Raw genomic sequence first — 72089 nt, 5'->3', positions numbered from 1 at the left:
TTTTAGGACTGTGTGAACTTTTTCCAAACAACATCAATTTTTACTTAGATTTATGAGAGTTTGAACCTACTTTAAAGATATGTAAATATCAAATAACTGCTTTGTGTTCTTGCAGAAGCCTTTGAGTATGGAACATGCCACTGCTAGTCTTTAATTACTTCATGTACTAATAGTTGTTTGTTTAACAAAACTTTCTCCTTTGTACTGCACACATTTGATTTCAGAAAGTTATGTTAGTTTCAATTGTCTTATATGAGGAATTTTTGCATTTTGTGAGGCAAAGTTATATCCTCAGTCTTTTGTTCTATTTCAGACAGAATCAGAAGTTTTCAACTTACTGAGTGGAAATCCCCAGGTAAGAAACAATTGCTCTGATCATGTTTTGAACAGACCAGCATGTTCACAGAAAGAGAGATTTGAGTGACCTGACCTCTGTCATAGAACTTTAGGCAATTATGTACTCTACTGATCTGTCTGGTAAACAGAGATTTAGCCAGATAAACTCTCATAGTTTCAATGCAATCACTCAAATCCAATGATTCTAAAAAATTGCGTGACTAGAGACCAACAAATAACTTCTCTTTATGACCCTATAATTTGAAACACGAATTTTTAAATGTCAGTGTTCAGCTCCTTGTTTTCTAACAAAATTATGAGCCTTGCCTTTCCTAATTTTAAAAACTATGAAATAAACAGTAGAACATATGAGATTTTCACAAATAAAGTGCTTAGTTTAGAACATGTTATTAACTGGTAAGTAATAACATGTTCGCAGCCCAAATAAATTAGCAGTATTTCAAAGATACGCTGCACAAATGAGCTTCTCCACCACCTATGCGTCCAACTTCATCAATTGAACAATTTTGAGTTACTGTGGTGTTTTTCATTGAGAATCTGTGTATACTGATAACTTCAACATGTTGTTTTTACAACTATTATACAATTTATACTTTTTTTTAAAAATAAGATCTATTAGAGATATAAGTCGGAATTATCTTAGAAAAAAATATCAGCTTGTTTAGCTCTAAATTTCTCCATTACCACTCTTATTTTCTAGAAGTTCACTTTAACCACTTTTATAACAGGAAGATTTAACTAGCCACATTCACTACAGTAATTAAGCTACTTCCTTTGCAGTGTCCCAAAATGATGGGAACAGGTATATGTCTCAGCTCTGTGCTAGACACATAGCAGCCAATATAATATAAATGAAAATGCATGAATTCTTCTTAAATATCACACCTCAGCTTTACCACAGGCAAATATACACTTAGCTCATCACTCTACTTGCATCATAGAATCATAGAATCATAGAATCATAGAATCATAGAATCATAGAATCATAGACTAGCCTGGGTTGGAAGGCACCTTACAGATCATCTAGTTCCAACACCCCTGCTGTGGGCAGGGACACCTTTCACTAGGCCAAGTTGCTCAAAGCCCCATCCAACCCGGTCTTGAACACTCCCAGGGATGGGGCATTCTCAGATACTCTGTGCAACCTGTTCCTGTGCCTCACCACTTTGACAGTAAAGAATTTCTTCCTAACATCTAAACTAAATCCATTCTCTTTCGGTTTGAAGTCATTCCCTGTCACTGCATGCTCTTGTAAATAGTCTCTCTCCACGTTTTTTGTAGGCTCCCTTCAGGTACTGGAAGGCCACAATTAGGTCACCCCAAAGCCTTCTCTTGTCTTGGCCTTTCCTTTCTCTCAACCTTTCCTCATATGAGAGGTGTTCCATCTCTCTAATCATTTTGGTGGCCCTCCTCTGGACTTGTTCCAACAGTTCAATGTCCTTCCTGTGCTTGGGACCTCAGAACTGGATGCAGCACTCCAGGTGGGATCTCACCAGTGTAGAGTAGGAGATCAGAATCACCCCCCTTTGCCCTGCTGGCAATACTGCTTTTGATGCACCAGCTATATTAAAATCAGATCTTATAAAAAGAAACTAAATGTATTTCACAATAATCTTCTCAGATAGATCTAGCAATCCTTTTAAAATTAGAATAGAAGTCTTGCTACCATTATAAGCTTAAGGCAGTTAACATTCTTCTTTTGTTCTTCATTAGAAAATACAGGAGTACAGGAGGATTCTGTTGCCTGTTAGTTCAATATTCTGGGGACTGCCTTCTAGGAGGGTTTGGTAGTGTCACAATCCACTTGGTATGGGGTACAATGTTAGTTACAAATTCTAATCAGGCTGAGCAAAGACACCAGTTCGTATATCAGGGAGCTCTTCTTTATTGTATAATTGTCTTAACTCTGGAAACTATTTAGTCTCAAGAGTGTTGGATAACAAGCCCTTAACTTTTGAAACACACTTCAACAAGCCCCTAGTCCTCACAACAAAATCCAGTATGGAGTACAGGGTAGAATATGATAGTCACACTTTGCCAAGACAAAAAAAGTGAGGAGAAAAAAAAAGTTGGAAAAAAGAGAAGGAGAAGGATGATCACCAGTCCTTAGATTCCACACTCATCTTGCTGCATGGATGGTCTTGATCTCATGCCAACAAAGAGAGTGAGACCACGAGAAAGAGAAGAAAAAGAGAGGAGGCTGACTGATCCACTCCCTTTTATAGTTAACTTTGTACATGCCTCTTATATAAGATAATTTTTTTTTTCTCCATTTTTGTTTGTGCCTGCATGTCCAGTTCTTTTGAGCCCTCAGGAGTGGGTTGGGTGGAGATGATGCAGGCACAGTGAGCAGGAGTCTTTAGACAAAACAGGAAGTTGGCTCAGAACAGCACTGCCCACCTTCATGGGACCCTCTGTCCCAACGACAAATTTCCTGTCACAACAGTCACAACGTTTGAGAAAAAATATACTTACATACTTATGAGTGGTCCTCCACAGGTATTTCTCATGGAATTCAGTAATCTGCATGCATTCATGAATTTTCACACACATAGGCCTGTGATCTCTTTTGAGCAAAACCTGAAATAACACTCAAGTATGAGTAATGACATGGTAAGCATACATAATATTTCTTTCCTGGTCTGCAACCATTTTCAGTAAACCATGCCTTTTGCAATCCCCAAGGAGATCTCATATTTAAGTGCATGCCCACCCTCCCTTTGAACATATGTAAACTCCTTAATCTAAATGCTAGCACAGAAAAAAGATGATGTTTTAACCCTGGTATGGCAGGAGAAAGTTAGGAACACTAATAGAAGCTTGATAAATGCCATTAATCTATTTTTATGCAATATTTAGATATAATTAAAAGCAAATAAAGAAACAAAGGAAACCAGGAACTTAAAACCAGTGCTGACCAGAATTTTTCAAATCTTCCCATCTCTTCCATCTCCTGTCATCTCTGGCCAGTTCTCCCAAGGTCAGCAGTTCAAACTCCATTTACTTCCAAATAGCCAATAAAGAAGTGAAATAATGGTTTGGTTTGGTTTGTTTTTAATATCCAATATAGTAAAACATAGTATTTTCTAAGCTTCTTGACAAATTTCGTACTCAATTTGTTTTAAGTAGTGCTGTTTTAGCAACAGTTCTTCAACATCACTACTTCACAATGCTGACTGCAACAACGAGTTCTGAAGATTAATTTCACTTTAGATTATAGTCATGTTACTTCTGGGGTGACATAGTTCAGTAAAAGTTCAGAAACTTTTAGAAGTTTTAAGTGTTTGCTTCGCTTCTCTCAACCAGATAAATGAATAAACCAGACATTCAGAAAAACTGTTACTTCTGACCCTCTGCTTCATTTTCCTCCATAGCTCAGAATTTTTTATATTTGTACTGAATGGTGCCATGAGCTACAGCTCCAGTGAATACAAAACTGCCCATTACACCTAACCCCATTGCACATTCCATTCTTCACAGGTTTTTATTTCTAGAAAGTGCATTACAGAGGAGAGAGCGCCTTTAGGGTACTGTCATTTCAAAACAAAATAAACTAAACTCTTCAAGTGGAAATGCAAAATGTATTTGTATTCTAATAAAGCTTTCGGCCTTATCAGACACAGTGCACTATATAACAAGGTCGTTAGTAACAAGCTACATAAAATGGAGAACAGAAAAACAAATATGAGTCCAAAACATCACAATAACTTCTGTACCTGTTCTTGTTTGCTTGCTGAGCTCTCAAACATTGTGAATCTCTGAAATACATAAAAGCGTAACAGCTTGAGTCAATATTTGCTGACCAAAGTGAATGATTTTATTTAGCATGATGACTGGACCCCTTGAGCAAATATATCTTGTAGGGAACATAACAACTGCAGAACAGCCTGCAAACCAACCAGAAGTGTCCAACCATTCAGAACATATGTTGTGTCCAGGGAAAGCTCAATGGCTGCTGAGGGCTTCTTCTTGCAAATAAAAGATGATTCATTTAGTTTTTGATCAAAATATATTATGGAATACAAATCAGAATGATTTTATAATAAACCTGTGTTTTCCTCCCCTTGCTTTGAGATGGTTTATTCCAGCATGAATTCCGGGAAATGAGCAGTTTCTGATTCCTGTTCATATAGAACACGTACAAGAGTTTAGGTGTCCTTTGGACTACAGGGTCTGTCTATTTAAACAATAGATTTGGGATGTGGGCTGAGAGGTGAATAAAAAAATATTGATTCCATACCAATTACTACAGGAACCAAACTGTGGTGAATGGGTAACTACATCTGAAAATCAATATAAGGAAGTGTCCCTTTTGTCCAGGTAAGTACCAAATAAAGTAATGTCTTAATCCAATCTTTCTTTTGTTTCAATAAATACATTCTATAATTATGAAATGGATCAGGTGGTATTAGTTCTTCTTTTTGTCTCGTACTGCCATTATGTTGGATTATTTAGAAAAACAGATTTTTTTCTATAGCAAGAAAATTTTGCTTCCTTTCCATTTTGTAAGAAGAGTATTTCAGTCAAAGAACCTTTACACCATATGAAAGTGCTGATATACAAAAAAGCTTCTTACTTTGGAGAAAAATATTTTCCTTCTCCATCAAACTATGTCACATATATGCACCTTCTCAAATCTGGGTGTGAGAGCAAGGCTTAGCTGTCACACAAAGAGCTGTGTTGGGATGACTGAATTGATGGTTTATTCTCACTTTCCTGCAGGAGGACTAGGTTTCCTCCTCATTTGTTGTATATGCATGTAGGTAGAAAAAAGCCGAAATGGAATAACTCAGGAGTGGTATAGCAGTAAATGATGTTCACGCGTTAACCTCTCTTGTCTCACTCTTGGTATGTAAAGACAAAGGGCATAGTCAGGCATCACACAATATATTGTTTATATGAAATATTAAGGTTTTGGCTTTAGAAATATTCAGGAGCTAACTAGGGTAGTCTGTATAATAAAACAAAATCATATTTTGGCAGAAAAAAAATTCTGTGTTATTTCAGCAAAATCTTCTTTCCAGCTTTGAACAGAGTTATTTATTCTTTTGTCCCCAAAAAATTTGAAGAAAAAAGGTGCAATAAGAGCAAAAGGTCTCTCATAGAATGTGACTACAGTCCATGGGCTAAACTGTAAAGCAAAAGAAGGCAGGAATGGTTAAACAATGAAGTAACCATCATACATATTTAAGGATCCTCAAATGAATTCCCTATTTTTTGTAATTTTAGTATTTTTTTCCTAAGAAGATTTCAACACTCACAAGTACTTATGTCTACCTTGTGATAGGTCATGGAACTCTAAGCATTTTCAGTGTGAAGTTCTAAGGCCCACACTAAGACCTTAAATCATCTTGTCCGTGAGCTGCTTTACGCTGATGATGCCGCCCTTGTCACCCACACAGAAGTAGCTCTGCAGTGTTTAACATCCTACTTTGCAGAGGCTGCTGAGCTTTTTGGACTGGAAGTCAGCTTGAAGAAAACAGAAGTTTTATATCAGCCTGCACCTCAAGAAGTCTTCCACCATCCCCATATCACCGTTGGCGAAACAGAACTCAAATCAGTCCAGTAGTTTAATTACCTGGGAAGCACCATCTCCTCAGACAGTAAGATTGATGCAGAAATAGACAACAGGTTAGCAAAGGCATACAGAGCTTTTGGTAAACTCCATAAATGAGTGTGGCAAAACAAACACCTGAAGAAAAGTACTAAGATCAGTGTTTACAGAGCTGTTGTACTGCCTACTCTTTTATATGGATCTGAATCAGGGGTCATTTACCACCATCACTTGCGTCTCTTAGAACACTTCCATCAGTGCTACCTCCGTACAATCCTAAACATCCACTGGACTGACTATGTGACCAACACGTCTGTCCTTGAACAGGCAGCAGTCACGAGCATTGAGGCCATGCTGCTGAGAACACAGCTGCGCTGGGCAGGGCACGTCTCCAGGATGCAGGACTACCGCCTCCCTAAGATCGTGCTCTATGGGGAACTTGCCACTGGCTGCCGCAAGAGAGGAGCCCCGAAGAGGAGATACAAGGACTCCCTTAAACAATCCCTCAGCCTTGGCCATATTGATCACCACCATTGGTCTACCCTGGCCTCCAATCGGGAGGCCTGGAGACACACCATCTATAACGCTGCTGCTGCTTTTGAGAACACACACAGGATCACTCTTGAGGAGAAAAGACAACGCAGAAAGAATCGCGTCTCGTCGATATCACCTGGGGAGTCTTTCTGCTGTGCCTTCTGCAACCGGACTTGTCTATCTCGCATTGGCCTTTTTAGCCATCAGCGCACTTGTAGCAAGCGTGGGTAGAGCCCTTCTCAAATCTTTGTTTGCAAAACCTAACCATGATGATCTATTAGTTAAAAGTTCAGGCACTGTAGATTTAGAAATTAAGTCGTTCAGTTAATCAGTGAGGAAACCATAATTTTTTTGATTGTTGATTCCAATAAATTAACTGCCTATTACTATGGTTTATGACATCATGTGTATCTTCATACTTATGTCCCCATGAAAAATATTGTTTTACCTGAAATACAACTTCGTATCTACCAGAACTTCACTAACCAGTGAAAAGAAAGCAGCTGAATGTCCTCTTGCTCTGCTGCACTGGGAAAGGTCTCCACTACTTTCTGCAGCATACCACAAAAAAAGCACCAACTTCAGGTACCCAGAAATCACCAAATCCCCGCAAAAGGAAGCAGATAGCTGCATGCCACAGCACCAGCAGCCAGAAGTGCCAGCGCCTCCAGCATGAGGCAGCCAGCAACTGTGTGGGTGGCACGAGGTGGAGGAAGAACAGGATAAGGAGGAGGAGGAGGCATGCCAGTTGGCAGGGTTGCAGAGTGGCCAGGTGGGGAGGCAGGTAGAGGAGTAGCCTGAGATTCAGACAAGGAGAGCCATTTTAACATGCCACTTCAGCACACATCAGGCTGAAAGATTGAAAGAATAATGGGAGGGAGGAAGCATGAATTTTCAGGCCTGCTGGGGTGATTCAGACAGGCTTGTTTGGCAGCATTGTCTAAAGAGAGAGTTTTATCTATTTGTCTCACGTATACTATTATCACAAGCAAATTCCCTGTTCTTAAAGCTCACACACTTCATTTTGTTTATCCTTGGCTTCTCTCTACCTCCCATCTTCTTTTTTTACTCTCTTCCTGATTTTCATTACAGGAAAATACTCAGCAATTAAAGCTCAATATTTTGGTGGCCACAAACTGAAGGTTCAATTCCCCACGGGACAGTGTTGTCCCAATGTGGATTTAACTGTAAAATTTAGTGAACAAGATCTTGCAGAAGAGCCCCTCAAAAAAAATCACAGTATTATTTGTTCTTCATAAATCTGAAAGACTTGGGGTAGTAGACCTGGGAAGAGGGGGAGGTAAAACTAGACTTGCTTTAGTCTCCAATATTATGTATAATAGTCCAAGTTAGGCCTTTGTGGCCTCTGAGGTGCAGCCTTGGCAATATTCTCACCAAAATGGAGGGAAGTGCCTCGAAAAGGCACATCCCTACACACTCCCACTCTGGGAATCAAAACCATGGAAGCTTAATATTACAACTTAAGTTGTCATGGTTTAGCTAATTCTTCGAAGCCTGGTAGGAATTTTTTCCCTTCCCCCTGCCCCTGTATGCAGAGCTATCAAGTAACTATCAAGTGAACACTTGAGAGATACAAAGAACTAGCTGAGCTGGCTGATGACTGAAAATTAGTCTCCTAGGAAATGGGTCAGATAAGGAGCTGCACTTCACTTTTTCTCCCATCTCCTGGGAAATGGGGGGAAGAGTTTTGGGGGCTGGCTGTGGCTGTAACAACGTCAGAGGGGAAGCTTGGTGCTGCGCTTTGCCCTCAACCGTTGCTAGCTGGAGCCCTACCTGAATTCTTCATCGGATAGGAGTTGTTGCTTTTTTTTTCCCCTGAGGGTTTTTCCCCTTTTTTTCCGTTCCCATTTGTTTTCTTTCCCTGGCCGTGGTCCTTGTGCACATCAGGGGAAGAGAGAGGATGGCACTGCGCAAATTCCAACCAGCTGAAGAGTGTGAGTTTTTTTCATTGGGAGAACTTTCTGTCTGTTGCTGTTTCCCTTCCCCCCTCTTCCTCTCTCCTTTCCCAGTGTGTGGGAAGGTAAGGGGGGGCCCAGCTTTTTTGGTTTCTCCGGCATACCCTGATGACTGGCACATGACATTACAGGTCTCTGCATCTCCAGTGATCCAACAGCGCCACCTAGTGACTGGTATGGACATCACAAACTCTGTGTGTCCAGTGACCCAACGGCACCCCCTGTTGACTGTGGTTGAAATTGCACCAAAGGGCACAAACGGAACTGTTTACTGTTTTCTCTTTTGCCTGTTTATCAGTTTGGTTTTGAAGGGGATTATTTGTGGGTATAGGAGTATTGTTTGGTTGTTTTACTTCTTTTTGTTGTTTCTGCTAATACACACAGATCTATTAATAAAGGGTTGTTATTTTTTTCCTTTTGTATAATTTGTTTTCCCTCAATCGAAACCTCCTTATTTCAGATTTATAATTGCTTAGAGGGAAGAGTTTGGGTCTTTTCTCGTAACTCATCCTCAGCAAAAGACCCGTGTCTCATTTAAACCATGGAAGCCTAATATTACAACTAAAGCTCAGGATCACAACTAAAATTAATCAAAGCATTTAAAAAACTATTCTAAAATATGTCAAGTTTTTACAATTTAACAAATAGTTTGTTAACAATATTTGATTAATTCCCTTGTGTCTTTCAACAATATTGTATTCCCAAGTTGTCCATAAGATAGAAGCACTGCTACTGCTGCGTGAAGTCAAGTTTTGTCCTATTGTCAGGATTTTAGCTCTTATCCTGTTCTTGTTGGAGATAGCCTCAGGCAAGGGCTGTTTGTGCATACATTCACATATTCTGCCTTCCAAACAGGACCTGTGGAAGTGCTGTGTTCTCCCCAGTATCCCTGCAACAGGAACAGGTCATGACACTGCTGGACACTCCCTTGAATCATCACTAATATTTGTTGTCAGTCACTTCCACCACATTGTTTTCTCTGTAGGTATGAATTTCTAATACCTGTATATATGTACACAGAATTAATTTTCTTTAGTTAGTTACTCTGACACTATTAAAATTTCTAGTCTTAAAGACTCAAAAAAACACAAACAAAAAAAACACAAGCTCCACAGTGACTTCCTAACAAGAGGAGAAAAGCAGTAACTCATTTACTTCATTTTGTTAGGGGATCCTCCACAATGACAGCAATATAGTCAGCATAGAAAATTATTTAGCATCAGAAATACCTTCCAAACTATGAGCAACTTTCAGAGAGAGAACAGCATTACCGTTTTACATATTAAGTTCTCTTCAGTCCAAACAAACCCAAAACTTATGTTTAGTTGATCACAAATTACTTTTCAAAGTTCACCTGGTCTAGATAACTGTTTTTCTCTAATCACTAAGACTGAGAAAAACCATGCTATCAGTCTCTGGCTTAGTTTGGTTTTCATCTATTTTAATTACAGCAGTGCTGAAATCTGTATATCCCCTACAAGATACACTCAGCCACTTGCATCATTGCCCTATGAGACCAGTGCTTGCATGTTTCTAACTCTCCAATAGGACCTATTTCCCCTGATCATATTACATCTTTTCATGTGTTTTTTAACTCTTTCTTTTCATTAAAAAAATCTAAGTGTAGCAAGCCCTAGATTTCTTCCCTTTTACTTCTCCATGGTTTTATTTTGAAAAGTAACATTTTAATCTGGCAATAATAGATGTTCTAGTTACCTTTCACCATCATTTTCTTCTTCAAAGAAGTCCATTGCTAGAAAGAAAATTCATCTGAGCACTACCATTCTCTTTGTACTTGTAAGACTGCCTTCCTTAACACTGAAGAATGTTAGTAATAATACAATATATTCCATAATTCACCTCCATTATCCCAGAACTTTCAGCATTTTGACTTCCAGTCATTATCACAGATCACTCTGAGTGCAGATTTTTCTCTCCTTTGAGATCCAAACATTTTATTATATTGCATCTCCTGGATCTCCTTTCAGCAATGTATATTGCACAGGAAGTTAATCTGTCTGGATTGACTTGGGGAGTGACTGGAAAATTCAAAGACTTGGCTGTGACTATTCCAGTAATCTATCCTCAGGGTTTGGTTGGTTTTTTGTTTGTTGTTTCATTTTGGGGTTTTGGGGGGGTTTTTTTTGTGCCTGATCAAAAAGCATACCACTCAGTTAGCTTCTCCCAAACTGGGATGAGTTGCTTAAGCCAATCAAAATCTCTTCTACAAATTCTGAATTCAAGTACAAACCATCTTCTCATAATTTGTTACATAACGTGTTGTGATGCTTGGATTCTGCTAATGATCTCATAGTTCTGGGGAGGGTTTTGTTTGGTTGGTTGATTTTTTACCAGTCAACTTCAATTTTACTTCATGGAGAACGTCACGACATAAGATTATGAGAAGAAGCAACTTTCAGATAATCTTTCCTTTCTCTAGTGTCCCTTCTTACAGGTCCAAAGAGAAATAATGAGTGTATCTAGTGTATCTCTTGTGTATATCTACTGTATAGTAGACCATACTCTTTATTTGGGATTTTCTTGCTACTGACTTCAACCTCTGTCAGGGCTTGCTTTCGACAGAGGTTAGAGGAGGGGAATCTCTTTACTCAGTTCCCAGCCTCTTATGTGTAATACTGCATATGCTTCTCTGTTAGTCTGGCTTCCAAATGCCTAGTATCAACCCAACCATTCAAGAACACAAATCCTAGTACCACACTCTTTATCACAAAATCCAAGTCTTTTACACAACTTGATCCAAAATTGCTTCTATCCAGTAAAACATATATCATGACAATTCGTTCATTTATGTTATTTCTGTAGGACTCTGTCATGCATATATGACATCAGTCCAAGAATGAAATTAGGTACAATGTCAAAAATAAGCTCCCTATATCAATAAAATCCTCACTAAAGAGGTAATATTCTCACAGTTAAACACAATTCAGTTAATCTGGCTCTCAAAGCAACTAAGACTGTCTTAGTTTGTTGTGACTATAGTGTATTGGATTTACAAAAGTTTTAAGTGAATTTAAGAATTAAGTTCACCTGAGTGGATTTTAAGCTTTTGTTCAGAGAACTAAAGATGTTGAGTTTAGTGGTTAAGTACTGTACTGCTGGTTTGATCACTGGAGTAGGATTTTTTTGAGGCTGTGCTTCACTTAAAATATAAAACCCAAACTAGTTCAAAACCAGTTATTTAAGACATAATTCAAAACAATGTGTTTGAGCCAGTAAGGACCTTACCATATTGCCAGTTTTCCAAGTGGGTTCTGCATCTGACAGAAAACAAAGACCTGACTACAAGTCACCTCAAAAAAGCCAGTCAAAAGTAAAATTAAGACTCTGTGATTAGTCTGACCCAAAAGAAAAAAAATATTTCACAGATGTAAGTGTAATATTATAACATTTTCCTTTAATAGAATCATTTTTTGCAAGGGTTTTTATAAATCTTCATGTACCAAATGAAAATAAAGGGTTCATTCTACCCCATCCTTTAATTTTACTCACAAACTTGTGAATTATTCTTACAGCTGGAATTTCAAATGTATTTGTGAAACTTATCACTCAAAGGCTTATGCATGGACTAAATTACTCTAATGAATTGACTATGAATTTGAAGCCTAAGATGAGGCCAAGTATTTTCTGGCTTTGTTTCTGTAACTCAGAAAACTGTCTAATTTTATCCCTACTTATCCATTACTGCTAAATTGTCTTGCCATTATTATAGAAAATTGCGGCAAACATTGGCTTGCCCTTAGGCATATACTGAACAAAGCAGAAATCAGAATTCCTGCAGAAAGACTGGCAAGGTATGAAACCTTTCTCCCTGAATTTTGTTGAACTGAAAGAGCAAGTGAAAGATAACATTCAGTCCCTCTTTTTCAATTTTATTAAAGAGTTAGCGACTTATTCCTATAGTTGGCTTTTCAAATGTATTAATAGATTTTCTCACTTAAAGTCATACAGGAAGTTAAACTAGACTAATGAAGAAGCTATGTATCTGCTGATATATAAAAGGAAACTAAATAATTTCCAGCTTCAGATTTTCTTTGTTTTACTTGGGGAGGCTGTGTGCAGGTTTTTGTTTGCTTTTTGTTGGGTTTTTTGTTTTGGTTTTGGGATTTCTTTTGTATGAGGAAGGAATATAAATACTCATGCAGTTTAATCTTATTCTTACTCAAGCATGGTTTCAATGACAGCAATGTTATGGCTAAAAATCTGCATTTTTGTTATTAAAAGGGAACAAGATATTCTAGATGTGATGGGGGAGGGGGACAATATCAGACTTGTCCCTGGCAAGCTGTTGGATGAGAAGGGAAGGCTAGGGAGATAAGGTGCTGTCAAGGGACTCTGTCTGGTGACTCAGAACTGTGCTAGCCACCACTTACAGTTTAATGCAGATGAGCCAGGGACTCCTGAGGTAACAGAAATCAACAGGGAAACACCAAGGAAATATCTCAAAGGAATTAAGGGGTGTTCCTCTAGGAAGGTGACAGACCTGAGAGCCCAGCTGCATTTACACCTATGCACAAACAGGAGGATTTGGAAGCCACTGTGCTGCTAGAAAGCTGCAACTATTGATGACCACAGCCTGTTCAGAAGAGTCAGTGGAGGAAGGAGAGGGTGAGAGGTTTCTCTCTATATCAAGAGGTGAATTGACTGTGAAGAGTTGTCTCTGAAGAACATCCATGAGAGGGTTGGAAACCCGTGGGTAGGAACCAGAGACAAAGGCAACAAAGGGAACCTTATCACTGGTGTAGGCCCCTAATTAAGAGAAGCCTGTTAATGAAGCCTTCTTGCTCCAGCTACAGGAGGGATTGTGCTTGCAGGCTCTGGTTCTGCTGTGGGACTGTCCCAGTTTAAATGAGACAAGGGTCTTTTGCTGAGGATGAATTAGGAGGAAAAGACCCAAACTTCTCTTTCCAAACAATTATAAATCCAAAATTAAGAGGCTCCAATTGAAGGAAAACAAATTATGGAAAAGGGAAAATAACAGCCCTTTATTAAAAGGTATGTGTGTATTAACAGGAACACGAAAAAAAAAAACTCAAGTAAAATAACTAAGTAATACTCCTATACCCACCAATAATCCCCTTCAAGAACAAAACTGATAAACCGGCAAAAAAAGAAATAGTTCAATTTCTTGCACCCTTTGGTGCTGTTCCAACCACAGTCAGCAGGGGGCGCCGTCGGGTCACTGGAGATGCAAAATTTGTAATGTCCTGTACCATTCACCAGGTGGCGCTGTTGGGTCACTGAAGGTGTAAAAAACTTGTAGTGTCCTATTATAGTCACCAGGTGGCGCTGTTGGATCACTGAAGGAGTTGAACTTGTAATGTCCAGTGCCCGTCACCAGGTGGCGCTGTTGGATCCTTGGCTGCCACCGGGGGGAGGGGGGAGGGGGGGGGAACAACAGCAATAAAACAGAAAGTTCTCCCAATGGAAGAAAACTCACAAACTTCAGCTGATTAGGGTCCGTTGTAAGCAGAGCTTGTAGTCAGCCAGAGGTGAGCCAAGAGCAGCCGCCAGAAACTCCCCTCCGACAGGAAAAGAAACAAAGGAGCCCGGCAGTGTCTGCAGCCCGCAGCAGCCTCTCACCCCGGCAGTGCGAGAGAGAGAGTCTCCTCCCCCCCCAGCCTCCACCCCCTTCCAGTCACACACCAGCCAACTCCCCCCTTCGTTGTCAAGGAGACAAATCTCCATCGTTAAGGGCTCCGGGTGATTCTTTTGTTCAACTAAAATGGCCCATCACAGAGCACACACACGGGCAGGAGGAAAGGAAAGAAAAATTCTTTGCTAAAAATACGAACTATGACATTATCCACCCCTAATTTTTTTTTCCTTTTCTCATGCCACCATACATCTATCAAATGGAACCTTTTTTAACTCCACATATACATACATCATTCTAGACTATGTACATATTCACAAATACATATAGATACAAATATGGGTAGAGTTATGACCTGTTTACCCTAAGATTATATCTCCTTGGGGTATGCACCGGGTTTCTCCATCTTCTTGCATCACCCACCATGTGCAACCAGGTCCTTGGGCAAAGACAACTCCACGAATGGATTTGCCTTTGCTCGAGGCATGGTTCACCCAAACTGTTTTGCCTAACATACCTCTCATGTGAACCACTGGGACCTTGTCCCCGTCTACAGTGTGAAGGGACTCTGATTGGGCAGGGCCGGCTCGATTGACGGAGCCTCTAGTGTTGACTAACCATGTAGCCTTTGCTAGGTGTTGATCCCAGTGTTTGAAAGTCCCTCCACCTAATGCTTTCAGGGTAGTCTTCAACAGTCCATTGCACCGTTCAACTTTCCCGGCAGCTGCTGCATGGTATGGTATGTGATAGACCCACTCAATGCCATGCTCTTTCGCCCAGGTGGTAACTAAACTATTTTTGAAGTGTGTCCCATTATCTGACTCAATCCGCTCTGGAGTGCCGTGCCGCCACAGGACCTGTTTTTCGAGGCCCAGGATGGTATTTCTGGCAGTGGCGTGGGGCACCGGATGCGTCTCCAGCCATCCAGTGGTGGCTTCCACCATGGTGAGCACATAGTGCTTACCTTGACGGGTCTGTGGCAGTGTGATATAATCAACCTGCCAAGCCTCCCCATACCTGTATTTATTCCACCGTCCACCATACCATAGGGGTTTCAGTCTCTTAGCCTGTTTAATGGCAGCGCATGTCTCACAGTCATGGATAACCTGAGAGATAGCATCCATGGTTAGATCCACCCCTCGGTCTCGTGCCCATTTGTAGGTGGCATCTCTGCCTTGATGGCCGGCGGCATCATGAGCCCATCGTGCTAAGAACAGTTCACCTTTGTGCTGCCAGTCTAGGTCCACCTGTGACACCTCAACTTGTGCAGCTCGGTCTGCCCGTTCATTGTTGCGATGTTCTTCATTGGCTCGATTTTTGGGCACGTGGGCATCTACGTGGCGGACCCTCACAATCAGCTTCTCTACCCGGGTAGCGATGTCTTGCCATATATCAGCGGCCCAGATGGGTTTTCCCCTACGTTTCCAATTGGTCTTCTTCCATCTGTCCAACCACCCCCACAGGGCATTGGCCACCATCCATGAGTCCGTGTAGAGGTAAAGTTTTGGCCACTTCTCTCGTTCAGCAATGTCCAATGCCAACTGGACAGCTTTGAGCTCTGCGAATTGGCTTGATTCACCCTCTCCTTCCATAGCTTCTGCAACTTGTCGTGTGGGACTCCATACAGCTGCTTTCCATTTACGTTTCATCCCTACAATACGGCAGGAACCATCAGTAAAGAGTGCGTAGCGTATGTCTTCTTCTGGTAGTTGGTTGTATGCTGGGGCTTCCTCTGCCCGTACTACCTGCTCTCCTTTTTCTTCTTCTGCTAGACTAAAATCCTCACCTTCCGGCCAGTTCGTGATGATTTCTAGGATCCCAGGGCGATTTGGGTTTCCAATGCGGGCGCGCTGCGTGATCAGGGCAGTCCATTTGCTCCAGGTGGCATCAGTGGCATGATGAGTAGAGGGCGTCTTCCCTTTGAACATCCAACTCAACACTGGCAGCCGAGGTGCCAGGAGGAGCTGTTCTTCTGTGCCAATCACCTCTGAGGCAGCTTGTACTCCCTCATAAGCTGCTAGGATCTCTTTTTCTGTTGGAGTGTAATTGGCTTCCGATCCCCTGTAGCATCGGCTCCAGAATCCAAGTGGGCGGCCTCGGGTCTCTCCAGGCACCTTCTGCCAGAGGCTCCAGGAGAGGCCCTTATCCCCAGATGCAGAGTAGAGTACATTCTTCACATCTGGTCCTGTCCTAACTGGCCCAAGGGCTACAGCATGGGCAATCTCCTGTTTAATCTGTTCAAATGCTTGCTGTTGTTCAGGACCCCACTGGAAATCATTCTTCTTGCGGGTTACCAGATAGAGAGGGCTTACGATCTGGCTGTACTCGGGGATATGCATTCTCCAAAAACCTATGGCACCCAGGAAAGCTTGTGTTTCCTTCTTGCTAGTTGGTGGGGCCATTGCTGTGATTTTATCGATGACTTCAGTCGGGATTTGACGACGTCCATCTTGCCACTTTACCCCCAGGAACTGGATCTCTCGGGCAGGTCCCTTGACTTTACTCTTTTTAATGGCAAACCCAGCTTCCAGGAGAATCTGTATGATCTTTTTTCCTTTCTCAGAGACCTCTTCTGCTGTGTCCCCCCATACAATGATGTCATCAATGTACTGCAGGTGTTCTGGGGCTTCACCTTTCTCTAGTGTAGCCTGGATCAATCCGTGGCAGATGGTGGGACTGTGTTTCCACCCCTGGGGCAGTCGGTTCCATGTGTACTGCACACCCCTCCACGTGAAAGCAAACTGCGGCCTGCACTCTGCTGCCAAGGGAATGGAGAAGAATGCATTCGCAATGTCGATAGTGGCGTACCACCTCGCTGCCTTAGACTCCAGCTCGTACTGGAGCTCCAACATGTCTGGAACTGCAGCACTCAATGGCGGGGTGGCTTCATTCAGGCCACGATAGTCCACAGTCAGTCTCCATTCTCCGTCGGACTTACGCACAGGCCAGATGGGGCTGTTGAAGGGGGAGTGGATCCTGCTGATCACTCCTTGGCTCTCCAGCTCACGGATCATCTTATGGATGGGAATCACAGAGTCTCGGTTTGTTCGGTACTGCCGACGGTGCACTATTGTAGTGGCAATTGGCACTCGCTGTTCCTCAACCTTCAACAGTCCCACAGCAGAAGGGTTCTCTGAGAGGCCAGGTAGTGAATTCAACTGCTTAGCAGCTTCTGTCTCCACAGCAGCTATTCCAAAAGCCCATCTATGTCCCTTGGGGTCTTTGAAATACCCATTCCTAAGGTAGTCAATGCCCAGGATACATGGGGCATCTGGACCAGTCACAATGGGGTGTTTCTGCCACTCCTTCCCGGTCAAGCTCACTTCAGCTTCCAGCACGGTCAACTGCTGCGACCCTCCTGTTACCCCAGAAATGGAAATAGCCTCTGGTCCCACATGTCCTGAGGGCATTAACGTACATTGAGCGCCAGTGTCAACCAAAGCCTTATATTCTTGTGGGTCTGATGTGCCAGGCCATCGGATCCACACCGTCCAATAGACACGGTTGTCCCGTGCCTCTACCTGGCTAGAGGCAGGGCCCCTCTAATACTGGTCTCTATCCTGCTCGTCACAGTTTTCCGTCTGCAAATACCGGCGGGAGGTACCTTCTAGTGGGTCAGATCCCTGCCCACGGGATACTGGCACTGCACTCACTTTCACGGACTTTGTTTTTCTCTGGTCCTTCAGCTCTTGTACTCGGGCTGCCAAAACATGGGTAGGTTTCCTGTCCCACTGTCTCATGTCTTCTCCATGGCCAGATAGGAAATACCACAGCTCAGTTCGTGAGGTCTGTCTACCCTCTCTAGCTGGGGGGCGCCCGGTTCTCACTGGTGCCACCTGGGAGCTGTTTCTCTCAATCTTTTCTAGGATTTTCTCCTGTTGATCTTGTAATTTTGTAGCTATGTTAGTCAGGTTATTGATCGAGGTCTCTACAGAGGAAACGCGGGCTTGTAGTGATCCTTGGACCATACTGTCGTACATCCGAAGTTTATTTGCTATAACCGCCACTGGCTCACTCTTTTCCCCAGCCTCCAATGATGTCAAGTAACTGACGTGTGCAGATGGCCCCATACGTATGAAGGTCCACCACATGTATGGTGTAAATCTAACCTTGTCAGGATCGTGATTAGCTTGCATATCCCTTCCAAACAGAATCTCCAACAGTGCCATTTCCCTCAGGCGTCGGATCCCCTCCTCCATGGTATTCCAGCTCTTCACCAAATGGTCTGCCTGCAAAGCCTCTTTGTAAACGAACCTCTCTCTCACAGCGTCCAGCAGCCGTGCCCAGAGAGACAGGGGTTTTGATTCTCTCACAAATGCCCCTTCAATGCCCACATCCTGGGCAATAGACCTCAAGAACCTTGCTTCACCGCCATCAAGGTTTATGGTATCACCCGTGGAGTCCCAGACTCGAATCATCCAGGTCAGTATGGGCTCATTCGAGTGACGAAGGACATCTGACCGTAATTTCCGGAGGTTGTCATATGATAAGGACTCAGTGATGATTTCTGGCTCCGGGTTGGCTACCTGTGAGGGTCCTGCCTCCCCATCATCATCTACTGGGCGAACTGATTTGGTCTTATATTTCCTCTTTTGGATAGGGGCAACCTCCATTGACTTGTTTGGTTCCTTGGAACTGGCCTTATCTGGAGTCACCCTTGTATCAGACCTCTCACTTTCATTTTTTCCTTTACCCTGTGAGGGCTGCACCATACCGAGCACCTTTTGGTCCTGGTAAATCCTGGGCCTAACTACGAATATTAGATATGACACCGTGGCAATAGATATGACACCTTGCACGAGAAGCCCCAGAAGTAAAATGTCTCTTACATCTAAAGAGAGTTTAAATCTCTCAGAGGCTATTGTAGTGGAACCAAAGGGAAAATGTATGAAGGGTTGGGCAAATATACTCCCCTGTGTTTCTCCATAGGAATAGGTGCCATTATCCTTAAAACCCCAAAGGAGACAGTGTAGGTTAGGGCAGTAATATATCCTTGAGAACATATCCCGAAGGAAAATAACAGGTACTGAGTTTACTATGTCATAAAACCAGTGCGAGATCTCAAACATACTTATTGCAATGAGGGTCATAGTGTCTGAGCTGAAAAACATCGACAGGTGGGACATAGATTTCGGCATAATTATATACCACAGAAAAGCAGCGATCTTAGACTTCATGGTGCCTATAGGTTCACAAACACATATCAAGTCACACAAGGGCAGTTATTCCTTTTCCACTTTTCCTCTCTCGGGCCCCACGTTGGGCGCCAAAAGATGTCCCAGTTTAAATGAGACAAGGGTCTTTTGCTGAGGATGAATTAGGAGGAAAAGACCCAAACTTCTCTTTCCAAACAATTATAAATCCAAAATTAAGAGGCTCCAATTGAAGGAAAACAAATTATGGAAAAGGGAAAATAACAGCCCTTTATTAAAAGGTATGTGTGTATTAACAGGAACACGAAAAAAAACCTCAAGTAAAATAACTAAGTAATACTCCTATACCCACCAATAATCCCCTTCAAGAACAAAACTGATAAACCGGCAAAAAAAAAAGAAATAGTTCAATTTCTTGCACCCTTTGGTGCTGTTCCAACCACAGTCAGCAGGGGGCGCCGTCGGGTCACTGGAGATGCAAAATTTGTAATGTCCTGTACCATTCACCAGGTGGCGCTGTTGGGTCACTGAAGGTGTAAAAAACTTGTAGTGTCCTATTATAGTCACCAGGTGGCGCTGTTGGATCACTGAAGGAGTTGAACTTGTAATGTCCAGTGCCCGTCACCAGGTGGCGCTGTTGGATCCTTGGCTGCCACCGGGGGGAGGGGGGAGGGGGGAACAACAGCAATAAAACAGAAAGTTCTCCCAATGGAAGAAAACTCACAAACTTCAGCTGATTAGGGTCCGTTGTAAGCAGAGCTTGTAGTCAGCCAGAGGTGAGCCAAGAGCAGCCGCCAGAAACTCCCCTCCGACAGGAAAAGAAACAAAGGAGCCCGGCAGTGTCTGCAGCCCGCAGCAGCCTCTCACCCCGGCAGTGCGAGAGCGAGAGTCTCCTCCCCCCCCAGCCTCCACCCCCTTCCAGTCACACACCAGCCAACTCCCCCCTTCGTTGTCAAGGAGACAAATCTCCATCGTTAAAGGCTCCGGGTGATTCTTTTGTTCAACTAAAATGGCCCATCACAGAGCACACACACGGGCAGGAGGAAAGGAAAGAAAAATTCTTTGCTAAAAATACGAACTATGACAGGGACTTCAACTACACTGACATCTGCAGAGAAAGTAGTACACTAAGCTGTAGGTAATCCAGGAGACTGCTGGAATGCGTGAATGGAAAGTAACTTTCTGACCCAGGTAATGGACAGGCCTACCAGAGGGGATGTGTTGTCCACTCCTGTTCATCACTTGTGTTCCCTGGAACTGTTTAAAAGTCCCTCATTTGCTCTTGGCACTGCTGCCTCCTCACCAGTTCAGCTACTGAGGGCCCCCAGGTCCTCACAAGGCTGCTGTTTAGGTGTTCATGGCCATGGGAATACCTGTACAGCTCAAACCCACCCCAGAACCCTCCTTTAGTCACCTCTGATGTTGCTGCTTTGATGGAAGGTCCAGAGAGACCTTGACAACTGGGCTCATAGGAGTCTTTTGACCTTCAACAAAACCAAGAGCAAGGTGCTGCACCTGGGTCTGGGCAACCCCTGGTATCAATACAGGCTGGGGGATGAACTGCTTGAGAGCAGCCCCACTGAGAAGGACTTGGGAATGCCAGTGGATAAAAGGATGGACATGAGCTGGCAATGTACATTTGCAGCCCAGAAAGCCAATTGTAACCCGGGCTGCATAAAAAGCAGTGTGGCCAGCAGGGCAAGGGAGGTGATTCTGATCTCCTACTCTACACTGGTGAGATCCCACCTGGAGTGCTGCATCCAGTTCTGAGGTCCAAAGCATAGGAAGGACATTGAACTGTTGGAACAAGTCCAAAGAAGGGCCACCAAAGTGATTAGAGGGATGGAGTAAGTACCTCTCATATGAGGGAAGGCTGAGAGAAAGGAAAGGCCAAGACAAGAGAAGGCTTTGGGGTGACCTAATCGTGGCCTTCCAGTACCTGAAGGGAGCCTACAAAAAACGTGGAGAGAGACTATTTACAAGAGCATGCAGTGACAGGACAAGAGGGAATGACTTCAAACTGAAAGAGAATGGATTTAGTTTAGATGTTAGGAAGAAATTCTTTACTGTCAAAGTGGTGAGGCACAGGAACAGGTTGCACAGAGTATCTGAGAATGCTCCATTCCTGGGAGTGTTCAAGACCGGGTTGGATGGGGCTTTGAGCAACTTGGTCTAGTGAAAGGTGTCCCTGCCCACAGCAGGGGCATTGGAACTTGGAGATCTTTAAGGTTCCTTATAAGGCAAGCCTTTCTATGATTCAATGACATTTTATCTAGAGATGCTCCAAATGCATTAAAAACTGCTATTCAAGATCTGCCCCTTGGAGCTAAATTTTCCTCATGAATTGATGTAAATTGATTTTTACCACCTGTAAACCATGGGAAAATAATGTTTCCAGTGCTCTTCCAAAATATGTGGCAATGTGACAGTGTGTCCTGAGACTCTGCACACATTGTCAACTTGTTCATTCAGAAGGCAAAGAGTATTTTAAGGTGATTTCAGATAGGCAGACATAGATGACAGTTAGGTAAGTAGATAGATAGATAGATAGATAGATAATATATAGATGTATTACACCCAAAATTCTAAAATTTTGGGTCTTCAAAATTCTAAAACATTGGCTGTATATACCTTAACTCTGGAAAAATAACACAAAAATATTTTAAATTTAACAACTTCTTCCTATGAGTACTTCTACTAATGACAACTCAATTTTATGCTAGCGCTTACCTTGACTCATTTTCTTGTGTTTTTTAATTGTCCTCAGTAGAATCACACCTGCATGTGACACAACTATTGTCCTCCATGACTGTTGGCCACAATATTAACGGGGGATCAGGCTTTGAAAAATCAGTATCAGACATATCAGGCATCTGAGAATACCTGCTTTTCCTTATAGAATAGTTTATAAAGGATTTGAATGCAACTTCAATCAGGAAATTCACTTCTGAAATTGAGCACTTTACATCATCAAAAATCACTCATTAAAAAGGTCCAGGTAACCATGTGCCTTAGGAAGGCACAATTCTTATATTTTCAAATTCTTAAAGGTATAATTCATGCCCTCTTTCTCCAGTTTTAGGATCTTCTTATTAATTTTCTTTACATTCTTACCTCACTAGTTGAGGCCTGTGACTTTCTCTGTCTTTTGGAAAATGGTCCTAATAGTCTTTGAAGTAAATGTGTGTGTTGGACCCATTACATTAAATGCCACCACCTATTTTATATCAGAATATTTCTTTTTACTTCTCATGTATACAGAGAGGCACTTATTGATGTCCTGGCATCACACAAATACAGACAAAAGTGGATTCTGTGTAAGGAATAGTGGATTGATGCAGTTTACCTTAAAAAAATTTTTTTTTACTCCTTACTATTCATTATAAATCTTTTTATATTATTGCATTGGCTTCGCATATGCATTGAAGATCATTAAGTTCCATCTCAGAGAAGCAATCACACCATACTAAGGGTGCAGTTGTCCCGTTTTATACTAACTCCCCATAAAGTTAATTGTCTGGCCTTTTTTATTTGTTGTTGTTTACAGGGAGGACTTTAAAACAACAGATTACTAAATCAAGTAAAGAGCAAATAGCTCTGCAGTCATACCTACCATTTATTATCCAATACCTTTCTAAAATGGGTACAAAGTTCTGCTAGCTTAGAAAACTAGTTGTTGACATATATTTTATACAGGTTTTTTCTCCATGAAAATGGCTGTATGCACATGCTTACTCTTCAGTAAATACCCTAAACCAGTGCTTTTTAAAACAATACTGGCTATTCTGGTTCTTCTAGATCAAGGACCAACCACTGTCAGGTATCCCTGGATGCCAGTAAGTCGCAGGCAACTCATTCAAAGTTGCAGGCCTAAATTAGTAAAAAAGCAGGATGTGATTTCCATGGCATAATTAATAACATTTTAAGGATACATGGTATGTTATTAAACAATTTGTCTTTCACCAGTATATCAATGACAAACTTTTCTGCAGTATTGCCTTTTTGTCAAACCTTTAAAAGAATTTAAATAGCACCCAGTGATGCAAAATCATGGCATTCTGGCCATGGTGCAAAGGTCCTATTTGCAACTTCAGGAGTTCTTGGAGAAGGTAATGGATAAATATTGACTTAACGAAAAATAAAACTCTTAATATCATACCAAAACTAGCAGCAAAGAGCTAGAACCTAATGGTACCAACACACATCTGTTGAAGTATAAGTTACTGTCTTGCTTCAAACGATTTTCAGAACCGTCTTCCTTCCACATGCCTCAGATGAACATACAGGATTTTTTACTCTGTATGGTAGTTCAGAAGAAGCAAGTTGCAGGCACAAGGAGAGCAAAGTGTGCTCTATTGGCAGGACCATAGCCGTCATGTCAATGGAAGGAACTATTTTGCTCTCCTCACTACTTGTGTGACTAGAACTGAGCACTGTATTCATTTTTGGGCTTCTCAGCACAAGACAAGTGTGGGCACCCAGAAGCATGTTCACCTATCATGCAGGTTAGGTGGTTGCAATAAAAGGGTAGCCTCAGAGAGTAGGGTTTTATTTAGCCTTAGGAACAGAAGTTGTCTAATTGCTGTCTGCAACTATCTAATTAGAGAACAATTAGTTGTTAATAGAAGGTACACAGTAGCAAAGTAAAAGCCAGACACAAGTAGAAAAATAGTAACTTTTCATATAAGCAAAATATTTACAGCATGAGAAGATTCAAACACTGGACCATGTGTTGAAAGACATTGTTGGACCTCTGTCCTTGGAGATGGTCAAAGCTCACCTAAATACAATCACGAGCAACCTGCCTTAACTGGACCTGATTCAACCATGAGGTTGGATTACATGACATGTAGAAGTCTCATCCAAATTACATTACTCTGTGATAGTGCCAAGTGACTGCAGAAGAGAAAACTTTGAGCCAACTCACCTGTTAGCTTATAACTTAAATTCGACATTGCTAGAAAAACTGAAATCACTATCAGCTCTACCATTATACCACTCGCACAGTGCAGTTGAATGACAAGTGCTAATTTAAGTGACATAAATGAAGTTTTACTGCTTTCATTCCTGACAAGTCAACCAACAGGGAGCAAATATAGCCAGAACTGAGAAAGTTGGTTTGTATTCAAGCATAAGGAATCCTGATGCTTTGTGTGACACCAGGAGACTATCAACCTTACAACTACGTAATCAGCCAAAAGCTGTGGAGCTGGATGGGTGCTAATGACAGAGTACTCAAGAACTGGATTTAAAGCAACCTGAGGAATTTTTATTATTTCTTTCCATGAACAAGGTATAAAAACACTTCATGTTCTCCACATCTGAGTTAGTTGCACAAACTAGAAACAGGAGGGAAATGTAGTCTATTATGTATTTGTTTACTGCAATACATAGTTCAGAAAGCATTTCAAAGCAAATGCTATATATCATGGAAAGAGTTTCATAATGTTGTTTTTTAAGACCAGAATTGCATTTTAAACTTTTTGAGACAAACAAACAATACAGAAAGTTCTTCTTCTGTTTCCCTTCATCACTTTAGCAAAGATCTGTAAGAGGAAACATTTTGCTCCCAAACTGTCAGTCAGTACAAACTGTACAGTCAGTATCAAGCCCAGATTTACTATTCCTCTAAATAATCTAGGTGATTTTTCAGTTTCTTTCTTGTTTAAACACTGTGTGGTAAGGGTACAGTGTAAAGGACATAGCTGTGTAGAACAGAATTGCATCTGAAATGTTATTAAGACATGAGACTCTTTCCTTTTACCTGCTTAGAAAGTCTTTCCACTGATATGAAAGAAGTTCTGTGCTATGCCTCCCAAAGTGCCATCAACTAACAGTAAGGTTGAATCTCTCACAAAAGTAAGGTTTATGTGAGGGTCTATAATGCCTAGTGTCACACAGGTAAAGTACCCTCACAACAAAAACCCTTCTAATGAGGCATATGTGTGTGTATCAGAAGTAATTTCAGTCCTCAACAAACTGTTTACTGTTCAAACATTAAATAAATGTAGAATTGTTTTAATCAGGGAAACAAATATTTAAGGTACACTCCTGTGTAAAACTATGTTTAAAAATATCACTTATGCAGTTAAGACATAGGAAATTTATGGAAACTAATGCTCCGAAAGGTAAAACAGATACTGTATAAACAATACTTTAATATAAAAACAAAAGTCATATCTTGTCAGCCTCTCCCTGGTGTAGTCTTCATTATTGACACCATCAGTCTTTTACAATAAAGTGTTAGTAGGATTGACTTACCAAGAAAATGCTTCAGTTTTCAAGTCATAATTGCAGAGCAGAAACAGGATTAGCTTCAAATAAACCAAGTGAGGAGCGTAATGCACAGTAATTTTAATGTTAAATTCACAGCAGGGCTTCCTCTGTAGACTATATGTTTGTTTACTCTCTAGGATCCAAACACTGAAGGTCATTCATTGCAGGAGTAGCTGGATTTCCGTTTACAACTGTTAGAAAGGATTTGTTAAAAATCTGACAGGAAATTACAACTTCTTTGAAAACACATGTACCTGAATAGTCTCTGTGTAAATGTAGTACAGTGCTGGCAGAAAGCAAAATTTTTTTATGCATAATCTATTACAAACACATAAATGTGCTTCACCTTTGCTCTATCTATTTTTATACCATTTATAATTATTTTTTTGTCTTTTCTTAGAGTGAATGTGTGTCAACAAGAAGTTTTTCAAATTATTATGTAGTGAGAAAGAATTTATGTTCCCACTGACCTCATAACTCGGAACACATTAGAAATTTAAAACCTCTATCCTCTACTCACCCACATTTTGTGAACAAAAAACATTAGAACCTGTTGCAGTCTCTTCTCTCATCAAATGCCTTCTTTATTCTAGAAACACACAAATTAAGAACTAGGCAGAATATTTTTATATTGTTTTTAAAGAGTGCAAGTTAGCATTTACATATGACACAAATTCTGTAAGCATGAGTTTAAAGGCCTAATAGAGCAAGACACAAAGACAGAAAGATCTACTTCAACTAGACATGAACTGAATTCACTCTGCCTCTTACATGAAGCACATAGAGCAAATTATTTTGCTGTAAGAGCACAAGAGAGCATGTTCAGGTCACTCAGACCTCTGTTTTCCAAAGTACCGCTAACTTCAGGTGCTGGTTACTTCAGGTTAAGACCAGAAGATAGTATTCATCAAAAGTAAGAGAAATCTGCAACTCATCATGACTTCATTAAAAGTTATGCTTCTAGATACAAGTGAATAGACAACTATATATTCTGGGACTCCTTGTGTCCTCTAAGGATGTGATGAAATCCATCTGAAGGAAGATAGCCCTTTCAAGGATAAACGTTGCTTTGAGCCTCTAAGTTATTCATGACTGAATTCTTCACTCCAAAGCAGTGTTTTACTTATCTGTGATGGCTGCTGCAGAAGGCAGAACTAGTTGCACTTATGTCAGGAGACAGGCACTATGCTCGACGAGTATTCCACAGACTTATTTTAACTATATATATTTTATATATATATATATAATATATATCCCTCAAAGTTATACTTTCAACTCCCTCAAAATTTGTGCAACACCAATTTTGAGTTCAATATCACATGAGATTACTGTTTCATCATTTAACCAAATTAAATAAAGCTTATAATTTTGTATTTACTCTGATAGGAGAGAGCTGATGAAAAATTCAATTCAGAATTTGTGCAGAAGGAGCAGCAATTACATGTACTGTTTCTACATCAATTTATATCAGATTACATCAATGACAAATTGATAGTTTATCACTGAAGTAATATAATCACTAAACAAAAAACAACCCCCCCCAAAAAAAACCAAAATAAAAAGCCCAAAACAAACCAAAACCCAAAGACATAGCACAAACAAAAGACATAGTGCAAACTTTAACCTTTGCAGAAAGATGTTGACAAAAGCTAAACACAACTTTCTAAAAGAAACAGTACTTGCACTTGAAGAGTGGATTCAGAGTAAGACTACCATGTAGACTACTGGAGTCCGTGTCACAAAACCCTGGAGTTTGTGTCACTGTTTAACTGCAATTCTGTAAAACTGTCCTAAGTAATCCTGGAGGGTATGTCTTTTGAACCAGCCACATTCATAATTATTTAATTTTACCTGCAGTGTAGCAGGTCAGGTACTGACATTAAGAATTCTTGAATTGAGACATAATGAACAGATCTACTGATTCTTACTCACATGTTCCTGTTAGAAGAGATTATGCCCTTTCTGAGATTCTAACCACTTTGGTATCCTGTTAAATGGGCAGGTGCATTATAGTTACTGCTGCTTCTTCTCAATCAAGGTATGATTGAGAAGATGTAGCTGTGATGGTACACCCAATAAAAACACATAAAGAGATTCCACTTCCAAAGATCCATATATGAGGTAAATACCTGAGACAGATTGTCAGGCAGCAATGAAAAGTGATACATTTAAAACATTAAAGGGTAGGAGAATCTGGTCTGCTTTAGATCACACTGCAGAACTCCAGAGTTGCAAATATATATTTGTTAATATTTCCTTTCTAAATTCTTTATTAGTAAATCTAAATAGATAGTCTAATTTTAAAAATGTATAAGGATGCACCAGATTTCCCTAAATTCAGTTACTTTTTCTCAGTCATAGAATCACAGAATCCTAGAGTTAGATGTGTTGGAAAGGACCTCTGAGATCATCAAACTCAACCCTTGATCCACTACCACTACAGTTACTAGACCATGGCACCGAGTGCCACATCCAGTCTCTTCTTAAATACCTCCAGGGATGGAGAATCCACCACCTCCCTGGGCTGCCCATTCCAATGCCTGATTACCCTCTCTGTAAAGAATTTCTTCCTAACATCTAACCTAAACCTCCCCTGGCAGAGCTTGAGACCACGCCCTCTTGTCTTACTGATAGCTGCCTGGGAAAAGAGACCAACCCCACCTGGCTACAACCTCCTTTCAGGGAGTTGTAGAGAGTGATGAGGTCACCCCTGAGCCTCCTCTTCTCCAGGCTAAACAACCCCAGCTCCCTCAGCCTCTCTTCACAGGACTTGTGCTCGAGTCCCTTCACCAGCCTGGTTGCTCTTCTCTGGACCTGCTCCAGCACCTCAATATCCTTCCTGAACTGAGGAGAAATTGTGTCTATAGGAGTAAGATAAACCCCTAAGTAATTTAATGATTAATCCTTCACCACTGTAGCAAATGAGAAGTTTGTTATTCAAGTAAATAAAACCAGGAATAGAATATTTTTGTGTGTCTGTAGAAAACTCACTTTAATTTTAAAGTAAATGCATTTACCAACACATTTGGTTGAGTGGGACAACATGATTGCATAAAAATTTGCATTGTATAACTCATGAAGACTGGTGTGTACATATCTTTCATGTTATTTGTAATCCTTAGATCATCACAGCTACAGGACATAAGGCATAATATATTAGTAGGCAATGTAATGTCTTTTATTTGAACAAAGATAAAGTTCAGGGAAAAATGGGGTCATGTGAGTCTTTAGCTGATAAAGTTATCTAGTAGCTGTTGGTGACTTTTAAGATTACCCACATACACTGTTGATAAACATTTGTACAATCATGAATTCTCACATAATTATGATTGATTTGAAGCAAATTACTGCTCTTGGAAACAGCAGCAATTCTTGAAGTATTCTTTAATAAGCAGGAATAGACATTCCTCTCTGGGGGATATGCATTCCAGTGATTTTTTGGAAATAAATTACACTCTTTAACCCTGAGAATCTAATGCTTTTTGGAGTCAAAAACATATAAATATATATATATATGTATATATATATTCTATTTTATTTTTGACTACGCTATTTATATGTGATATATTTTAAATATATTTTATTTATATATTTGCACAATTTTTATCTATATATTTATACACTATATATACATTTGCATATTTTTAAAGCTTCACTTGTAAAAATTGGTATATTTGAAATAGAATTCTAAATCTCTGCTCATTCTCCTTTATAGGTAGATGACAAATTTCTCCTCAAAATACAAAAATTCACCCAAAGATTTCATGGAAACTCACTAAGCAAAATGAATTTGTCTCACATAAAATACAAAGTAATATTACTGAGTAATTTTATTTCTGTGCAGGTTTTACCACCATTCTGTCCCTTGGTAATGACAATACAGAATGGAACAAAACCTCAACTGTTCAAAAAACTAAAAGGCCTTTACGGTATTAATGTAATATAATACAATAGCAAGATAAATAAAATATGCTGTATATTCATGTACACTATAAATACAGTGTATATTAAAGTTGATAGTCATAATGACTCTTTGAAGACACTTACCAAAAAATTAGCTCTTCTTTTCTCCTCCCCAAAAGCATACAGAGACTATATATTTGACTAGTGTTTTGCTCCTAAGTGTATATGATAATCCCTGGATTTATGTGTATGTATGCATCACCCTCCATGACAGCTCTGTCTGTCTGTTCAAAGATAGAGTTTGATGTTTTTGACATCACATGTAACTATGGTACTTCTTATAGCACCTTTGCATGAACAAGTAAGGAGAGGCCAAAAATTTTCACATGAAGGTATTAATCTAAGTTTACTCTACTAAACCCAAATAAAAAGTTTCAATATATGTCCTTCAAACCTAAAAAAAAAAAAAAAAAAAAAGCTTACCAATTTCCTAATTTCTTCCTCTTTGTTTACTAAATTTACTTTGGATAGAGTCAGACAACAATAAAATTCTCATAAGGTAGGATCTCAGGTGGGATCTCCACTTCATATAAGCTTGTCTCAGTTACACCTCAGAAAACTTCCTGCTTCACAGATTTACCCCGTGGGGTAAGAATTCCTATTCAACAGGTACACACTGCCATCTAAAGGCCAGTGTTTGGACTTTTCTAGACCGTTTGGGTAACATTCTATTCACTGATGCTTCTCGCTGTGTCCATACTCTTCCTTGTAAAAATAGGAAGATGACATTTTGTAAGAAAATATAAGGAATGGCCTTATAGCTGAGGTTGAAATGGAAGGATGATACCAAGTTCAGGCCCTGCAGACCTGCCAATGGCAACTGTGCTTCTGAATACTGGGACATGACTATCCAGCCCAGCAATGCCTCTTGCTAGACACAGTAAACGCATTTTTAAATGGAACTTTTCTGGTCAGTCATTTCTCTGGAATATTGCTGAAGTGTAAGAGCTGGACCTTAGCATCACTAAGGCTATTACCATCGCTTCAAAAAACAGATGGAGGCCAGAAGTACATTTCACAAACCAGAATAAACTATTTACAGATCATTTGTGAAAAATAGTGAAGTATTCTCCCATGAAAACAGATTATTGTGCCACTCTGAGAAGATGATTGGCTTTATAAACTGTCATTAAATTAATAAAATAATTTCTATTTGATATATTGTTCTCAGGAACTCTAGTTTTAGCTGTCCAGTTACACCTCTGTGAAAATCTTGTATTATGTCTTTACATTCATCTTCACCAAAAAAAACTAAGAGGAAAGCCCGTTAACATTTTTCCTTTGAAGAAACAAAAGGGTGTCACATTTGAGGTTATCTTCTGGGTGAGCCAAATGTGTGGCTACCTCCAAACATTTTCTGTTCGTTCCCTGGAGGAATAGGTAGCTCATTATCCTGAGGACCTTTTGGGGCTTATTAAATCTATATTGATTCCTCAGGGTGACAAGGAATGAGAAGATATTCTTTACTGTTAGGTATTCTGAGTCAATGCAAGTTGAAGCAAAGGGCCTTTACAAAGCAACATTTCATGAAAGCCTATACCAGGCGACACTTCCCACTGGTATGATTTGCAAATGAAGTTTATCAGACTTAAATATAAGTTTGTTCTGGATTTTGATAAACATACTTTAAATAATACCACATCCTTCAGCTGGAGCTAAATGACACCACATGATATGACTGCAAATAAGAATACTGGTACAGCTCAAAGCAAAAAGGAAAGAGAAATGAAGATTCTTTTCTCTAATTATAAGACTGCTTATACTTTGATATGATTGGAAGCAGATTCTCATCCTGGGAAAAAAAACAAACCAAACCAAACCGAAACAAAACAAAAAACCCCATCAAACAATCAAAAAACCTCCCACTGTAATGTTATTTTGACTGACTAGTCCAGTTAAATAATATCTCACTGGGATCTGGAATTTTCATTTTTTGCAGTGGAGGGATACAGAATGTTTCACTATATTGCAGTGGAGGGGTAGAGAATGTTCTGATTTAGGTGGGATAGAGTTTATTTTCTTCCTCATCCCTGGTATAGAGCTGTATTTTGGATGTAATATGAGAATAATGTTGATAATACACTGATGTTTTAGTTGTAGCCAAGTAGTGTTTCCCATAAGGCAAGGACTTTGCAGTTTCCCATGCTGCAAGCCAGCAGGTGCACAAGAAGCTGGGAGGGAGCACAACCAGGACAGCTGATCCAAACTGGCCAAAGGGATATTTTACATCATAAAACATCATGGTCAGTATATAAACCCCGGGGAACTCGCCAGGAGGTACTGATTGCTGCTGGGGGACAGGCTGTGCATTTGTCAGCAGGTGCTGAGCAATTGAATTCTGCATCACTTTTTTTGTCTTAGGTATTATTCCTCTCTCTTTTGTATTTTTAATTTTTAATTATCATTATTTATTTTGAGGAGGAGGAAGAGGAGGTGTAATAGTAGTAGAAGTAGTAAACTTCATTACAATTATTAAAAGGTTCTTATCTCAAACCATGGGGTTTAGTTTTTTCCTATTCTCTTTCCCATAGCACCAAGGCAGAAGTGGGGTGTGAGTAAATGGTTGTGTGGTACTTGCTGACTGGTGTCAAACCATGCCAAAGAAGAGGAGCACGGAAGACTTAAAAAGCTTGTATCATCCACAAAGCCATCACCAACCAGTAATAAATAGATTAGGATAGACTAGAATAAATCTAATAAGCAAAATTCCTCTGGTGGAAATGTTGGAAAGATAGATTAGCATGTTAGTTGTGAGAATAGTAGAGTCCATGGGCACTACCTTTTTAAAAACAGATTCCTAGCATATCAATTTCACAGTCACAGCTTACAAGCCTGGAATCTGAGAGTCAGAAAGGTAGATAAAGAGATGACATGAGCAACTATTTTTAGAACCATACGCATTATCTTGATCAATGGAGTAGATATGTAATGTGCACATCCATCCCCAGACTGATCAAAGGACAAGAAACATGGCTGGGTGAGCAATGCTGTCCCTTTCCCAGGACCCATGGCAACCAGGATAAGCACTCAATACTTCAGTACAAGCTATGAAAGCAACCTAACTTTATATTTTTTTAACTCTTACAATGCTGCTGCTATGAAGCTTGGCCTTATTTAGATTAGTACAAAACATATAAGTTAATCTGTATTATGGAATCAAATAGTTTGCATAAAAATAAGATTTTCCATATTATATTTTGGATAACAATGTAGTTAGACTGTGTGCTTTTTTGTCTCTTTATTCCTTGTTCTAACAAAATACATCAACTCCATTATGTGAAGCACCAACCCTTCACTTTCAGTGGTAATAATAATAATAATAGTAAGATAGACTGAAAAATACTGCATATTGCCCTATTTGTGCTAAATACATGTAGTTTCTTCTTCCTTGTCCAGGCAATTTACAGAAGGGACACTTCTGAAGTGATTGGTTGACCGGTTTCCAGCAGTCAGGTATGGTTACTGCACTCTTTTATATCACCTTGTCCCAGTTTAACAGATGAATATTTGAGAGTGGTGAGAGGGAGAAGCATTTGTAACTCCAGTGCATCTTCCCTACTCTCCAAGATCACTTCACCCAAGATTCTCATTCTTACTAACTTTGCTTGAAGTATTTGCTATGCTTTTTCTACCTCTACATATAAAACATAAGTCAGTAGTCTACTTTTTGTACAAGGGATTTCTTGAGGTGAATCTCCAGATTATTGAAATCTATGAAGTCTATAGAGTCTACTCTGTCCCATTACAGCTAAGTATTTGGATTTCTATTTTGAATTGCCAGCACATCTTTACAATCTATTTCAAACCTTTCATGCACCAACTTTTCCCTCAAGTCTCTACTTACTATTTGTTTTGGTCAAGAACAAACACAACTACCAGAGTATACACAGTCTGGATTATTTATTTACCTCCCTGTTCACAGGAAAGTTTATGCTGTGAAATGTTGTCTCACCATTAAATCCACTGAAGCACATAAGTAACTAGCTCCTTTTAAGATCTCAAAATTCACTGTACAAATGAGAGAGTTCTAATAAATGCAGTAAAACACACTTTGTTCCAAGCAGAGGGCATATAGAGTATGAAAAAATGGCTATGAACTTTGGGCATTACATATGTATGCATGTTTCATGGAGAGAGCGTGCTAACATGTAATCACAGGGGAAGAGAAACTTGATCCAACATTAACTTCCCAATCATCAAGGAGTCATTATGACCATCTATATATCTCAAAAGATTTGACTTGCTGCAAAGTTATTTGTTAGCCACAATATTACAGTATTTTACAGTATTACAGTATTATACCAAGGACATTTAAGCATTTTTTTATCTTGTGAGTGCATAGAATTAGGATGGAGCAAAGGCAGCTTTCCCATTTATTTAAGAAGTATGAAACACTTTTAGGAGGATGTTAGTATCTTTTTGTATAATTTTCCTTTCTTAATTTAAAAACACAAGTGGTAGTTTAGTTGCATCTATTACTTCCAATTTTGAGGAAACAGAACAGAGTATCCAACAGGCAAACCAAAAAAAGCCAGAGTTCTGTGAAAGTTAATGACTTATTTCTCAAAACAGAATGAAGAAAGTGAGGAAAAGTGCATACAAGGAAAAGTATTATTCCTTTTCTTTAAAAAAACCTTGAAATATGTTCAAAAACGTTTTATGAGGTCACACTAAAAAAAGAGTAATTGGAAGAAAAATTCTGCTTCTCTAAGCGAAGAACACATTTGTAGCGGTAGGGTAAATGTTTTATCGATTGGGAAACTGGGAAACTCAAGTCATTACTCACCATGGGCTAAAGAATAATTGCTAATGCTCTGGCAGAAAGATTAAAAACAGTTTCTGGAAGTGTTTCTTACAATGATCAATGGTGTATCATCCCAGGCCGTTGGATCTTCAATAACATTTTTCCCTTTTGGGATACAATCAATTTTTATAATATGATTCATTTGCCAGCAGGCATGCTTTCTTCATGCAATGAAAAGGCGCTTATGCACCTTATATTGTTGAAAAATAATCTGATATATCTAAAGCCCAAGCTCTGATATGAAAGATTTTTCCAAATTCATCTCTATTTTTAAGTGGATTTGAGAAACAGATGTGGTGAATGGCTACTGGCTTTTGTGTTGTTTTCCCCCATTTGGTTTCCATCCAAGTAATTTTAAAGCTTTTAAAATAATCATCATTACTATAGCACTGATGTGCAAAGAAGAATTGAACAGATAGTAAGTGAAGTATTCTCTGACCCTTGGGTGGCTTAAGTAATTTATTGTGTGAACATTAAATGTAGTGGTAATTCAGGTCAGGGGTAACTATAAGGCTTCTCTAGCTAATTTTAAAAAAAGACTGGCATACCTGCGTTTAAGTAACCAAATGCTGTCCACTATTTTGAAATTGTCTGACTTAATAAATAACTTAAATGCTTAAATAATTAAAACTATCAGGATTGCAAAATCAAATATATGTACATATAACACATTTTTTTCCTTACTCTGATCAGGAAATACTGTTGAAGGAGAGAGCAGCTGTCATAGCAGGCAACTGACTTGATTGATAAACAAGGCAGATATAAACCCTGACTCATTCACGGTTTCACCTAAGATCAGAAAACTCCTCACAGCAGCACCATCAGAATATCTATGAATCAGTGACACAGGTGCAGTTGAGATGTCCTTACTCCTTTCTCCCAATGCCAACTCTACCATGTTAACAACACTGAAAAGTTTCAACCATGATACTTCTTATTCCTTTTGAGTCTTACATGTCAAAAACTCTCACAATAAAACCCTATTAAGATTTTCTTATAGATGTAAGAAGCCCAAATAAGACTAAGAATGTAGTTGATAGCATCCCATAACCTGAGACAACCTAGTCTACTGTTTGTACAATTTCTGCTAATTTTAATTAACAGAAAACTGAAGTAAAATTGGCTAATGAGAAGACTACATAGTGCAGGAGTTCTCTTTTTTTTTCTTTTTTTTTCTTTTTTTTCTTTTTTTTTTCTTTTTTTTTTCTTTTTTGATGGAAGAAGAGAATGGCATTCTTTAAAGAAAATTAAGATACAACCCCAGACAATTCCCTCATTTTTTCTTGTTCAGGTAGGTTTAAGCAAGTTTCAGAGAAAAGGTGGATGTGTAACAGGCTACAGACATTGTCCTGTCTTTGCATGTATTGAGTTTGACTGAAATGAAGCTACTTTTTCCCACAGCAGCCCTCATAGTGCTATGCTGTATATTGGTAGCTAGAAAGGTGTTGATAACACACCAAATGGTTCAGAAACTGCTGAACTGGCACAGCATCAGTTCAGTCTCTCCAATATTCTCCCTCATCCCCAAAGGCCATTAGGCTGGGATGGGGAGGAACTTGGGATTAGACGTTGTCTGGACAGATGACACAAACTGACCAAAGGGATACCATATGACTTTGACTCAACAAGAAAAGCTAAGAGAAAGGCTGGGGATGAAGCAGGAATGTGGTGGAGTGAGCATTTGTGATTATGATATTTGTCTTCCAGATCAACCTCCTTGTCCTCCTGAGAAGAGGAACAATAGAGCATATTGGTGGGCATCTGGTGGCCAGCCAAAGTCAACTCATCACAGTGCATAATGCAGCTAATAGATTAAGATTCTTTTGATGCTTCTATGGAGTAGGAAACTACACTTATTTTCAAGGACAGTGCTTAAATCAGAGGCTGGTTGGTAAAGGCCCAAGCAGAGATAATTTCAGTGCTTAACTTGAAAATTTGCATTCTCTCTTGACTTGGGAAATTATTGAAGAGGCATATATTAAGGTTTACTTATTGGCGATGTACATTTGATACATTAGTAACACAAATATCTATTCTTGATGCTGCTACCTCATTTTACCTTCAAAAAAAAAAAAAAACAAAACAAACAAAAAAACCCCACCAAACAAAAACCCTGCTCCCATAACTTTTTTATTTTTTAGACAAAAGAGATTATTAAATATTTGAACTCCTCCTATCTTCAGAAAGTAGTCAAACCATCACAGATTTCAGGTCCTTTGTATTCTAAATTTCTAATATGTGTCCTGTCAACATTTAATCAATAAATTCTAGATTCATGTCATAAGGCAAGGTGAGGTTTTCCAATCCCAGAGGTCTGAAAGTTTCTGTAACATCAAAATATGATTGGTTTTACATTAAATTTGTAATAAATTGTCAAGAAAGGAACAGAGAATAAGTTAAAATCATCTAAGGGAAAAAACGTGAAAATAGAACACAGAGAAGAGAAAATTAGGAAGCAAATAATCTCAGAGAATAGACTGGAGTGAACCATCAAGAACTTGCTAATGTAAAGAAACAGTAATACACATACGTATTCTTTTTACAGAGAGTTCCAATTAGAAAAATATGGATTTTTTAAATTTAAACCCACTACAATAAAATTTAAAAAAATCACATGTAATTGGTTTTAAACCAGAAACACTCATAATACTCAAAGTACTATGAGATTTTCAATAATCACTCATTCTAAAATTCAGCAATCTCTAAATAAAAAAGAAAACCAAGATCAAGCAAAAAATTATTTGGAGAACACATCTTCGAAACTCTTTGGAAACCTGTAAGAACCAGATGGCCAAGACTAATACTGTCCTATATTGTTCATCCTTTGTTCTTTTCCATACACAGCCTACTTGTGGACTGTAGATCTTAGTAAAAAAAACTAAGAGCTTTCTTCCCGTTACATCAATAAATGATGAAATGCTGTGTAAAGTCTACGTTTCTTCTTCTTTTCTTGTTGATCCCTAGAGCCAGTGAAGAACATGTTAGATTATTTCCTCCTTATAGCAAACTGGAACTAGGTTTCAACTTGTGAACCTGAAAGGCAGTTACTTCCCAGGCACACATCTGCATCTGCAAATTTACCTTGCCCCCATCACGCTTTTTAATTACTGACAGATGTCCATAATATTATATTATTATAGGTAACCACAAAGGAAGGAATACAATAAACCTAAGGTTTATAAATAAATTTACTGAAGAATGTAACAAAACTGCCTTTCAGAAAACACATACTGGTATAAGAAAATTTACCTAGAGAAGATATATCTATATATATATAGATATAAATAGACATAACTATGCTTTACATTGAAAAGCTTTTAGAAAAGCAATTTTTCTCAGCTTATTTTTTTTTTTTTAAGGAAAAAGGGAAGGAGAAGCAAGGAAGAGAGAATAAGAAAGACGTGACCTCAAAGGTTAATCAATGTAAAGTAATTTTAAAACCTTCTATTATATTATAACAGGAAAGTCATGGGGGAGAGGAGTGGAAGCAATATATACCTACATAGATGCCGACAATCCAGTCCAAACAAATTGTAAAAATAACCCACTACTCAAATCAATTTCAGTCTTAAAAAAACCCAAAACCCAATTCCGACATTTTTCTCAGAGTCAGCAATTTAAAACTTTCATAAGGTAGAAAGCATTTTCATGAGCAGACTGTCAAGTACATTAGGAAACATGGATTTGACAGTAAGACAAAGAGAGTGCCTAGAACTTCTTCTCATCTCCATTGGTTCAGAGTCAGTTGAAGAAATGTAACCCCTCACAAATGAAAAAGAATTTATCATTTTCTGTGTCTCCTTCTTATTTAAACTCTTAGGAAGTGACTTACTGTCAGACATTCAAAGCCATAAGCCAAATTAAAAAAAAATACTTTAATAAACCTGATTGGTGATAACTCCAGCTGAAATAAAAGCAAGTTTTGCTACTGGCTTCAGATTTCTATATCAAAACCTCTATTTCTACAATTAGGCTTAAGAAAATGGACCTGATTACCAGAATAGAAAACTTATGATTCAGAAGAGCCCATAACAGATACCATGATCTACATAAATGGGTTCTCCATAAAATTTGTTAATACCAATATTTATAGCATATTTATAGTGGGCTGTGGCAAATGAATTCAGGTGGAGACAGATTTTTTCCTGGCAGAACTAACTCCATTACCCCTGTTGGATCAAAAACTCCCTTAACGCATATCACATCAGGGTCACAAATATAGATGATGAAGAAAGGAGGCTGCACACACACCATGATTCGGTTTTCGGGATTCTCCACAGAGCTCTGTCTCCATTTCCCCTTTATTAGAGTTCTTTGTTAAACAGCACTTGGTGTTGTCATTCAATTAAGTAGAATTTCCAGGACTTTTTGCAAACTCACTGTTTTGATTCATACATTACTTCTCAACTCTGAGGCTGAAACACTCCTTTTTATTTCTAACTAACTGAAGGCAGGTGCTACCGGCTTAACTTATTCCCACAGTGGACAGTATGGTGAATGCAACATTAAGCTGGAACTAGTTTGCCCTCTTGTAAAGCAGTTTAGTTAATGCAGTTCTAAAATCCTAGGCACATCCAACTTTTTTTTGATGCTAGGGGGGATTTTATCAAACCACTCACCATTTTTCACAGTTTCTCCATCAATAGTATGTTTCCATGTTTCACTAGCAAATTAACTGTTTCTCTTTCATGATACCCAGTTGTTCCACTTCATAGTAAAGAAGTTTGATTAGGTTTAGTCAACAACGTAGTACCTTTCTGTGTTACCTGATTATTTTAAGTCCTTAAAAAAGTTCTGATTGCTTTTATTTGTTCCTTTAGTGTCAGCATTACAGTTTCCATTTGATGCTATTCTCATGCCTTCATCTTTAAACATATCCTTAATTGCTTTCATTTAATGCAAAAGATTACATTACCTGTCACTTGTAGTTAACAGACCTTCTCTAAATTTTGTAGATTGACTACTCATTCATATATTGAATAAAAAAAACTTTACAGGCGTTCACATGTGTATCCATCCTACCCATTTTCATTAACTGTGTGAGTAATCTTTCTCCTACTGTCTGTTGTAAACAGCTTATGTGATGGATTTAACTCATTACTTGCCCTAACTTTCTAATCACATGTAATATTAATCTAGATTGTACATGAGAAATTAAACACTTCTAAGTATGTCTGTACAAACAAATTCTTTGCTCTACAAAGCTGAAATATTCTATTGATGTCTGCTCAATGATGGCAGAAAGAGTTTGGTTACAGATGTCATAAACAAGACAACTGTGAAGTTCCCAATTCAGTGGCAGACCATTCATAATCCCTTCCACATTCTACCGAAGGATTGTTTTGGCTTTGTTCTCTCTAACTCAAGAGTATATACGCATATGTATGGGGTTTGTGTCCCATGAAAGTACAAAGTTCAGAAATATACGCTTATAACCCACTAGGAAGAAGAGAGTTTATCTAAACTATTTTAATTAGAAGAGAAAGACTACACTTTTATGAGACTTTGTTAGAATTTGTCTTCTTTCTTCACTGTTGATAAACTACTCCTAAAGTAATCTAGTAATTGTAGGCTGCATTTGATGTTATTTTATTAGTCAGCTCACTGGTGACCAAAAGGGTGCAATTTTAAATAAATATATATAAATATATATTTAAATATATATATATTAAATATACATATATTATATAAATATATTACATATTATATAAATATATAAATATATATTATAAATTTAATTATACATTTAAATATATAAATATATAAATTTAAATAAGTAAATATAAATAAATTTAATTAAATATATATAAATTTAAATAAATATAAATAAATTTATGAAGTCAACATGAGTCTTCTACTTCTGGTCTTCTTTCCTTGTTTAAAAACAGTAAAACAGAAAGAAGTTTTATAAATGGACTTCTAGAGAGCAGAAGTGTCACTAGAAAGAAAAACATGAGTCCAACGAAAAAAATAACCATTTTTACTGTCCTTGAAAATTTACAAATGTTTATTCCTAAGAAGTACTTATGATGTTGGAACAATTAAGATCTTAAGTGATTTACTATGGGAAAAAAAGAAGGACATTTCGTGATACAATCAGTCTCTGTATAAGCTGTCATGAAACACAGTCAGCAGAACCCATGATCTCTAGAGTCTCTTAAACATTAATGTGTATTTCACATGTGCCAACAATTACAATCTATTATAATATATGAATCCATTTCCCAGTTCAATAACTAGTTGTGCTAGCATAAGTCCACCTTGAAGCAACATAAAGATTACTTATGGCATTTATTACCAAGAAAAAAATTCTACCGATTAATGTATTAATTAATTTTTCTGTTTTATGTTATTTAGAACTGCATTGTTTCTTTTGCTGACAATGGCAGTTTAAGATTCTATCAATGGTATCTTAAGATTTAAAGGGCCTATATTTTTGTCTAAATCTTGTTATATGCACATCTCTTTCCTTAACATGCTTCAGTGGTACAGCTCAGCTCTCCTTCCAGGTACCTGCTCCTGCACAGTCTCTATCTGTGCTGCAACTTCCTTTAGGACACATCCACTGGCTGTGGTTGCCAGTGTTTCACAAGCTACAGTATGGAACAAACTGCTTCCCCATGGTGTTCAACTCAAACTGCGGGGAGAATCTCTGCCCTGGTGCCTGGATCACCTGCTCCTTCTCAGATGCTAGCGTCTCCAAGTCTGTTTCTCTCAGATTTTGTCTCACACTTCTTTGTTAAACAGTGTTTTGCCCTTTCTTAAGGTTTCCCAAAAGCAGCACCACCTCGGCTGGTCAGGCTCAGCTGTGCTCTACAGTGGGTCAGTGAGAGAAGCCTCTAACCATCTGTGTCCGTGCCAGCCCTGGCTGTCAACATCTTGCCCCATAAACACCATATTTCAATCCCTGACCACTGAGAAGCAGAGTTTTAAGAGCTGCTGTTAAAATACACATTCATCACACAATAAGTTGTACTTACAAGAGCAAAAGAATTCCTCCTACCAAAATCAAAGTAACATCCTCTCAACACTGGCAAAAAGTAGACAATTTACTCACATTGGGAAACTCCACCCCTCATCCCTTCACCACTTTACAACAACAAATACTTCCCCATAATCATTCCACTTTCCCGCAATATCCAGATTAAGTCTTGCCTTTTACCACTCTCAGTTGCTGGCTATTTCTTGAATTCCTTGAGCCTCATACCCACTGACAAAAGGAACCATGGTGAGTCATCCCCAGCTGCCAGCCAAATGCTCTCCCTGTCTTTCACACATTTCCCTCTCTTTGGGACGTGGAGATAAATAGAAGGAAGGTGTAAAGACTCAGGGATCAAGAGGAAGACAGTTAAATAAAAAAAGAGCAGTTCATGTCAGCAAAATAAAAACCAGGATTACTTCCCATGGGCAAGCAGATCACAGAATCACAAAATCACAAAATATGCTGAGTTGGAAGGGACCCACAAGGATCACTGAGTTCAAATCTAAGCCCTGCACACGACCAACCCCAAGAGTCACACCATGTGCCTGAGAGTATCATCTAAATGCTTCTTGAACTCTGTCAGGCTTGGTGCTGTGATCACTTCCCTAAGGAGCCTGTTCCAGTGCCCCCCTCTTAGTGAAGAACTTTTTTTAAATACCCAAACTAAACCTCCCCTGACACAACTTCAGGCCGTTCCCTTAGGTCCTGTCACTGGTCAGCACAGAGAAGAGATCAGTGCCCGCCTGTCTTCTTCCCCTCACAAAGAAGTTGTAACTGCAATGAGGTCTCCCCTCAGGCTCCTCTTCTCCAGGCTGAACACACCAAGTGACCTCAGCTGCTCCTCACACTACTGCCCCTCAAGGCCCTTCACCATCTCTGTTGCCCTCCTTTGGACACTCTCTAAGAGCTTAATATCTTTCTTATATTGCAGTACCCAGGACTGCACACAATATTCGAGGTGAGGCCACCATAGTGCAGAGCAGAGCAGGACAATCCCCTCCCTTGACCAGTTGGTGATGCTTTGCCTGATGCCCCCCAGGACATGGTTGGCCCTCCTGGCTGCCAGGGCACTGCTGACTCATACTCAACTTGCCATAGACCAGGACCCTTATTTCCCTTTCCATGGCACTGTTTTCCAGCGTCTTATTCCCCAGTCTGTCCATATATCCAGGGTTGCCCCATCCCAGGTGCAGAATGCAGTACATTCCCTTGTTGAACTTCATCTGGTTGGTGATTGCCCAACTCTCTCATTTGCTGAAGTCTCTCTTCAGAGCCTCCCTGCCTTTGAGAGAGTCAACAGCTTCTCCCAGTTTTGTGTCATCTGCAAACTTGCTTAGTATCCCTTCCAGTCCTACATCCAAGTCATTTATGAAGATATTGAAGAGCACAGGACCTAAGATAAATCCCTGCGGAACCCCACAAGCGGCAGGTCACCAGTCTGATGTTATCCCATTCCCTGTTACCCTCTGTGCTCACCCACTCCATGATGTGTTTATCCAGCTGTCCAGCCATTCAATGGAAAGTAGAGCCTCAGCACACCTAGCAGTTGCTTCGGAAGATGAATGCAAAAACTACAAATGTCTCTCCTTCCTCATCTCTTCCTTGAACTTTTCTTGCCAGGCATGGATTTATATAATCATAGAATCATTAAGGTTGGAAAAGACCTTTAAGATTATTGAGTCCAACTTTAAACCTAATGCAGCCAAATCCACCACTAAGCCATGTCCATAAGTGGCACATCTACATGTATTTTAAACACCTCTGGGGTTGGTGACTCAACCATATTCCTAGGCATCTTGCTCCAGGTGTCATGGGTTATCCTCTTGGCCAGTTGGGGCCAGTTGTCCCAGAGCTGTTCCCTCCTGAAGTCTTGTCCACACACAACCTCCTGATACTGGGGGAGTAGGGGGTAGTGAGAGAGAAAGCCTTGTTGTTGCACAGGCACTGTCAGCGATAGCCAAAAGACTGTTTTGTTATCAACACTGTTTGAGCCAAAAATGCAAAACACAGCTCTTAAAAGGCCACTATGAAGACAGTTAACTTCATAACTTCATCCCAGAACAAACCCTGTTCTAGAGTGTCTCAGGTTAAATGAGACACAAGTGTTTTGCTGAGGATGAGTTATGAGGAAGACCCAAACTCCTCCCTCTAAGTAATTATAAATCTGAAATTAAGAGGCTCCAATTGAGGGGAAAGAAAAATGTGGAAAAAGGAAAAATAACAGCCCTTTATTAAAAAATATATGTGTATTGGCAGAAACAAAAAAAGAAAACAAGTAAAACAACCAAACAATACTCCTACACCCATAAATAATCCCCTTCAAAACAAACTAGTAAACAAACACAGGAAAAAAAGGTAAATAGTTCCGTTTACACCCTTTGGTGAAATTCTAACCACAGTCAACAGGGGGCACTGTTGGATCACTGGAAATGCAGAGCCTGCAGTGTTTCATGCTGATTGGCAGGGGGCGCTGTGGGACCACTGGTCATTGCCACGTGGGGGCACACACTTCAGGATGTGTTGGAGAAAAAAAGGTCCTCCCCAATGGATCTCATTCTGTCCTGCTGGCTGGATCGTGCGGTACAGTTTTTACCTCTCTCTTTGATGTGCACAAGGGCCGCTTCTAAGAAAGAAACAGATAGGAACGGGGAAGAAGAAAAACCTCCCAAAACAGTTCCTCTCCTATGAAAATCCAAGCAGAATTCAGAGTTGACAGCCAGACTGAGAACAAAACCCACTCCGAGTTCTCCTCCGACCTCGTTCCAGTTTCATCAGCCAGGCAGAACTCCTCCCCTTCCTGTTTTCCAGGAGGTAGGAGATAAAAAAAAGTAAGAAGGAACTCCTCACCCCCAATTCCCAGGAGATGAGATTCTGAGGGCCATTAACTTCTTTTCTGCTACTTAACCGCCCACTTAACGTTCCTCCACGGGTGGGCAGGGGAAAGGGAAAAATTCCTGCTTAGTTTCTAAGAATCAGCAAAACCATGACATACAGGCAATTAGCAGCCTTGTCACGTATTTTTTCATTTATTTATTTATTCAAAGAAAGTCTTTGGGTAAATAAATTAAGCTATTTCTCTGAAGGTGTTTCCCTTCACTTCTGAAACAGAAAACTTGCTAGAGAATGGAGCTCTGAAAACATAGAGTTGAAGTAAAGCTTAGACCAGCACATTTTGCAGCAAAGTTTCCCTGGCTGAGGGAATTCAACTAACTAGTCTACGGGGCCATAAAGAGACTGAGAAGCCTATTCTGAGACATCATGATATAGATGTACAAAATAGGTGTTGATTTAAATGTGAATCTGTTCAATGAGAAACCACTGTTCTCTATAGTTCCACTGAAATTCAAGATTAAATTGAAGTTACATTTTAAATTCACATTACAATCAACTCATTTATTTTAATCCAAAATTTTCAGACTTTCACAGATTAAAACCATAGAAAAGGGAGCTACTAAGTTAAGACTGGGAACTTGGAGGTAGAAAGTGCACATTCTGCTATCAGAATCCAGTCCCTCAGAACCAAATATCAGTGTAACATAGCTTAGATTTTATTTGCATAAATTAAAGCAAACATCCAATTATAATAAGATGTTATGACATATATTCAGCCCTCTTTGAACTAAGATTAAAGACTCCACACAGGAAGCAAAATATTTGCCTAGCCAAATATAAAGTTCTTCCTTACTATGTATGAAAGTTCTTTCTGAATTTGCTGAAGCATTTGCAGCTCCTGTTCTGATTGCTCACAGTTTCTTGCCAAGCCCACTGAAAGAACGGAGAATTTAGAATCAGCTAAGTAAATTCTGGTATTTTTTCAAATTCTTTCAAGGAAGATAAAAGTAATTTCTTTGTAGTGTCTGCTGTTTCTAAGGGTGTAAGTTACACAGTGTTGAATGAAAAGATAATTCAATAATTCTCCACTAATCATTCTGACTAAAACTATAAAATCTTAATTGCCTTTCATTTTCATGTTTCTCATTTTTCTCGAGAAAACCTATGTTCTGTTCTGGTTTGGATGCAGTGGTTTTGAAGACTGACCTACTTTCAATTTTCACTACTACTGACACATATTTTATTTTCTTTGGTTAGGAGCAAACAGTGATGAAACAGGTAATCAACATGGATGTAGGTCACCAAAAGTGTCCCAGTTTTGTTAGCATTCTCTGTTAAGAGTGTATGAATAGTTTGGAAAATTTTTAAGTATTTCAAAAAACAAGTATTATAATTGAAAGGACTGGGATCTTAAGCACATAAGACTAATATGAATTTAGTCATGGTAAATAACTACTAATAATTGGATTTTCCAAATTTTGACCCTGTTTGTAGACGGAAATGTTTTAGATACACTACAAAGGTAGGGGAGTTGATTTCTGGGTGGGATTTTTTTTTGAGGGAGGGAAGTAAAAACAGAATGTAAATAAATTAAATTAAGAAGCTTGCCTTTTTTTTCTGATAATGGTTCTTGATCTACTATGAAAGCTGAAAAAACTCCTTGTCTACTTGATAGCTATAAAGAGGATGGACGATGCATACTTGTTTCTTTTCTAGAGCACAACTGTCACTGTCATTTCCATGCTACTCAGAGGTATCCACACATCCACTTGATAACCACTTATAATATAAAAATTTTAAAGTCTGACTTGGAATGGACATGGGATAGTTATGGACATCTCAGAAGGGGATGGTTGACTGAAAAGTAACTTACTAAGAATGGAAACTTTTTTGCTTGCATACTGAAGAATTTTTCATGGAATAAGAGAGGTTAAGCTCTCAAATTAAAAATGGCAGGTTTTCAGCGCAGATGAGCAAGTTCCCATCTTTCTTATAAGTTCAGGTCTTTAATATTTTTCCTCTTATTTCTAGCAATGCAAGAATGGTATCTCTTATGAAATTAATGGTTTAAAATACCCTTGAAGGCTGCCACAAGTCAAATCTAGAGTCAGTTCTTAGCCAGTAGAGTCCAGATATAAAATAATTTAGTTACAGAATCCTAGAATTATAGGATAGTTCAGGTTGGAAGGGACCTAAATGATTATATAGTTAAAACACCCTGTCTAGTGCAGGGACACCTTGCACTAGATCAGATTGTTCAAAGCCCCATCCAACCTGGCCCTCAACATTTCCAGGGATGGGGTATCCATGTCTTCTCTGGGCAACCTATTCCATCTCATCATCCTCACAGTAAAGAGTTTTTTCCTAATATCTAGACCTACCCTCTTGCAGTTTAAAGCCATTACTCCCTGTTCTATCGCTACATGCACCTCTCCAGTGCCAGAGGTGGACCGACAGAAGCCAACAGAGAATGGAGAAAGATGCAGAAGGGCTGTGAAGAAATCTCAGAGGAAGAAGTTTATCTGGAAGTTCTCTAACAACTGCAGCTGCGAGCCTGAGACCCAGCTACAGGGCGCAGCCTGACAGACTTCTGTAGAACTCCCCTGTTGGTACCCCAGACCACTCCTTCCTTTCCTCCCTAACTCTCCCTTCTCCCTATATGACCAGACATATTCCCTGCGGCCAATCCCTCCATTTCTCTTATCACTGACCCTCAGGATTTGATGTTCCTAGCAAGAATCCAACCTTTGTTCCCGATCCTTCCATACTCCCCTGTATATAAACTGACATCTTGTTTTAATAAATGCCATTTTGGGGTCACCCGTGTGTGACTGTCTTCTAACAAAGTGTGCTGTGAGGGTCTCTTCCCAGGGGGCCAAACCCCCCCCGCGATACTCCAGCACTCTTGCAAGTCCCCTATAGATACTGGAAGGCTGCTATAAGATCTCCATGGAGCCATCTCAAGACTGAACAGCCCCAGCTCTCTGAACTTGTCTTCATAGGAGAAGTGCTCCAGCTCCTTGATCATCAAACACAATCAAATCATGTGGTCCAGCAAATACGTTATAGAACAGAAAGTCTGTTGTGAGTAGGTTCAGAATGAAGAGATCAGAATAAAAAGCATCTATTTCATTAAGGTATCGGGGCTTAGAGGAATAAATACAAGATATCAGAAGTAAAAAAGAATAACTTGGATAAAAGATGGAAGCTCTTTAAAAAGAAAATTAAAGCTTTATAAAAGCCAAGACCTTCTGGAAACAACAATGTTATTTTCATCTGTTTCTAGAAACAATAAATACACTCTTAAGGAAAATCTACCAGACAACCGTCTGTTATTCAGAGAAGTTCGGATGTTGACCTATTAGTCAGGTAGACTGTGTGAACTGTGAAACTCTATTACAGATGCTTTAGGAATATGTACTTTGCATAAGATAGTGACAGGGCAAAATCCGGGCTATATTCTTCTTTAAAGACCAAACAAACAGAAGCATGGATAATCAAAGAAAGGAAATGACAAAACTTTACAGAGAGCTATAAATTTAAAACTCAGTCCTCTGTTTTGAGAAAATTAACTAAGATTGATCAAATTGTAAATTGATTGTAAAGAATCAAATAGTAAATTGCCTGGAAGAAAAAAAATCAGAAATGTGATGCGAACTCTTAGAAATAATAACATTCAAAGAACACAGTCTCCTAAGATCAAAATGAGTCAAGTCAGAGACAGATAGCAGTAGGACATGGTCAACATGATTGAAAATTTCTCCTACCTAATAATTCCCAAAGCATAAAGGTGTGTGGTGTTCACGAGTCCAAAGACTTGCTTGACCCCTCCAATGAAAAGCAGCAGGCAGCATTAAACCAAGACAATAAATAAAGAAGGTGCAAAGGAGAATAAAGGTATGGATGTACTACTGTACTGTTAGATTTAAATGCCTTGATGTACATGCAAGTGGTTAACAGTAAGAAAAGAATTAAGTTCTCCATCAGAGGTTCTTAGAACTCCATAGTTCTAAGAATTTTGACTGTGGTCAGAAGTTGCTCTCTCCTTCTGATACATGTAAAAGCTGAGTTAGTCTACACAGAAGAAATGTTATTTAGCCTGTAACTTATCCATGTAAAAAAATTACTACCTTCATAAAAGTTCTTAGGGAAAGGCAGTGTTGCTTGACTCCGGTATGAAAGACCTTTAATGAACTTCTCAAAAGAAACACAGTGAACATATTCCACATCCTGAGAACAACTCTATTTTTTTCCAGTTATCAGAATCTAATTGAAAGTTAGAAATGTACTTGTCAGCTTGATTAAAAATACCCTGCCTTGATGAAATCAAGGTTGAAATTGCCAGAGTAGTTAAAAATGAAGATCTGGAGGACCAGGATCTTTTCAGTGATCACTTCTCAGTTCTGAATAGTCTTCAGGAAACTTTAGGATGGTAGCAGAAAGTGTTATTGAAAATACATTCTCAAAGGATTTTTAATTTAAGGATTAAAATGCAAAAACATAAGCAAAGTGCATTGTGAACTGTACTGAAATAGTTAAAATTGAAAAATTTTTCTAGACTTTGTACATGTGAGAAAAATACTGATAAAATCAAACTAAACAATTATGAGAAAATTTAAGAGAGAAGTGATCCACTGTCAAAAAAACAAAACAAACCAAAACAGCTATCTTTTTTTGACTATAAAAAGAAGACTTCTTAGTAACTATTCTTTCACTTCTAAGATACTTGGTCTATACAGAGCAAAAACAAGACAGTGGACTAGGTACATCAAAACTATGTATTTGTTATCAAGCTGTAAATGGAAATATATACTTGTTTTAACGACAGGAGTTTGCCACACAGATATTTTTACCTCTCTTTTTATAACTTGGATGGAGCCTAGTCTCATTACAGCTTAATTTAAAACCATTGAATTTCCATGCCTCAGCTCTTTTGATCTTGGAGTTCACCAAACTTTGCTTCCCCAAGAATAACCCTTTTTTTTTTTTTTTTTCCCCGCTGTATAAACACAGCAGAAGAAGTTATGGTCACATCTTTTCACAATTAAAATGGGCTTGACAAAGACTATGCACTATCTACATATAAGAAATTACCAACCTTAAAAATCATGTGTCCCAATGTCCATGTCCAATTAGACACAAAATTCTATACCCTCTTCTATTTTCAGAGGGAAAGGTGAAAAGAGAAAGAGTGGGTGTTTTTCAGACAGCTAATTTTCCCATATGGTTACTATATGACTGTACAATTCTTCAACCTGTCCAGTGCAGGGAGATGGGATGGAAAGGTGTCACTCATTAGAGACCGAGGAACATAAGACAGGAAAGGGGTTTTGAATTAGTACAAAACACATTAAATGCACCTATGCTGAAGACTAATCTCTTCTCACATACCTGCATTCTTGGGCTGGGGACCCAGGCTGCCTTTGCAGAGATTTTTTCTGATTCCCTTTCAAGCACATTACCTGTAGAAAGCACCAATTTCTCAGAGCTGAGAATTCGCAATAAAGTACATTCTTCTAACCTTGCAAATGACATTTAGAATTATCACTTACTGCTAAGAAAAGCCATTCTTACTATCCAAACACCCTGATCCTATATACCCAATGCAGGTTTTGTCTCATCTTTTAGTTTGTGTCTTCTCCCACCAGGAGGAAGAAAGCAGGCAGAGGAGGCAGACAGACCTAGAAACATAAACACATATTTTCCTGAAATTAGATTTTTTTTTTTACCATCTGGTAAAGTTTGGGCACTTTCCAAACTGGGCAGTTTGGGAAGCAGCTGAAACCCCAGCTTTCTCTTTTTACAACCATTATTCACATTTCTACCACAAGAACCTCCACCTCAGGAAAGTGTTCAACATAGATATGAGGTCTTTGAGAATCCTTTCCTGCATCCAACTCCTTCGCTTGCCTTAAACGTCTTCCAATTTTGGTGCATCTGTGGTGTGAAATTCAACTCCGTAGCTACCTAGCTCACAGAACACATGAAGGCCTAGTTACCAGAAAAAAATCTGCCAAGTTTTCTTCTACTCCAAAAATCTCATTTTGTATTTCAGAAATGCAATCTTTTAACTGATTTAACATCATTTAACTGATGAACAATGGTATACAGATTTTTCTGCTCTTCATACATAGACTACATCAAAGTAGGGTCTTTTAGACACAGCCAAACTGAAGAAGACCAGTGATTTTTGAAAAAAATTCTCTCATGAGACACACAGGGTTTTTCTAGGAAATCCATCTACTGTTTGAAAACTTTATTACAGTGGAAACTGACTCCCAAAGTATGCCATTTGCAAGTTCTTATCTCTAGTTCATAGTCATCCTTAGAAAGAAAACACTGGCTAAACTTTCTTGTACATTCTGTATTTCATTGCTGTTTTCCACCAAAGCAGAAAGCATTAAAAGGTGTCAAACAATGCTTAACAAATTGAACTGTACAAAACAAATGATTTAACACCTCTACAACAATGAAGCATCAATCATGAAAAAATAAAATAAATTGTAAAGTATCATTGAAAGAAGGTAGAAAACCCTTTGTTCAAATTCCAAACATAAAGTTGGTATTTTAAAAATTTCTCAGATTTCTGGTAATGGGGCAACTATGTGTAAAATCACAGTATAGGAAAAGCAGACAAGAGTAGACTCATTGTACCACTCACTGAGTAAGAGTGGGTAATATCCTAACACTCAGCACCCATTATATTTTCTCACATCAGAAAAATGAGAATGCATTACATCTTACAGAATCAATAACTAAGATAAATATTATTCTTCTATATTCTATATTCTTCTATATCTTCAAATATGAACATCATAAAATTCCTGACATATGCTTTAGGAGATATCTCTTTAGCAAAACCTACATCTTCTCTTTACCTTATATTGAGTTTGAGCCACATTTAGCAAGTTATCCCATTTCTTTCCAAACATTATTGCCAGTTAAATGATGCTCTGTTATTTACTTGTTACATAACCACTGACAGCTTTCATAAAACAGAACCTCAAACTGTGCCTCTCATGTGTGGCACTGCTCTAAGGCTGTTCTCTATCTCCTACAGGTTGTGGAGGACTGGTAGATGGGGAGAAATGTTCATAAATAGGACATTATAGAGGTGGTTTTAAAGGACACTGATTCTAAATGTTTAGTCAGGTTGTGGGTGTTAGGATCTGTAGTGGGTTCTAGTGTGCTGGATGACAAGCACTCACCAAAGCTGCTCTGTCACTGCCCTCCATATTTGAAAAGGGGAGAGAAAATATAACAAAAGATTCCCAAGCTGAGATAAGGACAGGGAGAGATCATACACCGAATACTGTCACAGGCAAAACAGACTCAACTTAGGGGTATTAATTGAATTTAGTACTAACAAAATCAGAGCAAGATAATGAAAAGTAAAATAAATCTCAGAAACACCTTTCCCCCCATCCTTTCCTTTTTCCCCACCCCTCCTTCCTTTCCAGCAGCAGCACAAGGAGACAGGAATGGGGGTTACAGTCAGTTCATCACATGTTGTTTCTACCACTGTTCAGGGAGAGGAGTCCTTCCCCAACTGCAGCATGGGATCCATCCAACAGGACAAAGTCCTCCACAGACTTCTCCATCATGAGTTATTCAGGCACAGCCCCCTCAGCATGGGTCCCACAGGACCACAGGTCCTACCAGAAAAATCTACTCCAGCATGCGCTCCTCTCTCCACGGGTCGGCAGGTCCCTGCCAGGAGCCTGCTCCAGCCTGGGTTTCCCATGTGTTGATATGCCTGTTTCAGGTATCTGCTATATCAGGTACCTGCTCCACAGGTACCTGTGGGTCTTCTCCACGGGCTGCAGGTGGATTTCTGCCTTTGTGTTGACCTCCATGGGCTGCAGAGGGACAACCTTTTTCAGCATGGCCTTCACCACGAGCTGCAGGGGAAGCTCAGCTCCAGTGCCTGGAGCACCTCCTCTCCCTCCTTCTCCACTGAACCTGGTGCCTGCAGAGAGTTGTTCCTCTCACATATCCTTACTCCTCTCTTCTCTGGCCACAATTACATCTGCACAGTAACTTTTTTCCCCCTTCTTTAATATGTTATCACAGAGGTGTTAATGACATTCTTGATTGGCTTGGCCTTGACCAGTGGTGGGTCTGTCCTACAGCCAGCTGGCATTATCTCTGCTAGACATGAAGGAAGCTCCTAGCAGCTACTTGTACAAGTCACTCCTGTAGTCCCTCCATTAACAAAACCCGGCCATGCAAACTCAACACAGGACCCCATAAACTAGTGTGAAATAGCTTTGGTGCTCACATGGTTTCTATAATCTGAAATAGCTGAGTTGGAAATTCTGAGTATGTCTTGATTGCATTGTGGGAGGTGGAAAATACCTGAAAATTTCCTCTCTTACCATCTGATTAGCCACGCTTCATGAAGGAGAGTGACTTTCATTCCATATGATCTTTCATACTCAACAGTTTACTTAATGTACCAATACCACACACATTAGCAAAATACACACCAGAAAAAGGCAGCCTTTCATGCATTGCATATGATCAGAAAGCTGAGACCTCATTTCCTAAATGTTCCATTTTATTTTTTAATTGACTATCAGAGGAGCTTGCTGGGTTTAGGTTCTTCGGCAATTTCACATTTCTCTGATTCCGTAGCAACAAAAGGTAGAGAAGCAGACATAAATTCATCAGTATTTATCTGATTCAAATGCTTGATCAATCTGCACACTGTTTAAGTTCTCTCCTGGTAACAAATGGTTTAAAGCAGGTATAACTAACATATTCACCCATCAGCCTTTCTGCTGCATCTTCACTGCAGGCTTCATTTCAGATGATTTTGAGAGCACAATTTTCCTCCCTATAAACTTCTTAAGGCAGATCTGCCAGAGCTAATTTCAAAATTAACAATTCTTCTATAGTATGTAGTTCTTGTCAGGCATCTTTTCTCTAATAAACTCTCAGAGATAGTAATAGAAGCTTCCATGCTGCTCACTGCATTACACCATGAATACATTGACATTTCATCCAAGTCAGGTTTCAAAGGCTTCAAAATAGATCAAAGCCTCATTGAAAGGGCCTGATATATTCAGGACAGCTACATAAAATCTGTATTTAATCTCTGTTTAATCCAGTAAGATAAAAGACACATAGTATTTTATAAGATTAAAAACAGAGAATTTAAAAATAAAAAAAAAAAGAGATGTTTTCAGGAGAAATCAGAGAAATTTTACTAGCCATGTTCAATACTGAACAATTTGCATCAGTGAAGACAGTCACTGTTTGTTTGGCCTCTACACTTCAGATCAGAAATAAATACAAGTTCTCTTTCAACACCTTGTTGTCAATATGTGCTGTTATAGCAATATTTCAGACAACATCATCCTCTGACTATAGGGGATGTGACTAAGACCACATTCTGCTAAAGTTGTTTGAGTTTAATATATCTATGAAAAGACTTGCGTAAGTCTTTGCTTCAGCAGAGGGTGAGAGTACATCACATCTTCTGCACACTTTGAAGCATATGGAATAAGGTTCATAATAAATTCTAGTCTGTTCCATGTTCAGAGAAGAAAGTTGACATTTAAAAGAAATTTCTATCTCCTCTGCATCTAGCAACACACTCTGTAAAACTTGAAGCAGCTACTGACTAATTGAGTGCACCTTACTCTGTGACCACTTTTCATTAAGCAGATGTACTTGATAGGAAAATTTATACAAGTTTCTTCACAAGTAGAAGGATTATTTTTTTAATCATATGCAAATCTTGGATAGCAAAAGAACATAACATCGTCTTTAAGAATTTTAAAGGCAGAAAAGGTGATGTTCTGAAAAAAATATATTTATGATGAAAATTAGCAAAAGTTAAAAAAGCAAGGACTTAAAAAAGGACTTAAGCAAGGACTTTAAAAAGTTAAAAAGCAAAGAAACAAAAAACAAGTTCAAGTTTTTGAAAAACAAAACAAAACAAAATACCACACAAAACAACACAATATTTTTTCCCCTTCAGACTTTGCCATATTTTGATTGGTTACAATATACAAGTCTCACTTTAGCATCAGAATTGTAATTTCACAGGTAGCACATACATCAATCTGCCCATGTAAAATTCTCTTTCATGTGCAAATGTGAAATTTACTTTGTGAATGTGATTGCATTTGTGAAAGTGTACTTATGTTTGGGGGCCATGTAGAATTAACACTGTTTTCATGTACACAGGTACCTCCTAGATGATTTCTCCAATACGCTTCCTTCTTCCTTTGTAAGTCTTGTCTGTGAGGACCTTGCAAACTTAAACATGGGTCATAAACATTTTGTTATTTGTATTGCTGTTAACACTACATATTAGGTTGCAGTTTAACCCTTACAGAAAAATTATTGCCCTGCATTGCTAACAAATTTTTAACAGAATTAACACTAAAATTTACCAAAAGAATGTACTACAACATCTGTTTCTATTTAGCTTTCTATCTCTTTCTCTGATCTCTTCTAAATGCAGTTCAACACACCAGTACTAGATAGAGAGAAGTGAGAACACTTCTTGCCTCTTAAATCTTCCATCTATTGCAGGATGGAGGGAAACGGTAGCTTGTCTCTTTCAACCTTTCTTTATAGAATCACAGAATACGCTGAGTTGGAAGGGACCCACAAGGATGACTGAGTTCAACTCCAAGCCCTGCACCCATTCCCAAGAGTCACACAATGTGCCTGAGAGTATCATCTAAATGCTTTCTGAACTCTCTCAGGCTTGGTGCTGTGACCACTTCCCTGAGGAGCCTGTTCCAGTGTCTAACCACCCTCTGGACAAAAACCCTCTATCTAACACCCAGCCTAAACCTCCCTTGACACAACTTCAGGCCATTCCCTCGGGTCCTGTCACTGGCCAGCATAGAGAAGAGATCAGTGCCTGCCCCTCCTCTTCCCCTCATGAGGAAGTTGTGACTGCAATGAGGTCTCCCCTCCATCTCCTCTTCTCCAGGCTGAAGACCTGTGCCCTCAGCCACTTCTCTTAGAGCTTTACTTTCCTAGGGTATTCTAGGAAATTCTAGGGTATCTGAAAAGAAATTGTACAAACTCCCAAAATAAAGGAAAATATCACCTCCAGCAGATTTTTTTTTTTTTACTCAGCTCTTTCAAACGCAGGAAATAGCCCAAAGCATATTCCAGTGTTTAGTGTTGCTCTGGTTTTCATTTCTATTATTTGGCATGACTTCACTTCTGTTTTAATCTCTCTTGAAAACAATAGCTTGGTAGCAGAGACATGGTCAGGAGAGTGAAAGTTCAGACTGACAAGAGAAATCCATAGTTCTCCTTCTCTTTTCTGTTTCCTCACCCCACATCCTACACTTCACTTTTACTGTTATTTTTCCCCCTCTTTGCACACCAGAAATAGGGTCAGAGATCAATATTTCAGTAGAGTTAAAAAAAAAAAAAAGGTCACTTTTGCTTGGGTATGTCATCTCTGCCTGCAGACAAACACACGACTGCATCTCTGAACAGCAATAGCATGAGAAAGTGATGCTCTGACTTTTTAAGAGCTAATTTGGCTCAGCTTAATGCGTCTCTATAAAATGGAATTAACTTCAACATGGGAAAGAGGCAGGTGGACAGGAAAAAAAAAGTAAGATACTGTACACAAATGTTGATTGCAGCCCCATTCCTTTAGGCCAAGAACACCACCTAGGAAGAACAGAAGTGAACAGGTTTGATTCACTTAATAGACTTTAAGTGCCTCAGGACACAGTACAAACTTGTATCACATTATCAGACAGGCCCCCTCATGGTGTAAATGTCTGTAAAGGCTCATGAATATGTAAATACTATATGTATCTTGGAAACATGCTTGACAAGAGAATAGCTAAAATGAACTGATTCTAGTTATAAGCCATCAGTATGCCATTCTTTATGTTTGAACAGGCAGCCTATTGCTAGGTGACAGATCATTAAGGCTATCTACTCAGTCAGCGGAAATGAAGAAATAATTTGTTCATAATAACCTTCAGATGACCTCCCAGGCAAAACAGAGTCTTTAAAGAGCTGTCTCTACTGATACATGTGATGCCTCTATGCAGGGTTCTTCTGGCCCCAGTAATAGCAGGGCTGCTGGTGAAACAGAGCAATAAACACCTAGTGACAGGGCTGTAGCTGAAAAGATCTCATCACCTGCCATTAACTGGGTGATGAATAATTCAGGCCTTTCCATCAGAATGTAAGGATTTTCAGCAGTGCCATGTTACATGGAGAAAGCAAGCAGAAAGGAAACTGATTGCTAGCTTCAACAGAGGTCTTGCTGTTACACTCCAGATTTTAAGCCATAAGCTGCCCAGAGTGGTTACATTCTATTTAAGACTTTTAAAAGCCTTTTGGTTTGTTATAACCTCAAATTCGCATCTGGAGAAAGAATCACACACTCTCCTCTAAGAGAAATTCTTTTAATTTAGTGAGAAAAATAAGATATTTTTTCAAAAGGGTTTTACAGGACTAAAATACAACCAGGAAAAAATATTTCACCAAAACATTCAGCACAAAGACCCATTCCATAGAATCAATATACCAGCTTTAATAAAACACAGTTAATTTGTTTTAAGATACCCACAAGAGAAGGAAAAGAGTAAAAGAAGAAAACAGATTTAAAGGCGTAAAGAAAGAGAGAAGAAAGAGACAAGGAGAGAGAGGAAAGAAAAAATAGTTACTAACAAGACCTGATGGTTCAGGTTGCAGGAGAGAAGAGAAGAAAGAAGGCACCACATGGAGTCTCATGTGTTTATAGAGGTCAGTTTTCCCTCCCAGGCAGGATATCTGATCAGTGCCTTCCAGGCCAGAGTTGTGCTGTGGCCACTCCCAGGCTGCAGGGGTGTGGTGTGGATGGGCTGCCAGGCAGCTCTGCCTTGACTGACAGCCCGGCTGCAGGGCCTGCAGCTCTGCCTTGTGCTCTGCATGGGCAGCCCTGCTGGCTCTGCCATGTGCTTTCAGGGACCTGGCCCTGCTGGCTGCAGGCCATGTGCTCTCAGCTCATCAGCTCTGATGTGATAAGGCAGCCTCACCATGGACATGCAGGTCTGGGCCGAGTTCTCCCTGCCACACACACACTCATAGTGAGTTGGTTCCAACCCATATCAATAATTCAGTGAGCTCTGGATTCAGTGTCTCACACTTGCCAAGCCCACTTATAAGATAATATTGCTAGGCACAGTAAATACACATGCATCAGATCATGCTCATCAACAAACTTAAGTCTCAGAGATCCTAGGGGCAAGGTCCACTCTGCAGCAACAGGCCTCCCATGCAGAGCATAGGATCACAGAATCAGCCGAGTGGAAAGGATCTCTGAGATCATCAAGTCCAAACCTTGATCCACTACCACCACAGTTACTAGACCATTGCATAAGTGCCACATCCAGTCTAAACTTAAAAACCTCCAGGGATGGAGAATCCGCCACGTCTCTGGGCTGCCCATTCCAATGCCTGGTTACACTCTCTGTAAAGAATTTCTTCCTAATATCCAACCTAAACCTTCCCTGGCAGAGCTTAAGCTCATGCCCTCTTGTCTTACTGATAGCTGCCTGGGAGAAGAGACCAACTCCCACCTGGCTACAACCTCCTTTCAGGGTGTTGTAGAGAGTGATGAGGTCTCCCCTGAGCCTCCTCTTCTCCAGACTAAACAACCTCAGCCTCTCCTCATAGGACTCGTGCTAAAACATCAGATGCTGCTGTTTGCCCTTTTTCTATAGACAGGTATATTCATTTCCAATCCTTCACTGTACTTTGCTTTTTAATTATTTTTCCACATCTGTACAGCATAGGCTCCTATTGCCTGTGGAAAACATATGCCTTAATGCTTCTGTCTTGGTCCCTACATAAACTCTCAGTTAGCTGTTGGATGCCTGAACTTCTCCACTGTTTATGTTACTGTATAGGTTGGCACTCTAGACCTATTCATGTCTACCTTGAGACACAAAAGCTAGTCCTCTTCTGCAGAGTGCAAACTGAAAGGGAGAGAGAAGGCTGGTCCTCCATAATATTAACTTCCCAATAAATTAAAAAAAATGAGGATTTTTAGAGGATAAGCCTTACTTTTTATGCTTGTTTTATATTTTAAAAAGAAGAAATTGGAAGAATAGCTCTTACACCTTGGGTTTTGTTTTGTTGTTGTTAGTTTTAGAGGTTCTTTCCCCTTTCATTATGAAAATACTGCATTTGTTTTAGATGAGGTGTTCAAAGGGAGATTTCCAAGGAATCCTAGTAGAGATTAAACATTTTTCCCTGAATCATACCAAAATTTTACTACTGCTGTTAACCTAAATTCTTTTTCAAGACAGGGTTTTAGTAAAATCAAGGCATAGCACCAGAAATTCTCTGCCAAGCTTCTCACAAACTGCTCTTCCCGTCAATTATTTCCATAAGGTTGATAACACTTTCATACTGCAATATAGTAAGTAACAGGAACAGTGTGCTTCCAATTACAGAGTACCTCAGCAGAATGTTTTCCCTTTAAAACATTTCTTCAAAGAGAAAGCCAAACAATTGCTAGTAATTACTGTGTTTGAAATATTTTTTTTAAATATTGCACACAATTTTTCTAAGGTTGAGGTTCTTTCCACCTTGCTTAGAGCATGTTGTTAGCTCACATTTCTGAAGAGAATCATCCAGCAGAAATATCTCCCAGAGATTTGTTTTCAGTATTTTAACAACATTGTTGACTAGCTGTCATCTGAAAAAGGGAGTTTTCCTCAACCTCTAGTACTGGGAGGTTTCTTCAATCCTTAGTGTTTTGTTTGTCTATCAGTGCCCCAGGAAAGCTGAGACCTTTGTGCTTGACCGGTCTATCAGCTTTCAGGTATGGGGACCCTGCATGAACAGCCTGCTGGATTGAAGAGTAATTCAACTGCCCTTTTCTGGGAGCTAAGCCAACAGCATAAGGGAGACCCCCTCAGTGGGTCTTCCCACTTTGAGTGTGTTACCCACTGTCAGCAACTGCCTGTGTCTGTGAAGGACTCACTCTAACAGTTTATGGAATAACACTCTTTGGTAAAACAAGATTGCCACAGGTTAAGGTTCAAGGATTGCCAGTGATAGTACCTGACTACTAAAAAAAAAATATTTTTAAAGCAATACGCAAACAAGATCTAATCCCAGTAAGAGTATTTGGCTCTTGCAGAGTTCTTACTTTCTGGGTTCTTACCCAATAGGTATCTCTACAGGGAGAAGACAAATTCAGCCCATCAACTGATCCCAGCAGTTCTGATGGAGTCTTCTGTAACTTTTCCCTCATTCTTGACTTACTTTTATACTATTTCTTTAGGTCAAGCTTGAATGACTTTTTCTACTTTTGTTACTGATTGGTGTAAAATTCTCTCATTTCACTTTTAAAGATACAGCCAGAAGAACTTCGGGTAACTTTGGGATAGAGGTGTGCACTAATATTACAGTTAGGCTTTAACGGACCAAGTTCATCCAAGGAGAGAGATTTCCCCATGGTTGCTGGCTTAGCAGCAGGACATCTTCTCCTATCTCCTTTGGCTGACAGGTCCTATGTGGGTTATCAGCTGCAAATTACCATCTAGTTCCCCTTCCTGCAAGGATTTCCACAGAGCCTGGCCACAGGGTGTCCATTCTGCTATACCCTCCATTCCATCCCTCTTAGTAGGTGCTTAGTATTGTATGCAGAATCATCATGCAGCTGCCAATCACATTCCATCCAGGGAGTGTCAGCTACACTTTTTGTGTTGTTATAAAATTTTTTTGGATGCGAATATAACTTCTCAGTTTCCTCTAATTTTTACCCCCAGCTGTCTTTCCACTGTAGAACAAGTTGATGGAATTTATCCAGCCTCTTCAATTCATTAGAAGCAGATCTGTCTGTCAGGAATCAACACAGGTATTGAGTGTGTTCTGCTCCTCCATATCACCTAATCTTCCACTTAAAAAAAATTTTAAAAATTCTCCAAACCACAGAAAATATTTTAACAGGTGCAGTCGGGAAAGAGCTAATAACAGGTTCTCCAGTTGGCTGGGAGAGAGACTGTACCACAAGTTTCTTGAAAGCACCTAGTGGGGATCATTTGCAAAGAAATCCTCCTAACTGAGGAAAAGCAACCCTTGCTACTTGTTACAGCATTCATTTTCAAATAAATAATTATGGCCTTCCAGAGATGAGAGTAAAGGCAAAGTTTTAATCAAATTATTTCATTGCTTAAACACCTAGATGATAGTTCTTATCTTGCATTGCATCTTTTCTTTCATTTTAATATTGAATCCGAGAAATCCAGTGAGATAAATGCCCAGAAGTTTTTGGTCTTTTGAGCAGTAAAGCTATTTATTTGTGTCGAAATCAGGAGCAAGCATGGTTCACACCACAAAGCTCTTGCTTGAAGGTATCAGTGCAAAACAGGGTAATTTATACAGTCTAACTACTATGATTACAACATCTTATATACATATTCATATGATTGCAGCATCTAATCATACATATTGATAATAGGTGGAGTATAGGGCAGAGCTCAAGTGGAGATTGGGGCGGAGCTTTTCTTGGCCCTCAGTTCTGGGGATACATCCGCCTTTCTTCATCGTTGAGGCTGGAGTCTCTGTAGTCTTCCTCAGTCTGACCTCTCTAACTTTCCATTGTCTTTGCCCCAGTCACTGAAGCTTGGAGAGGGCCTTGGCGTTAGGCCTATTTCACCTATTCAAATGTCTGTCTTGGCTTACTTTGCCTTAATTTACAGCCTACAGATCCAATGTATAATGTTTCTACCACTCTTAAGATTTGGTCCAAGGAATGGAACAGAACAAATTTTTCTTTAGCAATTTAGGCAGGGCAGGTATGGAGGGGCTTCTCTCAGTCGAGCAAGATATTTCAGTTAATTCTTTAGGCCTTGCTCTCATTTCAATCTCTCTGACTATTTTGAATTATGTATTTCTGTATGTGATGGTTTTGATCTAGGCCTTCCTGGTGACCAGTTTGTAACCAAGGAAGTGGCCAAGTACCCAGTATTCCATACGATTTTTACGTAAACCAGGGTATAAATAAATTAAAGATTAGAGACCTCACTCTTTTCTCTTTCGGCGAGGTTCAGGAGCAGTGAGTCCTTGCGTTGGTCTCGCTTATCTAAAGCTGAGGCCTGCAGCGACCGCTGGCCTGCCATGTGGGGGGTCGGAGAGTGCTGGCTGTGTCTGCCAATCCAGCTTTTCTAAGGGAAGTGGTGAGATCTGTTTTGTTAGTTATTAGTATAGTTCTTGAGTTTGATCGGGTATACCTGTTTGGTGTCCCTTTTGTTCCCTTTTGTCCCTTTTTTCCCCTTTCCCTATCCCTTCGGGGGGTGGATCCCCTTTTACTGTGTATATAGTATCTTAACTGTATATAAGTGTAATTAATGTAAATATATATATTTTTTATATAAGCAGCTTGACTTTAGGTTCTTTAATTTTTTTTTTTTTCCTTTGCCCTAAGGGAAGAAAGGAAGGTGGAAGGGGGCTGCTGTCGTGACTTTCGGGCATTTGGTAAGGAGCCAGGTCCAAACTATCACACTGTAACTACAGTGTAAACAAAATGAGAACACAAAGTATTGGGAAGAGAGGATGCCAGGTGAAGAATAAATGAGACAGAAGTTAACTGTAGACAATGCACTCACTCCAACACAAAAAAACCTTTTTCATTCTATTAGTCCTTCATAGGTATCCTACACCAGCAAAACCAAATGACCCTCATATTAGATATATTTAAATTCTTACTTCCTGAAAATCCAACTAAAGATAAAATTGAGATCTTGCTTTGCTTTGAACAAAGAGGTGAATAGACAAAAGCAAACAAAAATACCCCAAAAAAACCCTACTTGAAGATAGTCTAAGAAAGATAGACAAGATGCATTTGGAAAAGCCAGATATTCCTACCTTTTGACAAAAAGCTGCATGGAAACCATCATTAAACTACATATGTACAGACGTTTATCTAGCCTACGTGGAATTATATCTGTGAACTTCACATATACCTATAGATATATCTCTTTATGTAACTTCCTTCTATACAATCATAGCTGAAGTGCTCCAAGTTGTCACCATAGTGTAAGAAACCTATTAAGCTCTTAGAAGGTGAAGGACCTTGAGAAGAAGCCATATGAGGAGCAGCTGAGGTCACTTGCTGTGTTCAGCCTGAAGAAGAGGAGACTGAGGGGAGACCTCATTGCAGTTACAACTTCTGTGTGAGGGGAAGAAGACAGGCAGGCACTGATCTCTTCTCTGTGCTGACCAGTGACAGGACCCAAGGGAATGGCCTGAAGTTGTATCAGGGGAGATTTAGGTTAGATATTTTAAAAAAAGTTCTTCACTCAAAGGGTGGTTAGGCATTGAAACAGACTCCCCAGGGAAGTGGTCACAGCACCAAGACTGCCAGAGTTCAGGAAGTGTTTGAGCAATATTCTCAGGCACATGGTGTGACTCTTGGGGATGGTCCTGTGCAGGACTAAGGGTTGGACTCAAAGATCCTTGTGGTCCCTTCTGTGATTCAACTGAAATTCCAGATATCCCTCTAATACATGTCATAAAGCTTTACCCTGTACTCAATATCCAAACCAAGAGATGACATTTCAGTGAAGAAAGAGGTATGTTTACCTCAGGAAAGAATGTCTTTATGACACTGATCTGCTCTGATGAATCCGCTATTGTGAAATTTCTGACCCAATAGGCAGTGATTGCACAGCACTGAGACTTCTCTCATTATTCATGAAATATGTGTTGTACAGTGTCAGCTCTCTCAGACTTGCTGCCAAGCAATTACTCATTTCCATCACTTAGATTTTCTCTACCCCTCCCACTTTTTTCTTTTCTTTATTATGTTTTGTGGGTGTCTCTATATCCAGCATACTTCAAGAAGCAAATGTACAGTAACAGAATGAAAATTATGCTTGTCTTATTTGATTTTAAATAGAAAAGCACTTCCAAGTCCTTAAAAATTTATGATGTTTTAAGCTTTACAACAAGTAATAGGAGAAGCTAGTATATGCAGGAAAAAAATGGAAAACAATCAAGAGTATTTCCACTGGTTTTTTTGCTCCCTAAGAGAGCATGTGAAAAATATCTTCTATGACCTGATCTATTCACCTCACTCTCCTTGAAGCATCAGTAGTGAATACAGTAAATAAACAAAAAAACCAAACAAATAAACAGAGAAAATATTTTTTATTAATGTGTCCAATTTAGTCTCTAAATGAGGAATATATATGAAAGACAGGATGGAAATCTTGGTTTCATTTTTGTTTTTTTAATTTAAATCCATTTCTGCTTTTTGAGTTCAGAAGTTCAGCTTATAGTATGTGTAAAAGGGGACCTGATGAGGCAAAAAAAGAGTCCTAGAGAAAATAACCCCACATATGATGTTAGGTGACATATTTGTGCCAAATTGTTTCTGAGTGGTCTGGTTTGTATTGGCATGAAAACAAAACATTCAAGCATTACTGACCAGTAGAAGAAGAGTCTGCCAACAATATAAAAGACCCAGTACCCCATTGATTCTCAATATAAACAAGCCATATGGCTTGCCGGGAAATGTGTACTAAACTTAGTTATCTAAGATAGAAAGGCCAAGATTTTTATAGTAACTGTTGATTTTATGTGTTTTAATTTCTAATGTTCAAGTTGACAGGAACGTTTTGCATTTTCAGAAGTTGTCCAGCAACCTACATTGAAAGTTAGGGCACGATAATCCATTTTAACATTCAACCATTATGGATGGGAGAGGGGTCAGAAAGTCCCCAGGAAGTCTTGTCCCAGAAGCAAATTGTTCCTGTGAGACAAGGAGTCAGGGGATTCAGATCTATTTCTCTGAAAATCTTGAAAAATACCTCAGCTGTGAGTGCTCTAGTTTTTCATGTAGCTCAGACTGAGGCTTTTCAACATCCTTCTAAAACCTGAATCTTTGTGGATTCCCCCTCTGTTTACACATTCTTTCCCTTCTCTCCTACCAGCCCAAACACTGTCCTCAAAGACCTTTCTCTTAATCCAGTAAATAAAGGAAGAGGAACATACATGCAACTTTCTTCCTGTTGCTTGTGGGGGAAGTCAGTCCTTAAATTTTCATTGGGAACTGAGTTTTCTAACAGGGTACATTGTCAACCTGTTTAATTAGGGATTTGCCTCAGTTTAATGAGACTGAAGTGTTTTGATAAGGAGGATGAGTTATGAGGAAGACCAAGCTCCTCCCTCTAAGCAATTGTAAATCCAAAATTCAGAGGCTCCAGCTGAGAAAGTATGGAGAAAGAAAAAAAATGATAGCCTTTTATTAAAGGATAGACGTGTATTGGCAGAAAAACAAAAGAACACAAAAACAACTAAACAATAATCCTGTACTCAAAGTTCTCTCCAAAAAAGCAGTTCAGTACTTTCTGCCTTTTGGTGCAATTCTAACCACGTTGGCAGGGGGCGCTGTTGGAGGAGCAGAGCCTGCATGTGCTGTGTGTTGGCCAGTAGGGGGCGCTGTTGGGCTCTGGTGGTCACCGCATGGGGCTCCATGCATGGGAGAAGCTGACAATGGAGATCTAACCCCACAGAAAAGGGGAAGGGGAAAAGGGAGTCCATGGTATATCTCATCTCATATTATCCTTTCAGCAGTTTCATATGATATAAAAAATTTCCTCAAAGAGTAAAGAGAAAAGAGGTTTCTTCAGTATCAGTGTTGAGGGGCTCCTTTTTTCAGTCTCTTTCAGTTTGTTTCCTTGAAGGAGAGCACAATGCAGTATAGCGTCCTCCTACAGACTGCTTATGATGCTTATGATCCAAAGCCAACTAAACTGAGGTCTACATTCCCCTGTGTTCTATTTTCAAGGTATTATGTGTTTTGAAACTCACTTAGCTTTACAGACAGATTATGCTGTCAATGTCAGGACAAAAAAACTTGTACGTTTTTTATTAGGTTACTGGAAGTAAATCAAAATCATGCACTGAGCTTCATTACAGAGAAACAAAGCTTTGAAGTTGTCTGCTATGCATCAGTGGCCATCCAGTGTGGTCTTTATGTGGACAAGCATATCACCTGAACAGGAAGTCTTCAATACGAAGATGTTTTTCTGCTCCAGAATCCTTGTAAATAAGTATATAATACAACATTGCATAATTATGCAACTGCTACAAGACCTTATTCAGTGAAGTCTTTACTACCTATGTGCTATTTTAGAGGGATTTTTCTCAACAAAGAGAGAAAAATTTGTTTGGGAGAGTGTTTTCTTCTGACAACATTGTAGCATACCATATCCTTGCTTATTGGCCAAGGGCCTGATAGCAGTACCATGGAAGTTGAAATGAGCATGGGAATTGAACTTACTTGTACAAAAATTCACAGCATGAAGATTGTTCTTTTGTGACCATTGAAGACTCTACCTGTCTGGCAGAGTAAGCAGATGTAACTATTGCAACGTCTCACCAGCATCTGACTCAGAAATTCTGAGCTCTCTTTTCAATAGATATGCCCAAAGTTCTTGAGACCCTAATTCCTAAAGTCAAGTACCTGGAAAACTGAATAGCTGAACAGCTAGAAAACTAAACTCCTTTAAAGATCTAAGCCTTCATCTTTGATCTGTATTCCAACACACTATAATACAAGTCTTACTGAGAGCAGTAGAAATAGTATGCACCCACTTTTAAAAGGCCTTTCTTTTTCACATGTCACTAGCAGTTGGGCAGCCATATGACCACACCAGAGAGATGATCTGTCTGACAACAAAGACTTTTTCCCCTAAAAGTAATTTTCATCTGGAGCTGTTCCCTGACCTAATTCACTGTGTGACTGCACTCAAACCATAGATGTGCATCTGGAGATGCTGAGCAGAATGAAATAATCTCTTCTTCTCACAGCAATGAGTTACACAATACTAAATTGCTAACTAAAGACAGAACTACATAGTTATGGCAGATAAGATATTTTAATTTATCAGAATCCATGTCTTCCAGAAACTGATATATATGCTCTAGTTCCTCAAATTAGAGAAACTAGATTAATTAGATTAATAAATAAAGAAATTAAGACATGGTTTATTTTTCTCTTGTAACTTATTTTCCTGTTATGTAAATAAGTTGCATTGAACAGACTCCCTGAAAATGTGTTTTATTAGTGCACCTTCTATCCCATTAGTTCTACAATTCAGTGATTTCATAGTTTATATTTCAGGTATCCTTTTGCAATAATAAATTTGAATAGGCTTTTATTGTATGAAAGAAAGACATATCTGGAAAAAAGGCTTGAAGATGAAGTACCTTTCCCTGTTCTGTAGAGAATACGGAAGTTAATGCAAGTATATGCAATGTCTTGCAGAACAGGTGCTTCTTTGTTTCATTAGATCAGCAATTTTTATCCATATGGTTCATACTCATTAAACTAAATTTGTATTCTGTTATGAGCAGTCAGGTATAGCTGGATGCAGTGAGGTGAATTCAGGTGCAATAAGGTAAAATACACCACATAATACAATTTACAAGATACTAACTAATCCTGTGCCTTAGTTTCATCTTAATTCCACTGTGTAAACCAAATTTAAATTTGTAAATAGCATGAAGATAATTATAGAAATCAAATGGGCTCTCATGGTTCATTTACTTACTGTCAGTGTTGGCTGGAACCCCTTCACAGATGTATCAGCTAACACAGCCCTCAAAAGAGGAGAGATTTCAGTTACTCAGGTCTGCTGCAACCCTGTTATGCACAACTATCTCTACAAAAAGATCAAAAATTCATCAAGACTTCATAAAGTTTGTAAAATATTTGAATTTCTGGAGATTAAACAATCAATAATGTAAAATATGTAATAAATGTCATATGAGTAACTCCCTAGCAATAAGTCATTGTAATTATAAATTATTTGGACTTATTGAATTAATTTCTAAAATTTCCTGAGCACTTTTCATTGATCTACACACAGAGTACCCAGAAGGCATTTAAGAATAATTGCAGTAAGCATGGTCTTGAGCCTGTGCCAGACAACTCAGTCTCTTTGCTGAAAGGATGGAAAAGTTCGGTAGTTAGTTTGCCACTAGATCAGTTTGAGATGGACACTGTTGTAATATGAGTTTGAGGAGAAACCCAAGGATTTTTGAGTGCAATCCTTAGCCCTACACAGGACCATCCCCAAGAGTCACACCATGTGCCTTGATGGCTGGTAGCAGGGAAGTAGGCTGGACTGGGAGTTTTGAGGAATTTTTGGAGGGTTTTTTTTGGTAGTTTGGCAGGTTTTTGCATTTTTGGTAGGTTTTTTTGGTGGTCTGATATGTTTTGTGTGTTTGTTTTGGTTTGTTTGTTTGTTTTAAGAAAAATAATGGCTCAAATGCACTTAAATTTATTTTCTGTTTTACTTGGATTTTTTTTATAGATTGACCTTTTTCTAAACAAATAACTTGTTCAAATGAATGTGTTGTTTTTTCTTAGCATTTTGCCATTAAGATTTTTCCTTTTTTGTGGTACTATGTAAATGTAAGTTTGAAAAGAAAAGTCTTTTAAAAGAAATGAAACTTTGTAGCAATTTGAAACAAGGCCTTAATTAGGAAATTAAGTATTTTGACATTTTGAGATAAGTAGTTTAAGTGTTTTGAATTTCCTAATTGCTTCAGTTTCCTGAAACTGACAAAAGCTAAAAGTTGAAATATGTCTTAAAAATGATGGTAAAGGATGTAAAAGAACTGACAAGAAGTTTACCAAAGGCATTTTGCTTAAACGTTAAAGATGCATCTTTACTGTTTTTTCCACAGGACCAAATGAGGTTAAATAAGATGCTGTCAAATAAGCTGAAATGGAAAGATTTCAGGCAGCAACCTCACACAAATTTTTCTTTTTTTTTTTTTTTTTTTTTAGCTTTTATCTATGCATTTCAACTTGTGTAGGAAATCTTTTGGAAACCTGCTGTCTTCTATATTTCCATCCAGTGATAGTATAATTGGAATTCTCACAGGCAAAAGGACACTGCCACTGTATCTTTGAGGTCAGCACTAATGACAAAGGGCCCATTTTTGTGAACAGAGTACCATGTTTCTTGAAAATGCCAGAGTAAAGCCAGGGAGGAACCTTATACTACTCCATGATGGAATTTCAGATTCTTGAAATAAGTAAAAAGGAAGCATATGAAGGGAATTGAGGCTTTTGAGCTCCTACCAAAATTGGTTTTCAGACAGCTGTGCTTCCTAGTCTTCATCATTATTTTCAGCTTAAAGCACTTAAATAGAGCATTTTTCACCTTTGCATACTTATTACTGAACTTTTACTATTTTGTTCAAAATGTTTTCTTCAGCTATTCACAATACAATAAAAAGATTGGTCCCACCATGAGTCAAATGCTGTTCTTAAGCTTCTTTTCCTAGAGGATTTGACAGGGGAGGAGACTGTATACTTGCTCTGAAGAGAATCAAGATTGGAGCCTATGATTTATTTCTACAGCTGGGTTATAAATCAATGGAAATCTAAATTGGAAGTGAAGATGTTAAGTGACACAAAGTACAGATTCAACACTACTAGAGATAAACAGTTGGTATTTACACTGGCAGATATTCATGCTTCATTCCAAGTTATATTTGTCCTATTTATTCTTTTTCAGTAATGCATCAAATATCCTATAGCATAATCCTTCTCTCAGCACTTACCAATGAACTATGAAATACTATTAAACAGAATTAATTAGAAGTTTTAATGAATCATGTCTGTCCTCATTTATTATACAATGTAATTTTCAAGGAGTGATTAATTATGAGCTACAGATGAGTGAATGGTTAATGTAGTTTGTTAACCTTACTAAGAAGCTACAGTACACGATGCAAGTTAGTTCCCCTCTATTATTAGCACATAAGTGCATGCCATTACTTCAAATGAACAAGATTTTCATGACTTTAGTATTAAGATGCAGAATCAGCTAGTTGTTGATCTTTCCCCCATATTATTTTTTACAGTCTCTGATAGACCAATACTTTTTCCTTCTCCTTCCGTTGTGTTCAACCCTAATTTTCAAAGCAGATGAAAGACATATGGGAAAAATCCTCCCTCCCATCAAAGTGAATTTGTATGCCTAATTTCCAGTACACATATATTTCATGTAATATTTTACCTAACAAATACTATCCAAAATTGCTAAATTATACTATGTTCTCAACATGCAGTATTACCATAACTATAATTTCAGCATATACTTTTCATCATAACTGGAGTTGATAACATATCAGTGTTTTAGGTATAACTGAACAGTTTTTTAACAGCATCAAGGTTTCGTCTTTTTCCAGCTCTTCCCTGCAGTGATTAGGTTGGAGTTGCACAAGAAAGTGGGTGAGGATGCTGCTGGGACAGTTGAACTCAGAAGACCAGAGGCATATCCCATGCCATACAACATTGTGCTCTGCAACAAGAGTCAGGGAAAGGAGGAATAAGAATGAAATATCCCCTTTGGGTTACAGTACTTGTCTTCCCAAGTGCCTGCCCAATGGGAAGTAATGAATGAACGCCTTATTTTTCTTTGCTTTCTTGCACAGCTTTGCTTCACTTCCTAAACTGCGTTTATTTTGAATGACAAGTGGGTTTTGGGGTATTTTTTTGCGCTTCCTATTCTCACCCCTGTCTCACTGGGAGGAATGACAGAGGGACTGGATGGAGGATTAACAATGAGCTGGGATCATCTCACTACAGTTCCCACTTGGACTTCTTTAAAAAGAAATCATACAACACAGGTAACACTTCTGCAGATATATGTTGAGGTGATTCTCTTTTCTTTATATTAGCTTAGAGGGATAACAACATTTTCTAATACCCAAGTTCTCAATAACAATATAACTTAATGAGACTACATATTTGTCATACAACAGAAATCAAGGTCTGTTTCACTTATCCACTTCATTTTTTAATTATTCATGAAAGTTTTACCTCTTTTTTGTTTTGAGTCTTAAAGAGGCACATACTTCCTTCCATTTACCAAATGGTATTAGCAATATAGCATGAATTGGCCAAATCATCAAAATACAGGGGTTAAGGGTTACCTTTTTAACTCTGCAAGTAGTCATCGATACAGATCTGGCCCTCAGTAGGCAGATTTCCTTAGTAAGCTTAGATACAGAAATGACTGCTTAAAATGTGACTTGAAAGGACCCTTTCTATACATACCTTTTGTCCCTGGCAGGATCAATTTCTCACATCCACTGTTTGCCTATAGCAACATACTTACATTTTGCCAGCTCTCAGAAGTACTCTCCTTACCTCAGAGCTTAAGGTCACATGACAGGACTGTCCTGAGCTGTACAGTTCAAGGCAGCCAAGAGTGTACCAGATTCCTGGGGCACAAAGTAGTCTCTGAAGTACTGCATGTCTAGAGCTGGTCCCGCACTGGGTTTCAGCATAAAATGAATCCCAGAACTACTCTTAACCAATAAACTCTAGAAGACAACAGAAGTTCATCTATTTTTGCAAATCAGAGGCAGAAATAAAATATATTCTCTATTATTCAGTGTACAAGGACCATAATGCTTCTGAAGGTGCAGAGATATTTTCTGTCTGAACACACAAAACAAAAAGTCACTCTACTGGGATTGCCTCTAGGTTTACATAAGTAAGCCTTAATACTAAGTTTGAACAAAATCAGTGGATAGGTAAGAGTTTAAGTTCTTGCTTCAATGATAACAAGAAGTGGATCTTATTTGCATTCATAGTCAACGGCAAATTTCTTATGGCTCTTGTAAGGTATTCAACAGCTTAAACTTTATAAAAGCAGGCATACACCTTATTAAAATGTTTCTGTTGATGTATAGATGTGTTCAACTGCATTTTCTTTTCCTTAACTATGCTAAAAGCACAGCAGGATAGTTGTGATTCAAAGCTTAAATTCCTAACCTCAGAACAACAGGCAAAAAAAAAGTCATTTTGCCTTTTAACAAAATAAATACTTTGGGGGTTTATAACAGCTTACGTATTCAAAAATGTTGAGGCAGACAGGCTTAGCCAAGTGTTGATATATTTATACCCAGGTTGAAAGATTTCAACAGGAGCTTTAATAGATGAGAGTCATCAAAAACTGATTAGGTTATTTGCATTGAAGTAAAAAGTTTTATTAATAAATAATTTCTTTATGTGTGTGGTATGCATGTATTATTCTTAAAATCAAAGAGGTTCTATCATGAAATTTATCCCAAGGGAACCTAGTCAGTGACAGTTGCTTTCATTGATTCATAATTCATATTCATAGTAAGGGGTATCTGATCAAATGAGTTTTGCATATTTCATTGTGAATTTGCTAAAACAGTCAGTTTCAGCAGCCACCAAAACAAAGCAAAAAATATTTCATTTCCTCTGAGCATTAGAAAGTTTAAAAAACATGAGTTCTTGAGAAATTAGGTTCCCAAAAATGCTAGTATTTATCACAGAAGACCAGTTTGAACTGAATTTTGCAGCTGTTTGTCACAATTTGTTGCCTGGTAATATTAATGTTTAGTATCCCCCTCTGGTAATACATAATATATCTCAGGTGTTAATTTAGCAGAAGTCACTGTTGTAAACACAGTTCTCAACTTTAGGAGAGTCCATCTGAAAATATATTTAAATAAATAAACAGCACAGAATATTGTGGCATAAATGGGACACATCAATCACAAAACTCAATTCAGATGGAAGAATTTCAATAAAGCAAAAGAAATATCTGTGGCATGAAGCTCAATTTGTGAAGAGCTCAAACGGCAGGACTCCTGTTATAGAAAGGCTGCTGCTGAGACACATCAAAAGATCATCTTTATTGAAGAACAATTGCATGACCTAGTTTCTGGTCAGCAACTAGCTTTTGTAGAAACTTCAGGAGCTGATAAAAAGCTCTGTAAAGTTAGCATGTGTACTTTTATCTTTACTCCAGTAGGAAGGAGGGATTTGAAAAGATGTTCTGCCATCTTATTTTACATTTTAATTCTAAAAGTTATGTAAACTTGAGAGAAAAGAATAAACTGGTATAGAGTAGATGTTCATAAATATTTACTGTATTAGGCAGACGAAATTTAAGTTACAGTTTGTATGAGTGAAAATATTTTCCCTTTGGAGTAACCAGAAACAGTAGAACAGAAAAATAAGAGAAGACAGTACTT

The sequence above is a fragment of the Myiozetetes cayanensis genome, unplaced genomic scaffold, assembly GCF_022539395.1.
Source record: "Myiozetetes cayanensis isolate MyiCay16 unplaced genomic scaffold, myiCay2020 scf4, whole genome shotgun sequence".
Lineage (NCBI taxonomy): Eukaryota > Metazoa > Chordata > Aves > Passeriformes > Tyrannidae > Myiozetetes > Myiozetetes cayanensis.
Note: the sequence above shows the minus strand (reverse complement) of the source record.